Raw genomic sequence first — 72,089 nt, 5'->3', positions numbered from 1 at the left:
GAAGACCTACTTCTCTTCTAGTTGGATAAAGTTCAACCCCATCCCTGACACGATATGTGATACAAAGCTCATCCACAAATCTCTGCTGCTTGCAGAGTGACCTGCTTCTCAGTTAGTTAGATTCAAAAGGAACATCATGTCTTTCTGGGAGAGTTCAAATACTTTGGTTAAATTCTAGAAAGTCAGTCTCTATGTCTCTGGCAGGGTCATCTGAAAACTTGCCTTAAGTCCCCTTGATTGCTTTAAGTCCTGTAGAGTGAAGGGGACCTCGGACTTACTGCGGCCAAATTAACTAGGCATCTGTTGAAGGGGTAAGAGTGAGACTGGGACTTGTCTAGGGTGAGTTTATGGATGTCTAGGAGGGGGCAAGTGAGAGAGAGAAGCTGGATAGGGAGGATGGGGTAGACTCAGAGGAGCTGGCTCCCCTTCTGTAGGTGTCTCTGGGGTTCATTTCTTTAGTTCCCTGGGATTGCCCCTTGCAGCATCTCCTGATATGGCAAACAGGAGGGCTGGATCAATCCTGTATTGCAGGCAAAGGTCAAGATTACCCTGCAAGGAAGAAAAAGCCTGCACATATGGGGCCCCAGACCATTTGCCCTAACATGTACAGAAAATGTCCAATTATAGGATGCTATCAAAATAAGTGGTTTCTTCCTCAGGCCAAACCAGTCCTTCCTCCAGATCATAATTTAGCCAAACCTTTGTGCAAAAGGCTATGAGCTGTTTTTCCTCTACACTCTGAGGATCAAAGCCGTCCCAGTGATTCAGGATACACTACGGAGGGGTACAGACTGAGGATGGTGAGGATAGTGGGTTGCCCATTCTGAAAGAGAGGGAAGTAGGTGTCCCTCATTTCTCTTCCCTTTTTCAGTGAAAACTCAGGGTGTGAGGGAGACAGAAAACAGACATCCCCCTTTCTTGTTTCATGTTTTTATCACCAAGTCTTGGTGACCTGGGATGCCACCCATGGGTGCCAGTGCAGCCTGTACCCATGAAGCAGGGAGGACCTAGAGAGTAAGAATTATCTGCACTCACCAATACCTCCATCCCCCCTACTGTCAGCAACCTTTGGGTTTCCTGGGCCTCATCTATGCCATGGAGCATGGCCTCCTTCCATGAAGCAGGAGCATAATCAACAGGAATTAGTCCTGCCCATTTATACTGTACCTGTTGCTTGGCTTTGGATCCTTCAGACCTGGTTTTCCTTTCTAAAGCTTCAACCTGAAGTTTAGAATTGAGTTTGGGACAAAAAGTCATCTCAGGGGGTGTATGGATTCATTTAGATTAAGTCCCAGATGGGCCTTGCCAAATATGCAATTATCAGCCAGTGAGGTCACTTCTTTGCTGCTTTACTATCATAAGCAGAGTGCTAAGGGTAGGAGAAGAAAAACCTTCTCACACAGAAAAGGAAAAAACAGCTTAAGATTAAGGGGTGACTGGGGGAAGAACCTCTCTCTCTATGGAAATGGGTTCCTTTAATCATTGTATTGTTCCGCTGGTTCAGACCCAGCTGGACCCCTCAGCCAGGGGAAGAACAACTCTGTGGTCATGTGGCGCGAGGGGATGGTGAGTGGGAAACACCAGCCAACTGGCTGTATGTGGCTCCTGCCCACGAGACAACCCTGGGCCCTTGGCGGCAGCTGCAGTTCACTCCCCCCCCGTGTGGCCAACATGCCCAAATTCCCCAACTAGGAGGGGAGCCGGTGAGGAGGGGAGTCTCTGTGTGCCTGCTGCTGTTGGGGTGGGGGTAGGGGTGGTACCCACATTGTTCTCAATTCCTTATCTGGTGGCTGGGTTAAACGCTCATTCTACTTAGTAACATTTCTGCAGTTTGTAGCAAAACCCTTAAACACCTACGCAAATAAACTGGAAAACCTAGAAGAAATGGATAATTTCCTGGACACTTACACTCTCCCAAGACTAAACCAGGAAGAGGTTGAATCCTTGGATACACCAATAGCAGGCTCTGAAATTGAGGCAACAATTAATAGCCTACCAACCAAAAAAAGTCCAGGACCAGACAGATTCACAGCCAAATTCTACAAGAGGTACAAGGTGGAGTTGGTACCATTCCTTTTGAAACTATTCCAATCAATAGAAAAAGAGGGAATCCTCCCTAACTCATTTTATGAGGCAAACATCATCCTGATATCAAAGCCTGACAGAGATACAACAAAGAGAATTTTAGACCAATATTCATGATGAACATCGATGCAAAAATCCTCGATAAAATACTGGCAAACCAAATCCAGCAGCACATCAAAAAGCTTATCCACCATGATCAAGCAGGCTTCATCCCTGGGATGCAAGGCTGCTTCAACATATGCAAATCAATAAACGTAATCCAGTATATGAACAGAACCAAAGACAAAAACCACATGATTATCTCAATAGATGCAGAAAAGGCCTTTGACAAAATTCAACAGTACTTCATGCTAAAAACTCTCAATAAATTCAGTATTGATGGAACGTATCTCAAAATCATAAGAGCTATTTATGACAAACCCACAGCCAATATCATACTGAATGGGCAAAAACTGGAAGCATTCCCTTTGAAAACTGGCACAAGACAGGGATGCCCTCTCTCACCACTCCTATTCAGCATAGTGTTGGAAGTTCAGGCTAGGGCAATCAGGCAAGAGAAAGAAATCAAGGGTATTCAGTTAGGTAAAGAAGCCAAATTGTCCCTGTTTGCAGATGACATAATTGTATATTTAGAAAACCCCATCGTGTCAGCCCAAAATCTCTTTAAGCTGATAAGCAACTTCAGCAAAGTCTCAGGATACAACATCAATGTGCAAAAATCACAAGCATTCTTATACACCAGTAACAGACAAACAGAGAGCCAAATCGTGAATGAACTTCCATTCACAATAGCTTCAAAGAGAATAAAATATCTAGGAATCCAGCTTACAAAGGATGTAAAGGACCTCTTCAAGGAGAACTACAAACCACTGCTCAGGGAAATAAAAGAGGACACAAACAAATGGAAGAACATACCATGCTCATGGATAGGAAGAATCAATATTGTGAAAATGACCATACTGCCCAAGGTAATTTACAGATTCAATGCCATCCCCATCAGGCTACCAATGACTTTCTTCACAGAATTGGAAAAAGCTGCTTTAAAGTTCATATGCAACCAAAAAAGGCCCCTCATTGCCAAGACAATCCTAAACCAAAAGAACAAAGCTGGAGGCATCATGCTACCTGACTTCAAACTGTACTACAAAGCTACAGTAACCAAAACAGCATGGTACTGGTACCAAAACAGAGAAATAGACCAACGGAACAGAACAGAGCCCTCAGAAATAATACCACACACCTACAGCCATCTGATCTTTGACAAACCTGAGAAAAACAAGAAATGGGGAAAGGATTCCCTATTTAATAAACGGTGCTGGGAAAATTGGCGAGCCATAAGTAGAAAGCTGAAACTGGATCCTTTCCTTACTCCTTATACGAAAATTAATTCAAGATGGATTAGAGACTTAAATGTTAGACCTAAAACCATAAAAACCTTAGAAGGAAACCTAGGTAATACCATTCGGGACATAGGCATGGGCAAGGACTTCATGTCTAAAACACGAAAAGCAACAGCAACAAAAGCCAAAATTGACAAATGGGATCTAATTAAACTAAAGAGCTTCTTCACAGCAAAACAAACTACCATCAGAATGAACAAGCAACCTACAGAATGGGAGAAAATTTTTGCCATCTACTTATCTGACAAAGGGCTAATATCCAGAACTTATAAAGAACTCAATCAAATTTGCAAGAAAAAAACAAACAACCCCATCAAAAAGTGGGCAAAGGATATGAACAGACACTTCTCAAAAGAAGACATTCATACAGCCAACAGACACATGAAAAAAATGCTCATCATCACTGGCCATCAGAGAAATGCAAATCAAAACTACAATGAGATACCATCTCACACCAGTCAGAATGGCAATCATTAAAAAGTCAGGAAACAACAGGAGCTGGAGAGGATGTGGAGAAATAGGAACACTTTTACACTGTTGGTGGGATTGTAAACTAGTTCAACCATTATGGAAAACAGTGTGGCGATTCCTCAAGGATCTAGAACTAGAAATACCATTTGACCCAGCCATCCCATTACTGGGGATATACCCAAAGGATTATAAGTCATGCTGCTATAAAGACACATGCACACGTATGTTTATTGTGGCAATATTCACAATAGCAAAGACTTGGAATCAACCCAAATGTCCATCAGTGACAGACTGGATTAAGAAAATGTGGCACATATACACCATGGAATACTATGCAGCCATAAAAAAGGAAGAGTTTGTGTCCTTTGTAGGGACATGGATACAGCTGGAAACCATCATTCTCAGCAAACTATCACAAGAACAGAAAACCAAATACCGCATGTTCTCACTCATAGATGGGAACTGAACAATGAGATCACTTGGACACAGGAAGGGGAACATCACACACTGGGTCCTATTGTGGGGAGGGGGGAAGGGGGAGGGATAGCATTAGGAGATATACCTAATGTAAATGACGAGTTAATGGGTGTAGCACACCAACATGGCACATGTATACATATATAACAAACCTGCACGTTGTGCACATGTACCCTAGAACTTAAAGTATAATAAAAAAAAGAAAAAAAAATCAACCCAAATTTTAAAAAATTAGAAATAAAATTTACAGAAAAATTTAAGAAAAATAAAGAAGAGATATGAGCCATTTCAAACTGTGAAAGCAGAAAGGGAAGATGACACCCTAACGGGCGGCTGGGGACAGGATCCAGTCTAGCGGTATTCCCAGCACACCAAGGAGTGACCTCAGCCAGATGCCTTCAGTTGCCTCAGGACTTTATTAAACTTGGGTGTGGTTGTATCATATTAATATAATCTGTGCAATTGTCATTAATGTATTCCTTCAAATGCTAATAGCACTCATTCAGGTTGTTTTTTCTGTTTATCTTAGCCCATCTTTCCATGTTGCAGGATATCCTCTACTCTTTTCTTTGTTCTTTTTTTCTTTTCTGGGAAACAAAAGGCTTGCTAAAGGTTAACTGGGACAGATTTATAATTTTATTTGGGATAAATAATTTGTATAAGATGTGGATATTAGTAACCCTGTCTTTCCTTTGGTTTTCCTTCCCTAGTTCCACCTCCTAAATTCTGTCAGATGTACTTTCATTTTAATATTAAGTGAAACTATTGTATAACAATAAGGAAGAAAATTTTTGGTATGTGGTTTGTCTATAGGTTTATTCTAGAATTTCTAAAAAAGATAAACAGTAGTTACATCATGATACCTGAAAAACTATTAGTCACTGCATAGCCAAGAGTTGTACTGGTACTACGTTTACAATTTTTGTATTTACTATCCCTCACGTAATTTATGATGTCTTTTAATGTTGCTCTTTCCTCTTTGTCTTTATGATCTTCTAAATTTTTCCCTCTCTGTCCTGCATCCAGTCGCACCATCTATTGAGTCTCCTTTGCCCCAGAGGCCTCTCACTTTTGGCAACTCTGTGCCAAATGCAGAGGCTGTTCTTTAAAACTTCCAAAGAGCTGTCACCTTGACATTCCTACTCTGTTCCTTAGGTCAGTTTCTTGACTTCTTTTATTTCATGTTTCTTATCTTTTAGATTACTCAATGGTTTTGTTGTTAAGTACTTTCTTCACTAAATAGAGTGTGAGAGATTTTTTTTTTATTGTTAATCGTGTTTTTCATTCATTTTTTTTTTCCTTCCAACTTTTAGATTCAGAGTGTACATGTGCAGGTTGTTACAAGGATAAATTACATTTCACTGGAGTGTGTATACAAATGATTCTGTCACCCAGGTAGTGAGCATAGTACCCAACAGGTAGTTTTTTGATCCTCATTCTTCTTTTACCTTCACCCTCTAGTAGGCCTCAGTGTCTAATTGTCCCCTCTTTATGTCCATGTGTACTTAATATTTTACACCCACTTATATGTGAGAATATGTGGTATTTGGTTTTCTGTTCCTGCATTAGTTTCCTTAGGATAATGGCCTCCAGGTTCATCCATGTTGGCACAAAGGACATGGTCTTACTCTTTTTTATGTCTGTGTAGTAGTCCATTTTCTACATATACCACATTTTCTTTGTCCAATCTATTATTGATGGGCATCTAAGTTGATGCTATATCTTTGCTATTGTAAATAGTGCTACAATGAAAATAATGTGTGCATGTGTCTTTATGGTAGATCAACACATATTCCTTTGGGTATATGCCCAGTAATGGAATTGCTGGGTCAAATGAAGTTCTTACATATCTGAAACTCTTTTTATTCTACCATGGCACTTGCTTGATATTCAGGTAGAATATTAAATTCTTGGTGAAAATCATTTATCCAAAGAAGTTTGAAGGCATGCCTGCATTGTTTCCTAGGATTCAGTGTGACTGATAGGAGTATGACATCCATTTGATTATTGCTTCCTTTTGGGTGACTATTTTTCTCTGTGGACATCTTTAATATCTTTATCTGTGATGGCATGAAATATCACGATAATATTTCTAGAGCTAGGTCATCCATTATTCATTTGAGACATCCTTTTTAATCTGGAGATTTATATTTTTTTAATTTACTGAAGCTTACTTTATGGCCAAGCATGTGGTTGATCTTAGAATATGTTCCATTGTATATATTAGAAGAGTGTATATTCTGTGGTTGTTTGGCGGAGTGTTCTGTAGATGTCTATCAGGTCCAACTGGTCACATGTCAAGTTTAAGTCCAGAGTTTTTTGTTAGTTTTTGTCCTGATGATCTTGTCTAATGCTGTCAGTGGGGTGCTGAAGTCTTCCACTATTGTTGTGTGGTTGTCTATGTCTTTTCATATGCCAAGAAGAACTTGTTTCATGATTCTGGATGGTCCAGTGTTGGATGTGTATATATTTAAGATAGGCAAAGTTTCTTGTTAGATTGTACTCTTTATCATTCTACAGTACCCCTCATTGTCCTTCTGAATTTTTATAGGTTTAAGGTCTGATTTTCTGGTATAATAATAGTGACTACTGTTCTTTTCTGTTTTTTGTTTGCATGGTAGCTCTTACTCTACCCTTTCATTTTGAGCTTGTGGGCATCCTTACATGAGAGGAGTCTCTTGAAGACAACAGATGGTTGGGTCTTATCATTTTATCCAGCCTGCCATTCTGTGTCTTCTAGTGGGGCATTTGGCCCATTTACATTCAAGGTCAGTACCCATATATGTGATACTGATCCTGTCATGGTGTTGTTAGCAGGTTATTAGACTTCATTGCATAGTTACTTTCCAGTGCCTGTGGGCTATGTGCTTAAGTGTGCTTTTGTGGTAGCAGATGTTGCTCTTTTGAATCAATGTTTAGCACTCCCTTGAAGACCTTTGGTAAGGCTCATCTAGTTGAAACATAATCCCTAAGCATTTGCTTGTCAGAGAAAAAAAATTATTTCTCCTTCATTTATGAAGCTTAGTTTGGCAGGATATGAAATTCTTGGTTGGAATTTCTTTTCTTTAGAAACACTAAAAATAGGTCCCCCATCTCTTCTGGCTCGTAAGGTTTCTGCTGAGAGGTCTGCTGCTAGTCTGATGAGATTCACTCTGTAGGTGACCTGCCCATTTTTTCTAGATGTCTTCAACATTTTTTCTTTTGCATGGACCTTGGTGAAGCTGATGACATCTATGTTCTTTGGGGATGATCACCATGTATAGTATCTGGCTGGGGTTCTATTTTTTGAATTTTCATGTTGACCTCTCCAGTAAGATTAGGGAGATCTTTGTGTATTATGTCCTCAAATGTATTTTCCAAGCTGCTTATTCTTTCTCCTTCTCTCTGAGGAGTGCCAATGAGTTGTAGATTTGGTCTCTTTCAGGAAAAAAAAATGTGAGCTATTTGTCCTTTGATACCTTTCTTGGAATTTTTCTTTCTTTTTTTTCCTATTAGGTAGATGTTCTCCTGTATTCATACCATTTTGTCTTTCCCCTTGTTTTCTATTTTTTCATGTTTTCTTTTTATATTATGGATGATTCCTTCAACATGGTCTAAACTTTCTATTTTCGATACCAATTATATTTAATATTTCAAGAGTATTGTCTTGTCTGATATTTTTCATAGCTTCTTGGTGAACTAACTTTTAAAACCACCTGAAAACACTAATAAGAGGTCTCACCCCAATTTTTCATTTTTCTTTGTGACTCCCTTCCCCCATACCCGTATCATTTATATTAGTCTCTTTTGGTTTTCAGGATTTCCTCAAACAATGTTTGTTCTTGTGGAGCCATAAGGAAATGGACACCTATTTGAGATATCTACATACTCATGCAAAGTTTCTTTCATGTTGAGCTATAATTGGAGTCATAAAGAGAATACATACTGAACTTCTAAATGTCAGACACAGAAGTTTTGACCTGATGTGCCAGCTCAACGTTAGCATCATAAACTCACTTCCACCATCTCTCCATTTCACTTGGTGTTTCTTATTCCAGTATCTCTGGGATTCTTCCAAGCAAATCAAGTCTCTCCTCAGTCATGTATGCCACCATACATATGTAGGTCAGTACTTCCTCTAGTCTGTTGTATCAATTATTACATCTCTGTCACCATTCCGTAGTTTGTTATTGGATAAAGTCTCTCATTTTTAGATAGCTCAGTTTTTATTTATTGCTTGTTATATGACTACACTTTTTTATTCCTTTACTGTCAACGTATTGGTAGTCTTAGGATAGTGAGAAATTAACATATGATCAGTTTGCAATCTTTAAGAAGCTCAGTTTGGTCTTTACCTAAGTTTATAACGCTCATGGCAAAGAAAATACCACGAAAGATGGATGCTTTATTGAATTGATGTAAAATAACATACACATATTTAAAGTGTACACATTAATTTTGGCATATGCACATTCTCATGAAACTAATAAAATCAAAATGCTAAACATAGTCATCAACTTCAAAAGTTTCCTCATGACCCTATGTAATTTTTTTCCTTCGATTCCCATCCCCCTTCTTTAGCATTCCCAACCAGTCTTTGGTTTTCTGTTAAATAGACTAGTTTGCATTTCCTATAGTTTTACACAAATAGGATTATATAAATAGTACATAATCTTTTTGTCTGGTTTCTTTCACTCAGCATAATTATTTTGAGATTAATTCATTTTCTTACATATATCAGTAGCTCATCCTTTTTATTACTGAGTACTCTTTTGTTGTATGGATATACCAAGATTTGTTTACTCATTTACCTGTTAATTGACATGTTGGTTGTTTTAAGTTTTTGTCTATTAAAAATCAACCCTTGGCCAGGCATGGGGGCACACTCCTATAGTCCCAACACTTTAGGAGGCTAAGGCAGGAGGTTTGCTTGAAGCCAGGAGTTTGAGACCAGCCTGGACAACATAGCAAGATCCTATCTTTACAAAACATAAAAATAAAAATATTAGCCAGGCGTGGTGGTGCATGCCTATAGTTGCAGATACTTGGGAGGCTGAGGTGGAAGGATCACTTGAGGTGGAGCTTGAGGCTGTAGTAAGCTATGATTGCGCCACTGTACTCCTGCCTAGGCTACAGCGTGAGACCTTTTCTATAAAAGGATAAGGCCCTCCAAGAACATTTGAATACAAGCCTTTGTATGGACATTTACAATTATTTCTTTTGGGTAAATGCCTTAAGTGGAATGTCTGGATCACATGGTAGCCTTATGAGGTGGCCTGAGCTACTGTCTCCCTATGCAGTCATACTTAAAGTTCCAAGGCTTTTATAGCTTAAAGATAAGAGCTAGTCCAGTTGAATTTCATTTTATCATCAGAAAAGACGTAGGAAAAAATGAGTTTTCATGCCTACCATTTAAATTACCATTTCTAATAGCAACAAAAATTAAAATATTATTACGGATGAAACTGTGTCCCTTTAAAATTCTTATGTTAAAGACCCAACCCCCCACGTGACTGTATTTGGAAATAAGGTGTATATTTGTGTGTGTGTGTGTGTGTGTGTGTGCATCTGTGTAGGATGAATATGAAGGTGGATAAGATTAAATGAGGTTGTAAAGGTGAGCCCTGATCTAATAGGATTAGTGTTCTTATGAGAGATGTTAGAAATTTGCTCTCTCTCCATCATGGGGGAACACAGCAGGAAGGCACCCATTTGCGGTGTTTCTTATTGCAGATAAGGAAGAGAGACTTCACCAGAAACTGAACTGGTCAGTACCTTGGTTGTGGATTTCTCAGAATTCAGAACTGTAACAAAATAAATTTCTGTTGTTTAAACCAATCAATCCAAGGTATTTTGTTATGGTAGCCAAAGAAAACTAATGTAAGTACCTAAATACATCTCACAAAAGTAATGCATTGCCTTTATTTCGAAAACGATATGACTTCAAAGAAAAATATTGAAAAGATTAAAATAAATTATTTGGAAGATTTAGTATTATAAAAAATTATTGGCCTTTAATAAATCTATTAATTCAGTGTAATTCTAATTAAAAAATCAAACTCAGTTCACAAAATCTTTGTCATAAGAAAAGTAGAAGAATGATGAAGACACATGTACAGAAGAAGGCAAGCAGCCTTGCTTTACCATGTTGTAGGGCTTATTATTAGGCCTTGATAATTAAGACCATCCTATTGCTAGAGAGTTAGACAAATATATCACAGGGAGAGAGAGAGCCTGGGGAACAGATCTATTAATATTGACAAAAACTTTATATTTGATCAATGTATTATTATGGATTAGTGGGATGCTATGGTTTAAATGTGTGCGTTCCTCCAAAATTCATATGATGAAATTGAAACTGCCTATTAAACTTGGGCAAAGCTTTTTATCTAGCAATCAGACTTGTAGATACAGAAACACTTGCAGATATTTACTAGAAAACTGAATGAAAGTGTGTCTATTAGAATTGCTTGTGCTAGCAAAATATAATATGCAAGCCAAATATCCATCAATAGGGGAATGAATAAATTGTAGTACATTAATATAATTTGATATTATAGAGCTATGAAGTATGTAGAACTGGCATTATTTGAATGTATCACATAGTATTTAAACAAAAATAAATAGGTTGGAGAAGACATAGAATGCTATTTCCTACATTATTTTTATAAAGGTCAAAACAGATAAACCTAAAAAATAAGGAAATATTCAAATGTAATAAAATTATAAAGGTAAGAAATGTTAAACATAAAATTCAGGGTAATACCTACATCGAGAGTGGGAGGGAGAGAAATTGTGGGGAAAACATGGGAAAATTTAATGGAATAGGTAATGTTCTATTTATTAAGTTGGGTAATGGGTACATGTCTGACCATAATTTCATTATCATTTATATATACAGAATATAATCTTCGAGATATTTTGTGCATACTTTATATATGTTATGTCATTTTTAAATATATGAAATATCACAAATCAAGTGATAAAATATGCTTTTCATTTATTAAATTTATATGGTATCTTTTGACTCCTATGGTAAAAACTACAGGATTTTGTGCAATTGCAGTTACATTCCTTGTCACTTTTCCTTCTCTGAACCCTGATATTTATTAGATTACTACATTTATGTTGTCAAGTATTATAACAACATTTTCTGTTTTAATTGTATTGAAGCCTACTGAGCTTTCTCTAAAGGTTGAGTGAATATTTAACTGCAGTAAACATTTACATTTTTACCACTTTAAGGTGGCTCACACCTGTAATCCCAGTACTTTGGGAGGCTGAGACTTGTGGATCACCTGAGGTCAGGAGTTCAAGACCAGTCTGGCCAACGTGGTGAAACCCCGTCTCTACTAAAAATATAAAAATTAGTCGAGTATGGGGGCGGGTACCGGTTATCCCAGCTGCTCCAAAGGCTGAGGCAGGAGAATTGCTTGAACCTGGGAGGTGGAGGCTGCAGTGAGCCAAGATCATACATTCAAAGAAATTGTATTTCAACATCCAGTGATGCTGAGAAGTGTGATGTCAGTTTACTTTTTAAATTATGTGTATTTGTTTATGTCAGTTTCTTAAGTTTTTAATATTTTGTCTTAATTCTTGGAGTTCTAAAGTTCAACAGTGTGTCTTGCTGTAGATATTTATTATTCTTAGCACTAAGTAGCTTCTTTCAATATGAATACTATTATTATCCTATATTAGCTCTGGAAAATATCTTCTGATTTCTTTGCTAATCTCTAGACCCCCTTTTCTCCATCTGTTCTCTATTTCTGAAACTTCGTTACAGCAATGTCTAATAAACATGTAATGAAAGACATTTATGTACTTTTAAATTTTCTTATAGCCATATTTAAAAACTAAAAAGTAACCACTGAAAATAGTTCAAATACATTTAAATCTAATACGTAAAAATAATTTAAATTTTATTTAATTTTATATAAAATTTATTATTTAAACCTGTAGATAATATGAAATTTATTGAGACATTTTGCATTGTTTTAATTTTTAAGTTTTTGTACATTTTACACTCTCTGTATTTCCTCCCACCCGTCTTCTCTCCTTTCTCTCCTTTCCCTTCTCTTCCCTTCCTCTTCTCTGTCCCTTTCCTCCTTTATATATCATACATTCATTTACCAAGAATTATGTTATATTTTGTCTTGTTAAGGGGTACAATATTGCCTCACATCTGTCTTGGGTGAAACATTATTGTTACTTCCTATTCAGGAATGAAACATCTGAGTGATTAGTACAGGTGATGGGTATGTCCCATGGAAAAGATGACCATGTGTTCCACATAAATATCATGCCAACATGAGGTCTTCTCTTGAGCTGAAGTGGAGGTGAAGAAGGCAGAGGTTTTGAAGCTTGAGAATTTTAATCTGTAGTGTGTGTGTGTGTGTTGGGGGGAGGTATGCAGCTCTTGGACTATGAATTCCCTGGGGATGGAGAATGTCTCCTTTTCTCTTCCTTTCCCTTCCCTTCCCTTCCTTTTTTTTTTTTTTGTGGCAGGGAGAGGATGGGGGTGGAGAAGGCAGTTTCTCCTCTGTCACCAAGGCTGGAGATCAGTGGTGCAATCATAGCTCACTGTAGTCTAGACCTCTCAGGCTCGAGCAATCCTCCCACCTCAGCCTCCTGAGTAGCCGGGATTACAAGCATGTGCCACCATACCCAGCTAATTTTTAAAATTTTTTTGTAGAGATAGAGTCTCACTATGTTGCCAGGGCTGGTCTTGAACTTGATATGTTGATAACTGAGTGCCACTCTTAGAGATTCTGATTTTTTTCCAGCCAAGTTTCAGGGTAGAAAATTTGGCTACAGGATTAAAAATTTTACAGTCAATTCTAATCTAGTTTATACCATCTAATCTAGTTTATGCCTCATGCAATCCTTTTGCTTTGGCTTCCCAAAGTGTTGGGATTACAGGCATGAGCCACTATGCCTGGCCGGGGAACATGTCTTTTCTATTTTTAAATTATATATTACCTAGAGTTTCACACAGTTTACTTGACACTTAGTAGGATTTCAATAGTTTGAATTAATGAGTGATTGCTTCTTTTTATTCTTCCTTACCACTTTCTTTAGTTTTCTATCTTTTGATACTTGATTTTTGCTTTTATGTAATCTTTTTATTTGGAAGCTACATAATTCTAACAATAATTACCTTATAACTTAAAAAAGTGTTGGATTAAAAGCTATATGTCAAGTATAAATGTGTTTGTGTGCATATATATGTAGATAAATAAATATATATACACATATAAAATGTCCAATATAAAAGTGAATGTGTTGACTCCCTTCATAACACATTGTGAAATTAGTTAATTTATATTATCTCCTTTCTCTTCCTTTTCTACTTCTCTTTCGTTGGCATATTTATGATCTTAGTCCCGGTCCACTATTAACAATTCACTATGACTATTATCGGTTTCTTTCAGGACTTATAAAATATACATCTGTTTGTCTTCATTATGAGTAATGTTATTGACCTTCTTCTACATTCAGATTTCATGCTTTCTGCCTGGTCTTTCTTTTTACAATTAAACCCCTGAAATAGAGTTTTTAAAATTCTAATTCAGCTTTTGGTTCCTAGGATTTTTCATCTTCAAATGAGTGTGAAAAGAAGAAAACATTGAGGCTCTATTTCCTGATTTGTTGTTTGTTTAGGAAACTGTCTTCAAACTGGAATAAAAACTTAGGTGTGTGCACAGTTTTTGAGTAATGTCTTTGTTTTTGAGACATTGTAGATTAACTTCCCAGCATCTAATGTTGCTTAGGAGAGGAGTCAGAGGCTGGCTTTATTTATTTTTCTTTCTGAATGACATGCACGTTTGGCCCAGATAATTAGGAAATTACTTTATTTTTGAGTTCCTGTAAATCTACTGGAATACGCCTTAGTGCAAATTCCTTTTAATCATCTTTCCATTAAATCTTACTTTTCAAAGTCTTTTATTTCAGGAATTTTTCCCCATATTATATATTTGGAAATTTTTTCTTCCATGTGTTCCGCAAGAGGAATTTTCTTCCTTGTCTTCCCCAAGAGCAATTGTCCATAAATTTGTTTTCATTGCCTTTTCTTCATGGTGTTGTTTTCTATGTAATCATTGCAATCTCTTTATCTTTTTATTCTGAATTTTGTGTGATTTCCCCCACCCCCAAACGTTACCTTCTTATCACTGGATAGGCTTACTCTACTTTAATTCAGTTCTTTCTACTTTTTACAGGGTTTCAAATACTTTAAAGGTTTTAATTTCCTCTTCAGTTTCTTTCTTAGGTTTGTCAGCTACCTTTCCATTGTATTCTATTTTTGAATCTCTTTTGATATCTTACATTAGTTTTGGTGTCTTTCATCAGTTCATTCACAGACTCTATGTTGTCTTTAAATTCCTTAAGAATACAGAGAAATTTTTCACACTTTCTTCTGTTTCCTTTGGATACATTTTCCAAAGAATTTTTCATCTATATTACACTTGTCCCTTTCCTTATTTTATTTCCTGTTTTGCTTATTGTTTTATATTAATGACAGCAAATTCATTCCCAGGCTACTATTTGCCCCCAGATTTTGAAAGCAACTTTTTCTGGACTTTCCTCTTCGTTAATGTTATCATTTGAATTGTCTCCCTCAATCCTATCTCTGATTAATTTTTCTCTGTCTGGAGAAGCCATTAATTACCCTGGCCAAGGGAACTAAGAAACTAACTACACTAGTATTTTGACATAATAAATAGATGATTAATGCATTATTACATCTAATTTTCTCTTAAAACTTGTTAAGCTCAGATAAAACATATCCTTTCATTAAACCTCTTTCTACTACCCCACATCACAATAATATTTTCCATTTTTGTATTCTTATGAAGTTTCCTGTTAACATGTGATGCTATGGTAAATATATACTACTGTTGGCTGGGTGCGGTGGCTCACACCTGTAATCCCAGCACTTTGGGAGTCTGAGGCAGGTAGATCATGAGGTCAAGAGATCGAGACCATTCTGGCCAACATGGTGAAACCCTGTCTCTACTGACAATACAAAAATTATCCAGGCGTGGTGGTGCATGCCTGTAGTCCCAGATACTCGGGAGGCTGAGGCAGGAGAATTGCTTGAACCCCAGGGGCAGAGGTTGCAGTGAACCGAGATGGCACCACTGCACTGCAGCCTGGAGGCAGAGTGAGATTCCATCTCAAAAGAAAAAAAATACACACACACACACACACACACACACACACACTACGGTCATGTAATTTTTCTCCTTAGTTTCTCTTGGGTCAGTCAGGACTTTCCAGCTCCATGATAAGGATAGTACCTTTTACTTCTGTTTCTTCCATGACTCCAAGCAAATTGTAGAGCATAATGTAAATAAACAAGTAATGATTCTTGATTGGCTTATTGCCTTAACTGTTATCTTTTGGAAAGATAAGGTTCAACAATCTTTTTGATTCAAGCAATTAGATTGGAAGGGAACAAATATGTTTAGAGCATCAACAATGTCCCAGTATTTCCTTATGTCCTAATATTTGATGGGCACTATCAAACCCATTGCGTATCTTTTATCCTTTGATAACTTAGTGTTGTTGACAACATTCTGCAGATTAAAATACCGGCCCAATGAGGAATTAACTCCCAAGGTCTTGCAGCTAATAAAGGATGAAGTTAATAATTAAGTACATCTCTTTAACTCCAAAACTCATGCTTTCTTCTTCAAGGTGCTGATGTTTCTGCCATCATTATTTCTGTACGATATGCTTTCCATGGCTTGAAAGTTATTTCCTCAAAGTTTAGACAAGATGTACCCATGTCTTAGAATTTAGTGGTTTGAAATTTATGTCTTGTACAACTAATCTGAAAAAGATTCATAATTTTCTTTCCACTTGATCCTGACACTAAGATATGGAATTGATCCTCATTATCCAAAATGACTGCTAGGTCTACAGCCATCACTCATGTTAACAAGCAGAATGATAGAGGAGGAGGGAAAGGTAGAACTTCATTGAAATTATGTAACCACTCCTTGCTGTTGTTTAAAGCTGATTATTTTAGGGGTCCATAGGACCTTTAAGGAATAGGCAGAAGAATCAGACGGAAATTTGGGTCAGCAGAAATTCTTACAAACATCACTGCAGCCTAGGAGAACTGGAGCTCGATTGTGTGACTGGATCCTGTTAACTACAGCAAGCATCATCCCGTGGATTCAGAAGATATTAAAAGAAATGAAGAATAATTGACAATATTTTATGCTAAAATGCATATTTGAAGAGATTATAATGAAAGAATTGTGTGTAACAGGGTTCCCCTTCTCAGAAATATCTCTCCCTTACTAAATGAGGGGACACATTAGCTTCAAGCTGATCTTTCATTTCATTCATTCAACAATTATTTTAATAGCTTCGTTAAGATATAATTCACCTACCATAGTATTCATCCATTTAAATTGTATAGTTCAGTGGGTTTTAGTATACAGTAGTTCCCCCTCACCTGCAAGGGATGCATTTCAAGACCCTTCAGTGGAGGCCTGAAACTCTGGATATTACTGAACCTTAACTATACTATGTTTTCTTCTATAGATGCAAACCTATGATAAAGTTTAATTTATAAATTAGGCACAGTAAGAGATTAATAACAACTACTTATAAAATAAAACAATTATGGCAATATGCTGTAATAAAAAATACGTAAATGTGGTCTCTCTCTGTGCTGCTAAGTAACTAAGGAGCAAGTAGCATAGACTGGGTGGGTGGGTGGGTGGTTGGGGGGTCTGGACAAAGGAATGATTCACATTCCATGCAGGGTGAAGTATGATACTTCACACTACTCAGGATGGTGTTTGATTTAAAATTTATGAATTGTTTCCAGAGATTTTCATTTAATATTTTCATACTGTAGTAGACAGTGGAAGTACTGTATTTACAGAGTTGCACTATCACCACCACAGTCTAATTTTTGAATATTTTCATTATCACAAAAGCCCCATATCCATTAGCAGTCTCTCCATTCCTTGCTGTTCCCCTACTCTCCCCTGCTGCAGCCCTAGGCATCACTTATCTTATTTGGATCTCTATAGGTTTGTTAACTATGGATATTTGATGTTTATGGAGTCATATAATACAACTCTTTAGTGACTAGCTTCTTTCACTTAGCATAAAAATTTCAAGATTCATCCATAGTGTAGCATGGACCAATAATTCATTCAACAACTATTTTTGAGTGTGAGTTGTATACCATGCTCTGTAACTAGGAATTTAACTACAAATGGGGGAACATGATGCCTGTCCTCATACAGCTTGAAATCTAGTGAGGGAAGATTTTAAACAAATAGTCACATAATTGCAGTTGATATAAAGCTATTGTGAGAACCCATGAAAAGATATCAAAGTAACTGGAGATGTCAAGGGAGGACTCTAGGTGAAAATCATATATAAATCCAGGTCTCACCTATGAGGAAGATTTGGCCAAAGAAAGAGACATCAGTGTATAATTATTGAGCTCCTGCTATATATACTAAGGGAAATATAAGGTCAGAAACTAGAGAGAATCTAGAAACTAGAGAAATATAAGGTCAGAAACTAGAGAGAAAGGTCAAAGGTATTGTATTGAAGCAGTTTATAACATAGTGAGGCATCAAAATAAATCAATACATGCTAGTAGTACTGTGATCAATTCTACAAAAGAGGCGTACTCGGTGATTAGGAGCTTGGAGGAAAGGCACCTGGCATGGCTAGCAGACTGAGGTTTAGGGAAGTCTTCCTGTGAAACATGGTGCATCAGCTGAACTCTAACAGACAAGAAGCTGTCTACTTGATGAATGATGAGAAGGCTGCTCAAAGAAAAAGAAACAAAATCATCAGAGCCTTGAGACGACAAGAGAGCAGGCTGCTTTTAGGAAGTGCATCCGGTAACAGAGCTTCTAGAAAATGCTGTGATTAATTCAGGGATCTGTAATGGGCTCTAATCTTCCATCTATTTTCTAACATCATATAGATTTGGATTGTCTCCAGTCATGAGAGATGTAGCTTCAAATCTTGAATGTGTTCATTTTATGCAAAACATCTTAATAAAAGCTTCAGTATTCTAAGAATGTAACTACCTCATCACATGGGATTGTTCTGCACTGGTGCGTGTTAAAATGAATCATTGTGTGTAGCACTTATTCCATATCCGGGAGATTACTCTGTAGATCTGCATTTAGTTAGGCTTATTGAATTTGGTTCACATTATCCACATTATTGTGGAACTAATAATGGAAGTGTGTTTCATTCTTCACTGGCAAGGCATTCTAGTTATAACACTTTAGCCACACTCAAGAGATATTTTTAATATCCCATTTATAGTTTATAGTGGAAAAATAAAACACCCCTCTGGCATAAAAATTTAAGTTTACAGAAATAAATTTAACTTGGTGACTGAAAGGATATTTTGTTGAGTTACACCACCTAGATCTTTGAGAAAAAGGCTAGAGGAGAGAGAATTCAGGGCTGGGATTAGGAACTCTTAATCAGGCATTCAGTTTTCAGACAGCCTTAGCTGTCACAAAGAAGATCTAATCTATTGGCTGAATAAGAAAACTCATGAGCCTCAGATTCAAATCAGGAATTTGTCTAGGGTGTACTTTGGCCCTAACTCTACTTCTGTGCTCTATTTCTAGAGCATAATATGGAGTGTGAATAATGGAACAGGTCTGGAAGCCAACTTTGTATGATCAGCCCACTGAACCCTCCTCACAGAAAATCCATTTAGCCTTTATGATTCAGAATATGTTGGAGGGAGAACAGGATCTGTTGCTATTGTTTTAATTTAAGATCTCTGAAAAACATTTTTTCCTCCAACTTCTCTCTTATACAATTACAGCATCCTAATATACCAAATAATTCACCTAATTTTCACCTGAAAGTTTGGAGAAATCTGTATGTCTCTGGACTGTACTGCGGGTGCCCGTCTTTAGGCCATCTTGTCTCTACTCCCATTCCAACCATTACCATTTTTTTGTGTTTATTTATTTATTTTTTTACCTGGTTCCTTAGGGAATAATGAAAAAATGAATAATATTTAGCAGCAGTGATGGATAAAATGTGTAAATGCAGAAAAGGGATTGTACAGGATTTGTTTATTCAATAAATGTTTTTTGAGCAGCTACTATGGGCAGGCCCTGTTTTAAGTTCTGGCAATCAGCAACAAGCAAGAGAGACAAAGTCGTTAACCTCGTGGAACATGTGTCCTGGTGTTTAATTACAGTCTAGGAAGGGCACAGGATTGAGAAGAAATGCTCTGGCATTTATATGCCAGATCCTTTGTATTTCTGGTCCTTGCTCTCTTGTATTTGTGTTCAGGACATGCAGAGGTTAGAGCGGTTATATATAGGTGACAGGTGCAGAAGAAGGCTTCTGTATAGGAAGTCGTAAAAGGAACTTGACCCAAGATATGAAAAAACTCAAGTATGCATCAACAGATGAATAGTTTTTTTAAATGTGGTAAATATGCATAATGGAATGCTTCGGAAATAAAAAGATAAAATCCTGTCATTTGTGGCAACATGCATTAACCTGGAAGATATTCTATTAAGTGAAATAAGCCAGGAACAGAGAAACAAATACCACATGATCTCGCTTATATGTAGGATCTAAAAAGTTGAACTTACAGAAGTAGAGCATAAAATGGTGGTTTCCAGAGGCTGGGGGAAGGGTGTTGAATGAGGAAAGGGAGACATTGGTCAAAGGGTACAAAGTTTCAAATTGATAGGAATAAATTCTGGTGATATATTGCACAGCATGGTTACTACAGTTAATATATTGTATATTTCAAAACAGCTGAAAGAGAGGATTTCAAATGTTTTCATCACAAGAAAATAAATATTTAAGGTGATGCATGTGTCAATTAGCCTGATTTGAATATTTTATAATGTTTACATCTTAAAACACTACATTGTACCCCACATATAAGCACAACACAATTATCATTTGTCAATTAAAATTATGTATATTTTAAAAGGGGAACTTGAACTTGACCAGGAGACATTTCCATAGCAGACCCATGCTAATGAGTTGACTTTTCTTTGTATGAAATGTAATCTGACTTCCATCTAATATTACATGCTTATTTCAATTTTGCTATCCTTTAGCCTTTTCTAAAGTCTCATCTCAAACTACTTATTCTTTTCTAGGTTTCTAATGAACATACTGCCCTTCTTCTGTTAAAGTAGCTTGATCATCCCATGATCCTTGTCTCCAGGGATAGATAAAACAATATAACTCAAAATAAAAAAAGAAGTGTCTCTCTGAGGTATGTTTCAAAAGCTTAGATCCTGAGGAAAAATAAAATCACAACAAAACTGGGCATAGTGGCACCTGTAGTCCCAGTTATTCTAGAGGCTGAGGCAGGAGGATCTCTTGAGCTCAGGAATTTGAGACCAGCCTGGGCAACACAGTGAGACATAAAATAAGAAGTAAAATAAAATAACTTACAACAAAGGTAGCAAGATTCAGAGAGTTCAGTGAAAGCAACTGGAGCAGAGTCATCAATTTCTCAATTTGATGACTCAATTTCTCAATTTTACCCCCTGGATAAATACTGGGGTGAAGAAAGAACTCTCAGATAGGTTTTTGGGATCTAAGAAGAAGATTATTTGAATCTATTCTGAGGTAGAGCTCCCATGTAAGATGGTAAGGTGCTGGAAAAGAAATGGCTGAATGGTGCATCTGGGCAGAGGTAGTCTTAGGTAATCTCAGTTTCCCAAGCCCTAGTATATTGTCAAAGCAACAAAATGGTTGCTCTGCAATTCAGATGGTGGAAGCATAATAGAGCTGTCAAACCCAAAGGTGCCATGTGAACAGAAATGAGTTTCATATCTGTGGCAGCCTGTGTGTTCAGGTCTACAAAGCCAGGGAGTAATGATGTCATGGGATCGTTGGGGTGTCACTTCACCAGCTGGAAACCTCTGTGGCTGGAAGCACCTTCTGCCTGAGTATTGTTAGTGCTTGCTGGGCTCATTCCGCCCACTCAGCCCAGCAGACTCCACTTGGCTCATGCTTCTGGCCCGGATCCCACAGCTGCCAAGGATGAGTCAGGCATGGAGTGGTGAGGGGTGAGTGAGCAAGTGTGGGGTCCAGTAACTGTGCACAGCCAGGCATGTCACCTGCAGTGGAGTGGGCAACTCCGGGCATCAGCACAGGTGCCATCTCTGCAAGGCTGTAGCTGGACTAGGTGTACTGCAATATCAAAACTATATCAGGTAATGATTTCTTTTTCTATGCAGTATCTTTATCTGATAACTTTAAATCAATAGTATTTGAATATCATTGCATTCTACTGTGCCTTGTTTCCTCTCCAGAGTCTTCCACTAGTCCCTTATTCCTTTTAAAAGAGAGTAATAGCACATATAGGCATAAAAGTCACAAACTAAATTTAAACTACTTTTCACTTACATTCAGTTTTCATGTATTTTACTACTTATTATAAACATATCCTTGGCATACTATAAAATATAGAATCTGGGTCCTGGGAAGTGGGGCTTCAAATTGTGACCTTTAAATTGTTACTTATTACTTTTTCTTTTTTCTTTCCCTGTGGGCACCAGGGAATGCAGTGGCACCTGGGAGCTTGGAGATGTCAGGAACTGCAGAGCCCCAAAGAGGGTGGGCCATTACCCTGCCCTGGGGAGCCCCTAGATCTGGGCTCCCTGAAAAGCTACAGGTCTTCTCTCCTTGTCACCTGCAATGTGGTGAGCAGGGGGCACGTTTCAGCCCTGTCTGTGTTACAGCTCTTTTAATCTCACCATTCAGTAGGTCCTGAGTTCTTGTGTCACGTCCAGGAAGAATGAGGTATGTGGCCAACTAGAGGTGAGTAAGGCAGAGAGGAGCTTCACTGAGCAACAGAACAGTTCCTAGGAGACCCAGAGTGGGTAGCTCCTTTCTGCAGGAAGATCCTCCCATTAGGTGTCCATCTTTCAATTCAGGGGAGACCCAGAGTGGGTAGCTTCTTTCCACAGGCAGGTCATCCTGAGGTCTCTCTGAGTCTGGCTGAGTCCAGGGGTTTTATGGGCTTCAGAAGAAAGAAAGTGTGTGCTGATTGGTCCATGGGTAGCCATGGGTGGGCCCAGGAAAACCATTGTAAATTCTCACTTGGGGCCTGTGAACTCCACTCAGAACTGACAGCCCAGTCCCCCTGCTTTAGGCTGTACCTGGCTTCAAGGTGGAACTTCACTGGGGACCTGCTTCTTTCTGCCCAGGAGCCTGTCTGTCTCCTGCCACTATCAATCATATCATCCATGGCAATTAGAATGTTCCTGCTGAAGGGCACCTGCAGCACTGTGCTAAGCTGCCCTCAGCCCTACCTCAGGCTCCCTCCTGCTTGTTGGCAGCAGTAGTCCACAGGGGCCTGAAGTGGCAGGGGGCTGCTGCGTCAGCACCACCCCAAGCATGTGCACACCTGGCTGAGTTATGACAGCACTTGGGCTTGGCCTCAACTTTGCTCCACAACTGGAGCAGTTGCCAGGAGTGAGGAGAGGCCAGGCCTGGGAGCAGGAGCAGACATTTCTGAGCCTGCGTGAGGAGCGGGACTTCCTGGGTCCCCAAGGGCACAGGGATGCTTGGGTCTACACCTGCAACTGTGCCCAGAAGGGTGGGGCTCCTACCCTTTCAACTCAGAAGGGGGCTGGGCTCCTGCCTATTGCCATCTCCTGCCAGATCCATGGAGTGTTCATCCCCAGCTGCAACTCCCCTGCTGCAGTTGGCATCTTTACAGCAGCTGCACCAGATGGGCCACTACTGCCATCAATGACAGGTGCCTTAAGGGGTTCATGTTTGGTCAATTTATGCTGACTGTCTGGTGTTGCTTCTCCCTGACAGACCCACTCTCTAATATACCCATAGAAGTTCTGATATCTGGTATTTACATAAACCTCCCATGGCAGAAACATATCTACAGCTGAACAAAGGTCCTAAATAGAAACAAATGGAAGGAAGGATGGAAGGAAAGAGGAAAGGAAGGGAGGGAGGGAAGATATTTTGTAGACTGACACTCCTACTTGCTGTACTTGATTTAGTATTTCAGCCTTGTCTCAGTGAAGCTGGAGACCGTTATGAAAAGGGTCTTATGAATCAGCTTAAGAGTGTTTTAAAGCAGCCTAGCTCCTCCTCCTCCCCGGAGCAATAGTAGAGTGAGTCACTATTCATAGAGAGGATGATTCATGAGGAATATATGGTGATTCTGGTATAGATCATGTTTCTCATGTGGAGGATTTCCCTCTGTTTCCAATGTAGTGGATCTGGCTTTTCATTAGAAAGGCTGTGGGTTAGTCCATTTTGCATTGCTATAAAGGATATCTGAGGCTGGGTAATTTGTATAAAAGAAGTTTATTTGGATTATGGTTCTATGGACTGTATAAGAAGCATGGGGCTGGCATCTGCTTCTGATGAGGCCTCAGAAAGCTTCCAATTGTGGGGGAAGGCAAAAGAGAACAGGTGTATCACTTGGTAAGTGAAGGGTACCAGAAAGAGAGGGGAGGTGCCAGGTCTTTACATAATCAGCTTTCAAATGAACTCACTCATTACTATGAGGACTGCACTAAGCCATTCATGAGGGATCTGACCCCGTAATCCAAACACCTCCCACCAAGCCCCAACTCCAATATTGGGGATCACATTTCAACAAGAGATTTGAAGAGGACTAATATCCAAACTATATCAGGTAGTGATTTCTTTTTCTATGCAGTATCTTTATCTGATAACTTTAAATCTATAGTATTTGGATGTCCTTGCATTCTACTGTGCCTTGTTTCCTCCAGGGTCTTCCACTAGGTCCCCTATTCCTTTCAAAAGAGAGTAATACATATAGGCATAAAAGTCACAAACTAAATTTTAATTACTTTCCACTTACATTCAGTTTTCATGTATTTTACTACTTACTATAAACAATTCCTTGGCATACTATAAAATATAGAATCTGGGTTCTTGGAGGTGGGGCTTCAAATTGTGACCTTTAAATTGTTACTTCTTACTTTTTCTTTATCTTCCCAGTCAGTGTCTTAAATTAAAGTTCTTTTGTTGGTAAGAATAAAGAAGACATTTCTTTACCATAGCCAACGATATGAGGGTGGGAGGGCAGGTGTTGAGAAGCAGCAGTATAGAAAAATCTGTACTTTTAGTGTAAATTGACACTGTTGAAATTACTTCTTAGATTCCTGGCAAATACTGGGAATGCATGTCTCAAAATAATGTGGTGATAAAACTTTTATCCATCTTTATTTTAGCTTAATTGTATCTCTAAGCACCTCTCTGTTTTTTTTTATTGTTCTCTGTTTTTAAATTATTAAGATCTGATAATGGTTAGTAAAGAAGAAATCTGAAAAAGCACTAATGGTTATCATTTAAAAGACACACAAAAAATCATGAGAAGTTGTTATTAGAATCTTTGTTAGATTGTTAAATGAAGTAGAAGGTTAAATAGAAAATCTGTTGGGTTTAAACTGTTGGGAAGATATGCATTTGTAGTGTCATTGAATAATTTTATCTTCACTTTTGAATTCTTTATTTTAAAATGTCTTTCTGAATAATGAGATATTTGGGCTGATAACACTGAGGCTAGAGGGAGAGGAAATAACTCTTTTATTTGTAATGTGGAAGAGAGAGCTGCTATTAGTTATCTGGGTTCATTGGTGATATGAATCCATATGGATTCATGGAGTTCTAAATAAGAAGCAGAAGGAAAAGCCAGTGGGGGAATTATTCTAAAGTTTGTATTTCAGTCCAGCCTGTGAGAAGTGAGGCTATAAAGTAGTTAGGGCAGGCTTTATGAGGAAAGGATGGGCATGACGTCTGTTTTACTAATTTGTATGTATTAAAGGAATGTCTGTGTGCTCTGGCAATGAGTTTTATGTTATCTTATCTCTCAGTTTGGTATATTGATGTCGCCCTACTTCATGCTCTGTGCCTCAGAGTGCTTCTCTGGAGGTTTCTGATACTGTTGCAAAGAGGTGTCTCTGCTTCTGAATAGTTATTTGTCTTATTCTTTAGGTCATAAGCCCCATACAAAGTATCACTGATTACAAAGGATTGGAGCAAGCCCTGTAAATGCCTGAATATAATTTTCCTAATGGGTGTGAGGTTGACTCTATATTTCCCTTCTCAACTCAGAAAACAAGTGTGTAATGGATAGACAAATTAGCACCTTCCAGAAATGTGGTAATAAAGAATGTAATAGAAGGAAAATAAGCTCAATTCTCAAGAAAGGTAATAAAAATAAAGAGAAAGCTAAATTTACCCTTATTTACTATGATAGAGCTGACCTTCTCTAATGTCAACATTCAAAAGGTTTAAAATGTCACTATTTTACTTGGACTTCTGATGTCAGCTCAAATTTTAATTCTAACATACATTTGCAATGCAAGTTTGAAAGAAGCAATGTACACACCATTTCATTTTATTTAAGCCATCTTAGAATGATGGTACTAAATGAGCACCTGCTTTAAGACACAGGGTTGTGCCTATTTCCTTCCGTTCCTATTCCTGCTCAAGACTGTCATTCTATGCTGCCTTTTGAGTTTCTAGCCATTTAAAGTAAAAGTTTTTATCAGGCTTGATGTCACTGTTGAACATTCATAGCCATATTTTGGCAAGGAAACCAGAGCCTGGCAGTCTTTTTCTATAATTTTATATAATGCAAGAGGGCTTAATGCCCCTATTATAGAACTGATTCTATTATACTCTTCTTTCCAGAACTAATGGAGCACTTGACTTATTCATGTTAAAGAAAATGATTGAATATGAAAAGCTTCCAGACCCTGTTTCTTGCCAGGATTAAAACTGCTCTGTTCTTTATACTGACCAGAAAAGTCACCCTTTAATTAAGTTTATTGTGATTTTTCACCTGCCAGGAAGTCCTGTACAAGGCACATAAAAGCCCATTTGTTGGAAACTATTTTAGATCTCTCTTTAAAACCTTTGTTTGTTTTAAAATATACAATAATGATAGCTAACATTTATTGAGTCCTTGCAACATTACATATACTCTTCCAGTTCTTTATATGACTTGATTAAAATCTCACAAAACCCTAAAAACCAGGTACTGTTATTACCACTATTTTACAGGTGAAGAAATTAAGGTTTGAAGAATTTGAGTAGATAATGGAGTAGAAATTTAAATATATATCATCTGAGCTATTAACAACTCTGCTAAATTCTTTTTTCACTTAACTAAAAACCTAAAAAAGCGAATTAAGCTTGTAGGTTGGGAATCAATACATGTATTAAAAACTTACTGGGTGGCTAATGTTTGTAGCATAATTATAGTAGCAAGGTAGGCTAGATACTAATCCAGGTAAAATATAGTTGCTTAGTTAAGTAAACTTTTCATCTAGCAAATTAGATAAGAAAGAACGAAGCTAATTAAAATGTAAAGTAGTGGGTATTGTGCTATACTACAAGTACAAATTGAACAGCAGGCTCAGAAGGATAAATTTATAATTATTCTTACAGCATCAGATAAAGTTTTATGGAAAAGGTGACAATTGAGCATGCCCTTGAAGATTTGTGAAAGGCTTGGACAAGTAGAGTCATAGAGATGCAGTTTCAGGGTAGAGGAAAATGTATACGTCACAGAAAAGAAAGGCCAGGCTTGTTTCTAAATTGCTTATTTTAGTAAGGGGGGGAGTCAGTTTGAAATTTTTATAGCGTGAAGGTAGCATAGAATCATATAATATTAGATTTGGATCAGTCCACAGAGATTGTTTACTCTACAGAGTTTTCAGTGATGTAGAAGTCAAATCCCAAATAAATATCTTGCATATATTTTATTTGTATGAGTGCTTATTGCAGAAAGAAAGAAGGTTGCAAGAGAAACATTAACTTGAAAAAGAAAAATTACATTCATCTTATAGATGAAATAATTATTTATTTTATAGATGAAATTACATCTTATGTAATAATTGAATGTTCAATTTGGGAATTTATATTTCAGTGAAGAGCCAATGAAGTTTTTTCTTTAAGTATGCTTGGCAGTCTGTGCTGGTCTCTGGACTCAGACCAGGATTTAAATTCCACTTCTCACCTCTAGCACTCACTAACTGTATGATTTGAGGCAAGTTCATTAATCTGTCTGCTAATGGTAAAACTATTTCCCTCAAAGATTTACTTGAGTGTAGCTTAGATATTGTATGTGAATTGTTTAGCTAATGTGTGGTATGGAGTAAGGATATCATTTTCACATTCAAGTTTTATATCCATGGCTTGATAAAATTGGGTTTTAGGATAATAACTGATGACAAATGTAGGTCATATTTTTCAAGATGTAGAAATTGGAAACAAATTGGTAGGTATTATAAAATACCAAGAGAGAGGTGAAAAGTTACTAAACTGGATAATTAAGAGAAGAAATAAGAGTCAGAACCCATAGAATTTGGCCACTGATTAGATTTGGAGAGTTCATAAAGGAAGTGTAGACAATAACCCTGATCCTCAAAGCATGAATGACTAAGAGAATGGTGAAGACATTGCTTGACATAGGGTGCAAGAGTCAAGACGCAGGTTGTGAATATGCTTGAGGAGTTTCATATTGTACAATTTGTGGGAGGTCTTTTGAAGGTAGCTGGAAAGATTTAAAGATAAAGAGGGAATCTGGAATTAGAAAACAAGCCCAAGAGTCATCTGTGGAATTAAAAATCATATCTGTGAAAGGACATTGTAGGAAGATCTGCAAAATAGAAAAGGATGAGGAAAGAGAAGACAGCAAACGAGTGAAAATTGCAAAAAAGTCCATCAACTGAGTGTATAGCAAGGAAGTGATGACATGATTTCCAAAAAAAGACCCTGTTTAATGTTCTGCTGCTGCAGAAAGGGAAAAACACTAGGAAGTGCCTACTGGATTTATGTTGCTGACTTTTAGGACGGCAATTACTTTTTAAAAATACTGAGATTGAATACAATTTATCTTGAATTGTGGAATGACTAGAAGAAGATTAGAAGCAGATGTAACCAACATTTTAATTTCCATAGTTTAGTGCAAAAGATGGTATAATGAGGGCAAGTAGCATTCAGGTCAGGTTTATTTTCATAGAGAATGTCGGTATTTATGAGGAATCGTCCACAGGTGAAAAACGAATTGAAGATATGTAAAGACCCCAGGGGAAGCTTTTGTAGAACATGACATAGGGTAACATCAGGTGTAAAGTCTGAAGGATTTGCTCTGAAAAATAACAAGAATAGGGTGGGGCCAAGATGGCCGACTAGAAGCAGGCAATCTGAGGCTCCCATCAAAAAGAACCATAACAGCATGCAACTCCTGCACCAGCAACCGAGTTATCCATGTTCTGTCATCAGAATTGACTAGGCTGCTGGTGTGACCCATAGAGAGGAAGGAAGGGCAGTGTGGTGAGGTGGCCTACATGAGAGCCACATGGGGCAGGGGAGCCCCCTACCCCCAGCCAAGAGAGGTGGTGAGTGAGCATCCTACCTAGCCTGGGAAAACGTGCTTCTCCCACAGAACTGTACAACCCATGGGTCGGAATATCCCACTTGTTAGCTCATGCCACTGGGGCTCATGGTCCCAACCACCAAGCTGTGCAGATTCTCTACAGCTACTAAGCTAGAATCTGCTTAAGCCTTCCAAATTCCCAGAGGGGAGGAGCAACCAGCACCACAGCCATGGCTGCCTACTGTCTAAGCAGTTTGAGCTCCCTGGGGAAGGAGTGACAGCCAACACTGGAACTGATACCCACCTAACACATTAAGCCCCCAGGACCGGGGAAGGGCAGCAGCCATCTCTATAGCTCCAGGTGGTGCTTTTCCCATGCTGGAGCCAGGGAAGCTGGATGGTTTGGTCCCAAGAGGTATCACCCACAGCCCAACACACTGGCTGTGACAGACTGTGGGCAGAGTGCCTCTTCAGGCCTGACCTTGATCCATTCCTCCTCACTGGGTGGGACCTCCCTGCAGGAACTCTGACAACTCCAGCCAAGGGCTCGGGGACAGAACTCTGATCTCCCTAGGCCTGAGACTCTAGCAGGAGGGATGGCCACAGTCTCCACAGACCAGCAGACATAGTATTTCCTCCTGCTAGTTCTGAGGAATCCAGGCAGCCCAGATGAGTGGGTTTCCCCCAGTGAAGCACATCCCCTCTACCAAAGGACAAAGTGCTTCATTAAATGGGTCCTGCTCCCTGTGCCAACCAATTGGGTGAGAACCTCCAATAGGGGCTGTCAGACAGCCTAAACAGGAGCATTCCTATTGGCATCAGGTTGGTGTCCCTTGATGTCAGAGATCCCAGAGGAAAGAACAGACAACCATCTTTGCTGTTCTCCAGCCTCCTCGAGTGACAACTCCATGTGCAGGAGTGAACCAGGTGAACAGGGCCTGAAGTGAACCCCCAGCAAACCACAGCAGTCCTACAGAAGAGGGACCTGCCCATTGCAAGAAAATCAAACAGAAAGCAACAACAACAGTATCAACAAAAAAAGTCCTACAAAAACCCTATCCAAGGGACGGTAACCCCAAAGATCGACAGTAGACAAACTCATCAAGATGAGAAAGAATCAAAAACACCAACAAAAAATACTGAAAACCCAAAAGGCCAGAGTGCTTCTTCTCCAAATGGTTGCAATGCCTCTCCAGCAAGAGTGGAGAACCGGACAGAGGACAAGATGGGCAAATTGACAGAAGTAGGCTTCAGAAGGAGGGAAATAACAAACTCTGCTGAGCTAAAGGAGCATGTTCTAACCCAATGCAAAGAAAGTAAGAACCTTGATAAAAGGTTACAGGACTGTTAACTAGAATAACCGGTATAGAGAGGAACATAAATGACCTGATGGAGCTGAAAAACACAGCACTAGAACTTTGTGAAGCATACACGAGTATCAATAGCTGAATAGACCAAGTGAGAGAAAGGATATCAGAGTTTGAAGACCATCCTGATAATAAAGACATGCAGACAAGATTAGAGAAAAAAGAATAAAAATAAACAAACAAAACCTCCTAGAAACATGGGACTATGTAAAAAGACCGCACCTATGATTGATTGGAGTACCTGAAAGAGACGGGAAGAATGGAACCAAGTTGGAAAACATACTTGAGGATATTATCCTGGGGAACTTCCCCAATTTAGCAAGAAAGGCCAACATTTAAATTCAGGAAATACAGAGAACATCACTAAGATACTCCACGAGAAAATCAACCCTAAGAAACATAATCATCATATTCTCCAAAGTCAAAACGAAGGAAAAAATGTTAAGGGCAACAAGAGAGGAAGGCCAGATCACCTGCTCCTTGAGAGGAGCAACCCCAAGACACACAATCATCAGATTCACCAAGGTTGAAATGAAGGAAAAAATGTTAAGGACAGCCAGAGAGAAAGGTTGGGTTACTCACAAAGGGAAGCCCATCAGACTAACGGCAGACCTCTCAGCAGAAATTCTACAAGTCAGAAGAGGCTGGAGGCCAATATTCAACTTTCTTAAAGAAAAGAATTTTCAATCCAGAGTTTTATATCCAGCCAAACTAAACTTCATAAGTGAAGGAGAAATAACATCCTTTCCAGACAAGCGAATGATGAGGGATTTTGTAACCCAGGCCTGCCTTGCAAGAGCTCCTGAAGGAAGCACTAAATATGGAAAGGAAAAACCGGTACCAGCCACTGCAAAAACACACCAAAATATAAAGACCAATGACACAATGATGAAACTGCAACTAGTGTGCAAAATAACCAGATAGAATCATGATGACAGGATCAAATTCACACATAACAATATTAACCTTAAATGTAAATGGGCTAAATATCCCAATTAAAAGACACAGAATGGCAAATTGGATAGTCACGACCCATCAGTGTGCTGTATTCAGCAGACCAAGCTCATGTGCAAAGACATACATAGGTTCAAGGTAAAAGGATGGAGGAAAATTTACCAAACAAATGGAAAGCAAAACAAGAAAAAGAAAAAAAAAAAAAAAGGCAGGGGTTGCAATCCTAGTCTCTTACAAAACAGACTTTAAACCAAAAAAGTTCAAAAAAGATGAAAAAGGACATTACATAATGGTAAATGGATCAGTTCAATAAGAAGAGTTAACTATCCTAAATATACATGTACCCAACACAGGGGCACCCAGATTCATAAAGCAAGTTCTTAGATGCCTACAAAGAGACTTAGATTCCCACACATTAATAGTGGGAGATTGTAACATCCTACCATCAGTATTAGACAGATCGATGTGACAGAAAATTAACAAAGATATTCACAACTGAAACTCAGCTACGGATCAAGAGGACCTAATACACATCTACAGAACTCTCCACCCCAAATCAACAGAATATACATTCTTCTCAGTGCCACATGACACTTATTCTAAAATCAACCATATAATTGGAAATAAAAGACTCCTCAGCAAATGCAAAAGAACTGAAATTATAACAGCCACTCAAGCCACAATGTAATCAAATTAGAGCTCAAGATTAAGAAACTCACTGAAAACCACACAACTACATGGAAATTGAACTACCTGCTCCTGAGAGACTCCTGGGTAAATAATGAAATTAAGGTAGGAATCAAGAAGTTCTTTGAAACAATTGAGAGCAAAGAGACAATGTGCCAGAATCGCTGAGACACAGCTAAAACAGCGTTAAGAGGGAAACTTATAGCACTAAATGTCCACATCAGAAAGCTAGAAAGATCTTAAATCGACAGCCTAACATACAATTAAAAGAGCTAGAGAAGTAAGAGCAAACAAAACCCAAAGCTAGCAGAAGACAAGAACAACTAAGATCGGAGTAGAATTGAAGGAGGTAGAGACACGAAAACCCCTCAAAAAAGTCGACGAATCCAGGAGATTACTTTTTGAAAAAAATTAACAAAATAGACCACTAACTCGATTAATAAAGGAGAGAGAATCAAATAGACACAGTGTAAAATGATAAAGGGGATATCACCATATCACCACTGACCCCACAGAAATACAGACTATCAGTGAATACTATAAACAATTTTATGCAAATAAAATAGAAAATCTAGAAGAAATGGATAAATTCCTGGACACACACGTGCTCCCAAGACTTAACCAGAAGAAGTCAAATTCCTGAATAGACCAATAACAAATTCTGAAATTGATGCAGTAATTAAGAGCCTACCAACCAAAAAAAAGCCCAGGACAAGACGGATTCACAGCTGAATACTACCAGAAATACAAAGAAAAGCTGGTACCATTCCTTCTGAAGCTAGTCCAAACAATTGAAAAGGAGGGACCCCTCCCTAACCCATTTTATGAGGCCAGTATCATCCTGATACCAAAACCTGGCAGAGACACACAAAAGAAGAAAACTTCAGACCGATATCTCTCATGAACGTTGATGTGAAAATCCTCAGCAGGATACTGGCAAACTGAATCCAGCAGCAATCAAAAAGTTTATCGACAACGAACAAGTCAGTTTCATCCCTGAGATGCAAGGCTGGTTCAATATGTGAAAATCAATCAATGTAATTCATCACATAAGCAAAACTAATGACAAAAACCACATGATCTAAAATTCATATGGAACCAAAAAGAGCCCCCATAGCCAAAGCAAGACTAATCAAAATGAACAAATCTGGAGGCATCACACTACCTGATTTCAATCTATACTGTAAGGTCACAGTCATCAAAACAGTGGGTGTTTGTACAAAAATAGGCACATAGACCAATGGAACAGAATAGAGAACCCAGAAATAAATAGAAATACTTACAGCCAACCGATCTTCAACAAAGCAAGCAAAAACATAAAGTGGGGAAAGGACACTTTTTTCAACAAATGGTGCTGGAATGATTGGTTCGCTACATACAGGAGAATGAAACTGAATCTTCATCTCTCATCTTATTCAAAAATCAACTCAGGATGGTTTAAGGACTTAAGCCTGGGACCTGAAACTATAAAAATTCTAGAAGATAACATTGGAAAAACCCTTCTAGACATTGGCTTAGGCAAGGATTTCATGACCAGGAACCCAAAAGCAAATGCAATGAAAACAAAGATAAATAGCTGGGATCTAATTAAACTAAGGAACTTTTGCGTGCCAAAAGGAACAGTCAGCAGACTAAACAGACAACTCACAGAGTGGGAGAATATCTTCACAATTTATACACCTGACAAAGTACTAATATCCTGGATCTACAACGAACTCAGATCAGCAAGAAAAAAAACAAACAATTCTGTAAAAAAAAAAAAAAAAAAAAAAAAAAAAAAAAAGTGGGCTAAGGACATGAATAGACAATTCTCAAAAGAAGATATACAAATGGCCAACAAACATGAAAAAATGCTCAACATTACTAATGTTCAGGGAACTGCAAGTCAAAACCACAATGTGACGCCACCTTACTCCTGCAAGAATAGCCATAATCAAACAAACAAACAAACAAAAAACAAAACGAAACAAAAAAAACAAGTAGACGTTGGCATAGATGCAGTGATCAGGGAACACTTCTACACTGCTGGTGCAAATGTAAACTAGTACAGCCACTATGGAAAACAGTGTGGAGATTCCTTAAAGAAGTAAAAGTAGAACTACTATTTGATCCAGAAATCCCACCACTGGATGTCTACCCAGAGGAAAAGAAGTCATTATTCAAAAAATATACTCGCACACACATGTTTATAGCAGCACAATTTACAATAGCAAAATCATGGAACCAACCAAAATGCCTATCAATCAATGAGTGGATAAAGAAACTGTGGTATTACATGCTGGTCTAATATTCAGAATCTACAAGGAACTTAAATCTACAAGAAAAAAACAATTCCATCACAAAGTGGGCAAAGGATATGAACAGACAATTCTCAAAAGAAAACACTTATATGGCCAAGAAACATACGAAAAAAAGCTCAACATCACTGATCATTACAAAAATGTAAATCAAAACCACAATGAGATACCATCGTATGCCAGTCAGAATGGTGATTATTAAAGTCAAGAAACATCCCAGCACTTTGGGAGGCCAAGGCAGGTGGATCACCTGAGGTCAGAAATTTGAGACCAGCCTGGCCAACATGGTGAAACCCTGTCTCTACTAAAAAATACAAAAATTACCTGGGCATGGTGGCTGGTGCCTGTAGTCCCAGCTACTCGGGAGGCTGAGGCAGGAGAATCGCTTGAACCCAGGAGATGGAGGTTGTAGTGAGGTGAAATCATGCCCTCGCACTCCAGCCTGGGTGAGAAGTGCAAGGCTCCATCTAAAAAAAGAAAAAAAAAAAAAAGTCAAGAAACAACAGATGCTGGCAAGGCTGTGGAGAAATAGAAACGCTTTTACACTGTTGGTGGGAATGTAAATTAGTTCAATTATTGTGGAAGACAGTGTGGCGATTCCTCAACGATCTACAACAAGAAGTATCATTTGACCCAGCAATGGAATTGCTGAGTATATACTCAAAGGATTATAAATTATTCTATAAAGACACATGCACATGTATGTTTATTGCAGCACTAATTGCAATAGCAAAGACACGGAACCAACCAAAATGCCCATCAGTGACAGACTGGATAAAGAAAATGTGGTACATATACACCATGGAATACTATGCAGCCATAAAAATAAATGAGATCATGTCCTTTGCAGGGACATGGGTGAAACTGGAAGCCATCATCCTGAGCAAACTAACATAGGAACAGAAAACCAAACACCACATATTCTCGCTCATAAGTGGGAGTTGAACAATGAGAACACATGGACATGGGGAGGGGAACAACACACACTGAGGCCAGTTGGGGGGTGGGAGGGCAAGGGGAGGGAGAGCATTAGGACAAATAGCTGATGCATGTGGGGCTTTAAACCTAGGTAACTGGATGATAGGTGCAGCAAACCACCACGGCATACATATACCTATGTAACAAACCTATGCATTCTGCATTTGTATCCCAGAACTTAAAAAGAAAAATAACAGGAATATTTGGTCCTCTGACAAAATAGAGAATGACAACATAATGGGCAGATACACAAATGACGTGAACTTGTTGGCAGGTAAGCTGAGCTAGTTAATACAAGATGAATTCATTTTTCATCAAAAAACATATCAACCACTGGTGTGAAGAAGCAGATGTTCCATTCATCAGACAGAAACCCTATGTAAGAAAACAGACAAATTAAGAAAGACTAATGAGTTATATTACAGTTGCATTTAATATAGAAGGTACCATGAATTTTTAGAGCTGCCAATAATTGCAGTGTGTCTACACACATATATATACATACCATATATAATGTATATTAAGTATATACTATATGTGCTATATTTTTTTTCCTTATTGCTTTGGATTAAAAGCTGAAGAATGTAAAATTCTTGTTTTCATTGCAATGTAATTGATGAAGAAAATATGGTGGGATATATAAAAAGAGAAATTCCTGACCTCTAGGGAGAAGATTTGATATGGCCAACATGAAGTCTTGATATAGATGTGAAGAGTGTTAAGAACTAGAAACAATCATGAAGCTAAAAGGAAATTTTACAACAAGATATAGAGTGGCAGAGGTGGAAACATTGTCCATTCGGAGATAATTCTCAGCACTTGAAATTTAGAGAAAGAAGCATTTTGAACAATGGTGAGATAATTTGTGGTAATGGTGATGTATGAATATTTTTCATGAAGAACAGGACATGGAGAGGGGCAGTAAAGGTTTTTTAGAGCTTTATTAAGATATAAATCATGTAACATACATGCCATTATTTAAAGTGTGCAATTAAATTGTTATAAGTATAGTCACAGGGCTGCAGGACAATCATCACATGAATTTTAAACATTATTGCCCCTACCCAAAAGAAATCCCTTAGCAGTCATTAGCAGTCACTCCTCTTCCTCTCTCCTTATCACCCCTTCCCATCTCTTCCCTACCAAGCACTAAACAAATACTAGTCTAATTTCTGTCACTATATATTTGTTTATTCTGAAATTTCATAGAAATCAAATCATACACTCTACGTTCTTTTGTGACTATTATCTTTTACTTACTATAATGTTTTAAAGGTTCATCATGTTATAGCATGTATCATACTTCATTCCTTTATGTTGCTAAACATATTTTGTGGTGTGGATTGATCACATTCTTTATTCATCCATCAGATTATGGACATTTGGATTATTTCCACTTCATTTACTATTATAAATAATGCTTCTATGACCGTTCACTTACATTTTTGTGTGAATGCATTTTTCCATTCTCTTGAATGGATACAAACCTAGAAGTAGAATTTTCAGGCCACAGGTATCTGTATGTTTAACACTTTGAGCATTTGCTAGCATTACTTACAAAGGAGACGCAACATTACTTTGCCCACAGTAATGTAGGAGGCTTCCAATTTCTTCACATCTTTGTCAACACTTCTTATTGTCTGGCATTTTGATTATAGCCATCTTATTGGATGGGTGTGAAGTGCTATCTCATTGTACTTTTGATTGACTTAGTAGATAAACATCTTTGAATGTATTCGTTGGTCATTTGCATATCTTCTTTGGAGCAATATTGATTCAAATATTAATACTTTTCCAGTTTTTAAAATTGGTTGTTTACCTTTTTATTATTGAATTATGGAAGTCCTTATACACTTTGGATATATAAGTCCACTATCAAATATATGATTTGCAAATACTTTCTCCCATTGTGTGGTCTGCCTTTTTACTTTCTTGATAGTATCATTTGCATAACAAAAGTTTTATTGTTAATGTTCAATCCATTTTTTTATTTTGTCATTTGTGTTTTATTGTCATACTTAAGAAATTATTGTATAACCCTAAATTAATAAGGATTTAATTTGATTGCTCTTTATATATTTAGCTCCTATATAGGTGTATTATTTATTTTTAATTAATTTTTGAATATGGTCAAATTTTTTGAGTATAGACAGGCACAGAATGGGAGAAAATATTTGAAAAATTGTGTAATCTGACAATATACTTATATCCTGAATATATAGAGACTCTGACAACTCAATGATTTTAAAAAAAAAAGGACAAAGTATATAAGCTAATATTTCGAGACTATTGAAATTTTATGTATTCAAGAAACACATAAAAAGATGCTCAAATCAATACCAATTTGGGAAATATAAAGCATAAGATACCAATTCGTAGCTAATATGATGGCTATATCAACAAGATGGACAATAATGTTTTGGTAAGTAATTAGATCCTTCATATGTTCCAAGTAGGAATGTAAAATGGTATAGCTTCTTTGAGGATAGTTGGGCAGTTTTTCGGAAATATAAACCTCTATTTACCAATGACTCAGCCATTCTACTTCTAAGCATATATCCTAGAGAAATGAAAGCATGTTGTAGTGAAGGTTTGTTAGTCTATTTTCCTAGGGAAATGTAAAAGAAGAAGACTAGTTGGAAAAGCCACAACTACTGTAACTGGTTTCCAAAAGTAACTGATGTTCACCATTTCCCTCCTATACTACTCACTCTGGATTGCCATCATCCTGAGAAAATACCGCTACTGGTCTTGGTGGCTTCCCTGGTGGTGATATCTTGAGGGGTCTGAATCTTTGGTTACCATGCCCTTCTTGCTTAGTGGTTACTGCACTTGTCAATTGCCTTCACAATTAGACAGTTGAACACTGAAAATATCCCTGTGGGTTACCTGGGTGCCAGACATATTCTTCGCTTTCCCTATTGTGTAATAACAGCTCTAACTACTCCCGATGATCAAATCAATTACCTCTGCCAGTGTGAAAATTCCTTTCCTTACATGCTGATCTCTTGACACAAGGATCTTTTGGTCACAGTGCAGCCATAGCTTAAAATTTAATGGGACTCTTGCTATGCCATCTGGTAAAAAATGTTCCCTTCTGGGAATCAGGACTAATAGACCCACAAAGCTTAGAGTTATGGAAAAGGGAAATAGAGGTTTTCTAAGTAGATTACTGGGAAGTTAGTACAGCCACATCTACTTCTGCTCTTTGTTTCTGAACCTATGCATGCTGCTTATTGGGGACACAGCACTGTATGACAATAATTGACTAAATGATCTTGGAAGTTAGATTTCTATTCTCAAAGGGTAAGTTCTCCAAACTTGTGCCTCAGCTACAACTTCATTGTGCAGTTTCATTGTTGTATAACAGCGTTTCTTAACCTCAGCACTATTGACATTTTGGCATATATATATATATGCACACACACACACACACACATATACACACACATATACACATATATGTATATACATATATGCACATATATGCACTATATATACACACACACATATATACACATATATATGTATATACACACATACACACCATATATATATACATGTATATATGTGTGTGTGTATATATATAGTTATGGGACTGTTCTGTGCATTGTAGAATGTTTATCAACATTTCTGACCTTCATCCATTAGGTGCCAGTAGTATAATCAAAAATATCGCCAAGCATTGCCAAATATCCGTAAGAGGGCAAAACTGCTTGTGATTGAGAAACACTGATGTAGAGTTTATAATTACATCTGGCACTTTTACAAGCAGAAATTACTTACATGCACGCACAGAGCTTCTCCAGACCTTACCAGCCTGTGGGTACAAATTGTATAATGCTAAGTTTAATAACCCACATTTCAGTAAATCTTTAACTATCTACTCATGTAAGATCCAGACCTCTGTTTTAGACATTATTAGTGCTCCTTACTTTCTAGTTTAAGAAGGGGACAACTGTGATTGGTTGGGGCCATGTGATGAGTCCTATCCAGAGATGTTTGTCACTGCCAGGCTGAAGACTTTCATTATCAATGTATAGTTTTCAGGTTCTCTTTTTCAGCTGCATTAACTGAGGTTGTAACTAAAGGAAGCTGGAGATTGCATTAGTCCGATCACTGACTTGCCTGGAGAACCTGTCTAGATCCACTACACTTTTCCTGTGAGTGAGAAACATCCATTTGCTGAGTTAAACCACTGAACGTTTATAGTTGTTATGATAGTTCTGTGTAACTTAACCTATCCTGATTAATGGAACCTTATTACTGAATCCCCACCATACATGCAGTTACTTTTTGATGTTCTTTGTTATATTCATATGCTTTCAGAAACAAATCCAGTCTTTCACAATATGTGTCTACTGGGTACTGCTGTTACTTCTGGAAGATATCACCTTATCACCTGAGGAGTATACAGCAGACCCTGTCAAGCTAGGTTTCCATTTTTTAACCTGATACTGCTCTTATGCATCTGGTTCTGCTTCTGCTTCTGCACTGCCAACAGACCCTTGAGATACCAAAATTATTCAGTGATAAAAATGGAAGAAATCTCTCTTTCTCTTCCCTTTCCACTTTTTGTTAACCAAAACAATGAGCTCATAATCCTTTGTACCCATTTTGTTTTTTCATCTCAAGAAAATTACTCAATCTTTCCTTCCATTATTTACCTGCAGCTCTTTCTCTCCCACAAGGACAAAATCATGAGGCAATAAGGCAACAACTTCATGGTAATTATCCAACCACATTCCACAATGTTTCTATCTTGCAACAACTAGGATTTTATAGCCAGGTAAAGTTTGTCTGGCTCCATTTTCATTCAAATGAATTCCTGGCTGTCTGCCTTCAGTAATTCAGCAGATATATTCAGACATTTCTGAACTTCAACAGTAAATATTATTTAGGCTTAAGATGATAGCTTTGAGCAGGTTTGACATAAAATTTTAGAGAAAAACATAGGCATGATCTTAAGGCCAGAAACGCTAAGAGAACATAATTAAGGAGTGTATACAGATTCTATAAGATAAAAATCTTTGTACAGTCATAGTGATAAAAAAATGAGGTGATCTAACAAGTTAGTGGATTTATATAAGGCATTTTCCAATTACATCAAATTTATAAAATATGTGAATGAAAGTTGGAAAAATCGATAAAGAGAAAGTTAACAAGGATATCCAGGAATTGAACTCATCTCTGCAGCAAGCAGACCTAATAGACATCTATAGAACTCTCCACCCCAAAGCAACAGAATATAAGCATTCTTTCCTCAGCACCACATCAAAATTTACTCCAAAAATTGACCATATAATTGGAAGTAAAGCACTCCTCAAAATGTACAAGAACAGAAATTATAACAAACTGTCTCTCAGACCACAGTGCAATCAAATCAAACTAGAACTCAGGACTAAGAACTCAATCAAAACTGCCCACTACATGGAACTGAACAACCTGCTCCTGAATGACTACTGCACAACGGTGTCGAAGGCAGCCAAAGATGTTCTTTGGAAACCAATGAGAACAAAGATACAACATACCAGACCCTGGGACACATTTAAAGCAGTGTGTAGAGGGAAATTTATAGCACTAAATGCCCACAAGAGAAAGCAGGAAAGATCAAAAATCGACAGTCTAACATCTAATTAAAAGAACTAGAGAAGCAAGAGCAAACACATTCCAAAGCTAGCAGAAGGCAAAAGAAATAACTAAGATCAGAGCAGAACTGAAGGGAGATGAGACAAAACCCTCCGCAAAAATCAACAATCCAGGAGTTGGTTTTTGAAAAGATCAAACAAAATTGACAGACCACTAGCAAGACTATTAATAAAGAAGAAAAGAGAGAAGAATCAAACTCCATTTAATTAAAAATGATAAAGGGATATCACCAACGACCCCACAGAAATACAAACTACCATCAGAGAATACTATAAACACTTCTACGCAAATAAACTGGAAAAACCTAGAAGAAATGGATACTTCCTGACACTTACAGTCTTCCTTCCAAGACTAAAAGCAGGAAGAAGCTGAACTCGAATAGACCAATAGTAGGCTCTGAAATTGAGGCAACAATTAATAGCCTACCAACCAAAAAAAAGTCCAGGACCAGATGGATTCATTGTGCTGAATTCTACCAGAGGTATAAGGAGTGAGTTGGTACCATTCCTTCGAAACTATTCCAATCAATAGAAAAGAGGGAATCCTCCCCAACTCATTTTATGAGGCCAACATCAACCCCATACCAAAGCCTGGCAGAGACACAATTAAAAAGAGAATTTTAGACCAATATCCCTGATGAACATCGATGCAAAAAATCCTCAATAAAATACTCTCGCCATAAACCGATTCAACAACAACACACTCAAAAGCTTTATCCACCATGATCAAGTGGGCTTCATCCCTGATGCAAGGCTGGTTCAACATTCGCAAATCAATAAACACATAATCCAGCATATAAACAGAACCAAAGACAAGAACCACATGATTATCTCAATAGATGCAGAAAAAGGCTTTTTGACAAAATTCAACAGCTCCTTTCATAAAACGCCAATAAATCTCGGGTATTGATGGAACGCACTCAAAATAATAAGAGCTATTTATGACAAACCCACAGCCAATATCATACTGGAATGGGCAAAACTGGAAAAAATTCTTTGAAAACTGGCACAAGATAGGGATGCCCTCTCTCACCACTCCTATTCAACATAGTGTTAAAGCTCTCACAAAGTACTAGGCAAGAGAAAGAAATCAGGGGTATTCAGTTAGAAAAAGAAGAAGTCAAATTGTCCCTGTTTGCAGATGACATGATTGTATATTTAGAAACCCCATCGCTCAGCCCAAAATCTCCTAAGCTGATAAGCAATCCCCAGCAAAGTCTCAGGATACAAAATTAATGTGGAAAAATCACAAGCATTCTTATACACCAATAACAGACAAACACAGAGCCAAATCATGAATGAACTTCCATTCACAATTGCTTCAAAGAGAGAATAAAATACCTAGAACTAAACTTGCTGGATGTAAAAGGACCTCTTCAAGGAGAACTACAAACCACCGCTCAGTGAAATAAAAAGTGACACAAACAAATGGAAGAACATACCATGCTCATGGATAGGAAGAATCAATATCGCGGAAAATGGCCATACTGCCCAAGGTAATTTTATGGCAGGATTCACGCCATCCCATCAAGCTACCAAATGAGTTTCTTCACAGAATTGGAAACTGCTTTAAAGTTCATATGGAACCAAAAAGAGCCCGTGATCTCCAAGACAATCCTAAGTCAAAAGAACAAAGCTGGAGGCATCACGCCACCTGACTTCAAACTATACTACAAGGCTACAGTAACCAAAACAGCATGGTACTGGCAACAAACAGATAGAACAATGGAACAGAACAGAGTCCTCAGAAATAATACCACACATCTACAGCCATCTGATCTTTGACAAACTTGAGAAAACAAGAAATGGGGGAAAAGGATTCCCATTTTAATAAATGGTGCTGGGAAAATTGGCTAGCCATAAGTAGAAAGCTGAAACTGGATCCTTTCCTTACTCCCTATAATGAAAATTAATTCAAGATGGATTAGAGACTCTTAAAATGTTAGACCTAATACCTCATAAAAATCCTAGAGGAAACCTAGGTAGTACCCATTCAGACATAGGTACGGGCAAAGACTCTATGTCTAAAACACCAAAAGCAACGGCAGCAAAAGCTAAAATTGACAAATGGGATCTAATTAAACTAAAGAGCTTCGCACAGCAAAAGAAACTACCATCAGAGTGAACAGGCAACCTACAGAATGGGGAGAAAATTTTGCAATCTACTCATCTGACAAAGGGCTAATATCCAGAATCTACAAAGAACTCAAACAAATTTACAAGAAAAAAAAAAACAAACAACCCCATCAAAAAAGTGGGCAAAGGATATGAACAGACATTTCTCAAAAAGAAGACATTCATGTTTAACAGACATATGAAAAATGCTCATCATCACTGGCCATCAGGAGAAATGCAAATCAAAACCACAATGAGATACCATCTCACACCAGTTGAACATGCATCATTAAAAAAGTCAGGAAACAACAGGTGCTGGAGAGGATGGAGAAATAGGAACACTTTTACACTGTTGGTGGGATTGTAAACCAGTTCAACCATTATGGAAAAACAGTTGATTCCCTCAAGGATCTGGTGGAACTAGATGTACCCATATGACCCAGCCATCCCATTACTGGGGATATACTCCAAAGGATTATAAATCATGCTGCTATAAAGACACATGCACACGCATGTTTTTATTTCGCAGCACTATTCACAATAGCAAAGACATGAATCAACCTGCGTCCATCAGTGACAGATTGATTAAGAAATGGCACATATACACCATGGAATACTATGCACATAAAAGGATGAGTTTAAGGCCCTCGACATGGATGCAGCTGGAAACCATCATTCTGAAGTTAAACTATCACAAGAACAGAAAACCAAACACCGCGATGTTCTCACTCATAGGTGGAACTGGAACAATGAGATCACTTTTGACTCCAGGAAGGGAACATCACATCAATCGGGCCTATCATGGGAGGGGGAGGGTAGTGGATTGCATTGGGAGTTATACCTGATGTAAATGACGAGTTGATGGGCAGCAGTGACCAACATGGCACAAGTATACATATAACAAACCTGCATCGCTATGCACATAAAAAATTCTACAACTTAAAAGTATAATAATAATAAATAAATTTAAAAATAAAAAAAAATAAAAAAAAAATAAAAAAAAAAAGAAAGAAAAAAAAAAAAGAAAATCTTAAAAAACCCACATATTTGTACACATATAGTTTTAATCATGTGTTAGTGTCAGGAAGACAAAATTTAAAAGTAAATGGTTTTTAAATATATCATATGGTGATTCTAAACTTCAGTTTGAAAAAAGGGGAAGAACTATTATAATACATGACAAACCCATTCCATGTGAGAAATGGTTACCTGGTAGGTGATAAGATCTTCAAAGAGGTGACAAGTATAAGAACAGGAGCAGTTGCCCTCTCTTTTCCAGGTCAGGGAAAGTTAAATTCGATAGAGACCTACTTGCAGGGAAAGCATAAGTGAGAATGCATTAAGCCAGTTGTGACGAATACAGAAAGGAATATTGGCAGAAGAAATAAATGGTTGTCACAGAGGCAGTCTCTGCCATTCTTCACCAGAAGAATCTGAAAAGAAAAGGAAGGGATTTTACTATGGACAAATGGTTTTCTTGAGACAGCAGGAGGAGGTTCAGTAGGGAACAGAAGGAAAGTGACGCAGACACTGCATGCTAAGCCATACTCTATTTTTTGTTTTGCCCCAAATCAGAAGACAATGATTTTACTCAAGGTTGGCCCTTCTTATGTCTCTGCATGCATATTGGTATGTGTGTGGGTGTTCATTGTATTTATTTAACCATTGTCTTCCATAATTTATTGTCAATTCCATGAGAGAAGGTACTATGTGATTTTTTTCCATCTCCAAACTTAGATACAAGTCCTTGATATCTTAGAGGTGCTCAGTGAATATCTCAGTAAATGCTCAAGTATTAGCCAGATGCTGGCTTATAAACTCCAACTAGGAAATGCACATAACAGCTGCTTGAGAGGATATAACTTCCAATGGAGAGAATGCACTTTTTTTGTCTGATTCAGTCTTCCCTAGCAGGAAAAAAAAAGAATATTAGAAAAATGTTGATTAACTCCAAATCATAGAAATGTGGATTAAAATGGCATCTGAGTTGAGGAGTCTGAAGGGGACTCTCTGAACTCCTGACTCTAATAGCTAAATACATAGAGAAGAAAGAAAACCTCACACCACTCACAGAAACTCAGAATGACAGTCAAGTTGTGGCCACACAGCAGGAAGATTACCAGTAAATCCAAGAGCATTAGGACCGGGTTAAAAAATTATGGTTGAAGATTCACTTGTGCTCTCCTCTCCAAAGCAGCAATCTCAACCATTGCATGGAGGTTGCTAAATAATTTACCCTTTTATTCGCTTTCTAATTCCTATCTCAGAATTACAGGGGCCTTACTGGACATAAAGTTTGATGGCTACTTGAATGTCTATTTTATAATGTACAGACCTTCTAAAGTAGCCAACAGACTCTTTCTGCCTTTCCCACATCATTGTGCTTTAAGCACTTTTAAGAAATAGAACATCTAATCTTCTAGAAAGAAACAATATTAGAAGTAAGGTACATAGGCTTCATTGCATACTGGAAAGATAAATTTTACAGGTTAAAGAAAAATGGTTCCCAGAGCATAGTATATATGGTGGTTTCGTTTCATTGTAATATTCCATCTTTTGGGAGTTCCTGACAGCCAGACAATGACCATTGTAGAGATTTTCTCCTTAGTCAAGTGGGCTCACACTATATGAATGCCTGCTGGATGTTGAACTATTTGCGAGTTGCTATTTGTCCTTCAGAAGTTTGTCTGAGAAGAGGGTCCAACTACTGTACAAGACAGATAGTTATGGAACTGGAAAATTGTGAATCTGGACAAGTCTTTTCTCATTTGAAGATATGTCTCAATAAAATTCATATTAAGCAGAAGACATTCATAATATTCATAGGGAGATAAAACACTGAAAACAATATATATTTGAGTCTGGGTAAAATTGTACAAAACAGCGTGTAGAATTGCTGATAAGATGCAACAAAATGTGGAATCCTTTCCTGTGCTCTCCCTACCCTTGCAAAAGACACTAAGTTAAACAAAAAGTAAACAGAATGTATGAAAATCTACAGAATAAAATGAAAAGAAAGTTGATGCGAAATTATAAGAATTTCAAGAAAATTGTAACTACAATAGCAGAATCAGAATATCAGTATAGGCAGTTAGAAAGGCACTGAACAAATAAATTCGTATATTATATAACAGAATTGATAAAATTTTGAAAATAATTACAAAGGATGTATAATTATTAGTGTATATATAGATGTATAGTAGTTAGTGTAATTACAAAATTTACACTAACAAAAGAAAATTGGACTTATGATCCAGTTATATATATTTTGAGGAAGAAGCTAAAACAATTATAATAAAATCAATAACCAAAGATATAGTTAAATGTATTTTAAATTCTGAGAATAGAGAATAAGGAATAAAAATGATCAGGCAATATCAGTAAAAAGAAGACCTATAACTAGGCACATGCTACCAAATTCTTGAAATGTAAACATAAAGATAAAAAACCAAGTACAGCAGAATGAAACTTTCCATGAAACAATCTTGGAGGTCATTACGGCATCTGGTCAATACCAAAAACTAGGTAGAGGGTCAAAGAATATCCAGAAGGGGAGAAAAAACAGATTGCAGCTCACATAACTCCTGCTGTGGACTCATGGTACCCCACCTGGCAAGGACTACTAGCTTTAGCAGTTTCCAGTTACTTGAGTGGAACCAAGGAAATGTCAAGCTTGATGCTTCCAGTGATGGAGACTGTCAATGGTCCAGGTATGGGCTCTAAGTGTGCCTCCAAGAGGACACTGCTGTCCCTGGTTAGTCCCAGGCCCAGGAGAGTACCTTAGAACATTTTCAGGAAGGCATTTCAAAATGTGTGGACATCTGAAGCATGGGGGCTCAGAGCAGGGGGACCCTAGCTCAGGTCTAAGGATGATGCTGATAGAGACTGCTATTAGTTTACCAAAACCTATTTCCCTTTCTTCAAGTCAGACAGTCAAATCATATTTTCAAGACTTCCTTGAAGTTAAGTTCTAGCTAGTAAAATGTGGACAAAAGTGATTTATGTCATTTTCCCAACCTAACTCATAAACACTTCCTATATAACCTTCTCCTCTCTTTTCCTTGCTTTATTGGACAGGGTAGCCTGCCTATGTACTAGAAATATTATTTCCACCCCACAGTCCTTCCTCCTCACCATAGATTGAGTAATGAATGCACTTCTATTGCCTTAGACCACTGAGATTTCAGGCCCTCACTGTTATAGAAGCTAAACTAATGCATTAGAATTTTAAGACTGTATATTTCTGTCAGAATTCTTTTTTTCAGTTATGTTTCTTTTTCTTTTTCTTTTTTATTTCCACAGGATTTGGGGGAACAGGTGGATACATGGGTAAGTTCTTTAGTGGTTTTTTGTGAGATTTTTGGCGCACCCATCACACAAGCAGTTTACACTGAACCCAATTTGTAGTTTTTTATTTATGTCAGAATTCTTTTTTTTTTTTTTTGGAGTTTGTGGATCTTCTTTTTATTATTATTATTATACTTTAAGTTCTAGGGTACATGTGCACAATGTGTAGGTTTGTTATATATGTATACATGTGCCGTGTTGATGTGCTGCACTCATTAACTCATCATTCACATTAGGCATGTCTCCTAATGCTATCCCTCCTCCCTCCTCCCTCCCCCCACCCCACGACAGGCCCCAGTGTGTGATGTTCCCCTTCCTGTGTACAAGTGTTCTCATTGTTCAATTCCCACCTATGAGTGAGAACATGCGGTGTTTGGTTTTCTGTTCTTGTGATAGTTTGCTGAGAATGATGTTATCCAGCTGCATCCATGTCCCTACAAAGGACATGAACTCATCCTTTTTTTTATGGCTGCATAGTATTCCATGGTGTGTATGTGCCATATTTTCTTAATCCAGTCTGTCATTGATGGACATTTGGGTGGGTTCCAAGTCTTTGCTATTGTGAATAGTGCCGCAGTAAACATACGTATACATGTATCTTTATAACAGCATGATTTATAATCCTTTGGGTATATACCCAGTAATGGGATGGCTGGCTCAAATGGTATTTCTGGTTCTAATTCCTTGAGGAATCGCCACACTGTTTTCCACAATGGTTGAACTAGTTTACAGTCCCACCAACAGTGTAAAAGTGTTCCTATTTCTCCACATCCTCTCCAGCACCTGTTGTTTCCTGACTTATTAATGATCACCATTCTAAATAGTGTGAGATAGTATCTCATTGTGGTTTTGATTTGCATTTCTGTGATGGCCAGTGATGATGAGCATTTTTTTCATGTGTCTGTTGGCTGCATAAATGTCTTATTTTGAGAAATGTCTGTTCATATCCTTTGCCCACTTTTTGATGGGGTTGTTTGTTTTTTTCTTGTAAATTTGTTTGAGTTCTTTGTAGGTTCTGGATATTAGCCATTTGTCAGATGAGTAGATTGCAAAAATTTTCTCCCATTCTGTAGGTTGCCTGTTCACTCTGATGGTAGTTTCTTTTGCTGTGCAGAAGCTCTTTAGTTTAATTAGATCCCATTTGTCAATTTTGGCTTTTGTTGCCATTGCTTTTGGTGTTTTAGTCATGAAGTCTTTGCCCATGCCTATGTCCTGAATGGTATTGCTTAGGTTTTCTTCTAGGGTTTTTATGGTTAGGCTACAGTAACCAAAACAGCATGGTACTGGTACCAAAACAGAGATATAGACCAATGTAACAGAATGGAGCCCTCAGAAATAATACCACACATCTACAACCATCTGATCTTTGACAAACCTGACAAAAACCAGAAAACAAGAAATGGGGAAAGGATTCTCTTTTTAATAAATGGCACTGGGAAAACTGGCTAGCCATATGTAGAAAGCTGAAACTGGATCCCTTCCTTACACCTTACACAAAAATTAACTCAAGATGGATTAGAGATTTAAATGTTAGACCTAAAACTATGTCAGAATTCTTAAAGCTATAATAAAAATTGGGCATGTGAAATAATTTAGAAAAGAGCATTTTGCCACTAAGAGCCAACATATATTTGCTGAACATTTTGCCCTAAAATTAGATGTAGATGATAACATCAATAACTTGGGACATAAGAGAAATAACTTATATTCCAGTTTATCTTAGTTTCAGCAAAGAAATTGGCCATGTCTCTCACAGATCCCTTTAAACTCTATACTTATTATTATAAAGGTGATGTGTAATGGACTGTGTCAACATGAAAGGAAATGTTAGTAAAATTCCACAAAGCTCCGTTATTCACAATATGTGATTCCTCATTTTCAGTAGTAGCTTAAAGATAGATGAGAAATGTCATTATCTAATTTATAGGTGATGAAAACCAGAGAGAGATAATATGATATGCCAGAATCAGGATTCAAAAAAAGACTGAAAAGAGGGGCTGAAGCAACGAAAATGAAATTTAGCAAAAACAAACATAGGACACTAAATTTAGTTTTAATGTAAATTACCTTTCTAAGACAGATACATCTTATTTAAAAGGACAAAAATGAGGGCATTTCAGAAGTAAGTGGCATTTCTTCAAAATTCACAACTTGCCAGGTATACCATCAAAATGATTCTATAGTAGTTCCTAAAAACTGGCTCAGATAAAGAATAGGAGAACAAATATATCTGGAATGCTTATAACAGTGCTTCTCAGTGGAGATGTTTTGAAAATTTGTGGGTGTATTTTTTTAATTGTCTTAATGCTTTTTGTATGGTGAATATTACTGGCTAGCAATGCTAAACATTGCACAAACTGGGTCAAATTCCAGAGAACCCTTCTATAATATTTATGAACTTGAAATGTCCTGAAGAATATTATTATAGGTAAAAATTATTTATGATCATGTGAGTTTAACATGTGACTTCATGCAACATAAAATCTCGAGGTATTTTTGTAAGATATTAGTGTGTTAAATTTCCCAGGGACACAACTATGTATAAAATGGTAGATTATACTTTAGGTTTTATTTAGGACTTTACCAGGAGCTATTTATAATTTCAGAAAATTATGTTACTGCTATATCATTTATACCTTTATCAGCCTATGTTTGAGGTTGATGCATTAACAGAAATTTTATGTATAAGTATAATCATCTATTTTATGTATTATGCACACCATTGTACTCTTGTGCAAACATTTATATATTGAAGTATGTGTTACATGTTACCTTTTAAAAATGTCTCATTTATATTACATGTGGGATATTATATTGATTTTTTGAAATTATTTTATTAGGTAGGGTAAATTTCTACTAATGTATCTTGAAGATAGTAAAGACAGCATAGCAAAATATTTATTATAAAAAAGGTGTCATGTCACATAGATTTGAAAAATATTGCCATAAATATATGCATCTCACTTACAAAATATTTAATTTCCTCTAGAATTTAGAATTCTAATGGACCTAATGGCATGTGATATGATAATAAGGAATCCAGAATACAGGGTATTTAGAAAAATGCCAGCTATCTGGGTATGAAGAGAATGAGAAAGAAAAATTTATTGAATATATATTATGAACCAAATACCATACTTACTTACTGTCCTTAATTTGCATTACTTACTTTAATGTTCACAATAACCTGTTTAGGTAGATGTTATTTCCACATTTAAAACTGAGGAAACAGACTCAGAGCATTTAAATAACTATTCTAGAAGCAAAAACTGTTATGTTGTGAATATAGGATTCAAACCCAACTTTATTTCACTTCGAAGCCCAATCTCTTAACCATTGTAGAAGAGAAGATTCACAGGAAAATAGCTGTCTTCAGTTACAAAAAGAGCTGATCTCCAAAAGGAATAGGTTTCATCTGGGCCATTCTAGAGGTTATATAGCTCAGAATAAAGTTGTTAAACACAGGTAGATTTTAGCTCATTTTAAATAACTTTATCTGAATTGGTTATCCTTCAACACAATAGACTGCCCCAGGCAGGAGGTGCTGACCAAAAAGGATAATGACAACTAAAAACAGTATTGATTATCACTGAAAAAGGATTTTCTGCATTTGGGTGAGATATTTGGTTTCGTTGTTAACTCACTCATAACGTTAACTTTTAGTGGCAGTTTTTCATTATTTAGTTGAATCTTCCACTTGGAATTCCCTTCCACACCACTCTGGCATGTGATCCTGGAGCCACTAGACTTATCACAGTTCACATAATGAGACACCTACTATTTCTTGGATATTCTTGTCTATACTTAAATTATATAACTTTCCAATATTTTATTAGTCTTTGAATAAAACTTAAATTCATTTTAAAGCAGTAGGAAAACATATTTCCCCAAAGAGTTTGTGTCATTATGAGACAGCCCAAAGGATGAGATAAATTTTTCTTACATTGAACTTCTTTTTTTCTATTTGTTGGATTTTAAAATATTTAAAGCTGGTGATCATGTTTTTGTATAGTTTTTGATAATGAAGCATTTCTCATTTGACCTGGCTTTCTATTTGTTGGCCAACCCTCTCTGGTGATACTTTAATTAAAAAAGAAACTCCTTTTATGGCATGGACACAAGAATGAAATGCTTGTGCATACCATCTTCATGGAGAAGTCAGTGAGCTAATTAGCTCTGGTCAGTGTCTTGCCTTTCAGGAAATCTAGGAAACCTAAGGGGTTAAAACTCCGAAGTATAAGAAAAAATCAATTACACCAAATCAACTACACAATACTGTCTGGTATGTTTACAGACTTCCTTATGATTATGTTCCATGAGTTTTTTTTAATCTAACGCAGCTACACAAGTCTTGGGCAGGTGAAAATGAGCTTTTTCCCTAGGTGAATCAGAATATGAACTTAAAAAGTTTAGTCTTTTCAGCTCCCAGGGGGGTCACCTATAGTCATGTCTTACAACTAGAGTGCCAAAAGCAAATATAAGAAGTACATTTTTGTTAAAAGAGTCAGTGATGGATTGCTATTAGGCTGCCCGGAACACTGGTCTGGAGATTTGACCCCCGTATCCTCAGATTGTATATTTCATAGCCTTGAACCTTGTTGACATTTGCTTGTTTGACTATTTGCTTGTTGCTTCTTGCTTGCTTCCACTGTACTACATAATAACATGGAAAGGAAGGTAAACTTCCTTTTAGTTAAACATAGATATAAGCCATATGAAGGACATTAAGCAGTACAGATCACTCATTTGGAAAATGAGTGAGAGATTAAGCAGTAAATATCTCTCACTGTTGAGTTATAGGCCATATATTCAGATTTAAAAAGTCACCAGTGTCTGGAGTTCCTAACTTCTACTGCCACTCTAAAAATCAATGGAACATGCGATAATGTTCAGGAATAGTGGCTCTTCTCTGACAGAACTTGAAGCAATTATGCTTGTATAACTGAAGATTTCTAGAACTTAATTGTTTCAATAGTAATATATTATGGCCTAAGAAGATAAGATAATTGTAGAGGCTGTAGATACCTCTGATCATTTATTGTATTCCCATCACTCAAGGTCCAGTATGTTAACTTGTTTGCCAAGGTCAACAACTAATTATTAATACAGATTGACTTAAAAATGACACCTTCATGCAGCTAGCCTGAATCTTCATCCATAATTCCATATAATTATGAGATGCTAGAGTGGAGGATTCACATGCTAATCTTTCTATGCCTTATATATCTAGCAGGATGCCTTAAACTCTAAAAGACTGTGATATGTATGTGTTGAATTGAATAGACATCACACACTTTCCCCTGACCTAAGCTTTTTCTTTCCAATGGGCCTCCCTTAACTTCACTCTCTTCTTTGGCTGTTTGTTCCCATGAGTATAGTTAGCCTTATAGAAAGGCATTGTTAAAATCCCAACAGAGAGTACAATGAAGCCCTAGGAGGGATTCTTCTCATTATTATTAAAACATGGATTTATTAGTCATTTAGTTAATGGAGCACAATAAATGTTGCAAGATATATAAGCCTTATTTGAAGACTAAAATACATTATTATTTCTGGCAGATGGTTTAGGTCAAGGTGCATGCAGGCAGTAGAAGAGTGGACCATTTATAGAAATGGTTGGGGTTTAGGTGGGGTAATAAAATAATTTATGCACAAAATGAGATACGTTTGAGATAAAAGGGGATATTAGCTTAACAGGTATGAACTATACTGCCTCATAAAAGAGATATATTATCATGCTAGGCAAGTATGAGGAGATCTCAGGCCCTTGACACTACAAAAAATTTGTGTCCCAAAGGCTGCTCTACGGAAGTGACTCATGGTTCTGAGGGCTTGAAATGGTCAGAAAACTGATTTAGGCAATGAAAAATTTACTTAATCCACAATATCTTGCCCACTTTGGATTTTCAAAGCCAGATCTCTCTCTCAGAAAAAAAAAAAAAAAAAAAAGAGAGAGAGAGAAAAAAGGCAGGTACACTAAATGGCATAGCACCATTTTGCTTGCGTCCATAAATATAAATATCAGAGCAAACTCTATTTGAGCTTCAACCTCCAACCTACTTGCAAATGATGTCATTATGCAGACCTAGCTTTGGCACGAAGACATAATTAGTATTCAGTCTGACAGAAAACCATTTCATTTAATTCCACTGGCTGAGATCCAACCAGCAGTATCTATATGACAGCATACGAAACAGGCACTTAGGGTAAAAGCAGGCTTGGCATTAGTATGCTGAGCAGTGACCTGGAACAGGAGCAGGGACAGAGCAAGTTTGGAAGGAGCAAAGAAGCAGAGGGAGCTGTCATTCCAGTTCAAAACCCCTCTGAGTTTATGTTTTAGATGCAAAAAAATGAGTTTTATTTAATACAGATTCTTAAGCCCTGTTAGTCATGCTGTCTGACAAATTTAGGAACATAGTCATTATTAACTTTTAACCTGAAAAAATTAAAAAGAAAATCCTCCCAGGAATTTACCTGGAATGAGAATCTGATCCCACATATTAAATGTATTATGCAATATGAACCGAAAGCTGTATGCTGTTTTTTAAAAATATGCTAATTCTATCTCCATGAGCTGAGTATTTTGATTGAGCCAAGAAACGCCTGTGAAAAGTACTTAATTGACTTAGAGATTACAATTAGCCAATGATGACGTTTAGTGCTCCAGATCCATTCTCCACTCTTCTCTTTCTCATTCTATACCCTGAGACAATGACCCGTACAGACTCCACAGGACTATATCCCTAGTCCTGTGGCTTCTGGTTGGATTTTCTCAATGGGAGGCACCAACAAGAGGTCTGGAGGCTGTGGGAAGAGTGACTGTGGGTTCCTTGTCTTCTACCAAACTCCACAGTTCCTCTTAGGTGGCCCTTTCCAGGAGTTATTGCTCCTGTCCCTTGTCTTTTTCAGGCCTTTGGGTAGCCTCCTGATTTTAGTAAGCCTGGGATGCTCCATCATTGCATTTTCTGCCAAAATCCTTGACCGTGTCTTTAAAAATGGGCCTTTATTAATATCACTTTAAATTGTCTAGCTTTGGTTTGTCATCTGTTTTCTGCTAAAACTGACAATTACAACTCCTGACATTACTGGAAAGAAGTCAGAATCATCCAGAGGAAGAAAAGAAAATGTAAGCAGAGAAGGCCAGGAGACTGTTGCTTCACAGGAATGGCAAGTAGTAGAATTAATTGATGGGATTACGAACAAAAAGGAGTGTCAGATATCGGAGATTGGTTGATAATACATTGTCTTGAAATGTGGTCAATAATGTTTCTCCTATTTCATCATTAGTAGAGTGCATGCTCTGATGATTGTTACATAAATGAGGACAAATTTATACTTTTAAAAAAATTTATATCTATGATTATAGAGTTAATGGCCATAATAGTTTTTACTTGGTCAATATGAGAAGCTTTCCATAATTGTCTTACTAACATCCTTTTCAAGTTCTATATCCCAGTGTTATCATCCTCAGCTGAGGTTGATACTTCAGCCATCATAAAAGGAAGGAAAGCAAGGCACAGATACAAGTGTGTAAATAGATGTGTTGTGAGAACTTATGGAGATCCTTTTGATTTCTTCTGTCTTCTTGGTCAAAAGGAAGCAAGGTCATCAACTGAACATAAATATTAAGTCAGGAGCATTGGTGTTTGAGGAAAGAATAACATAGGAAATAGTTGTTTGTAGGGAAATGATGAAAGGTAGCTATGAAGGGCCTACTGGAGATTTGTGGGAGACTATCAACTGAATATGAGACCAGCCAGCATGCCTAACTTTTCTCCAGCTACTTCTCACCTGCAGAGTAGAAAAGCACTGGATTTTACCAATTAAATGGACGCAAGAAAGTGACAAAAAATGTGAGGTGAATGCAATGAGGGATTTTAATTCGGACCACTTTCTCTAAATTGGTTAGAGGAGGAAATAAAAGTTGAGGAAAATAAAGGGCAGCAAAATGAGGGCAAGATATATGGATTATAGGAACTGATGGTGTTGAATTGTAGAAGTTGAGGTACTAAATAGAAGAAAATAGAAAGATAGGAGGTGGTGGATAGGGAGTGGGGTACTTATTTTTTTTATTATACTTTAAGTTCTAGGGTACATATGTATACTTGTGCCATGTTGGTGTGCTCCACCCATCAACTCGTCAGCACCCATCAACTCGTCATTTACATCAGGTATAACTCCCAATGCAATCCCTCCCCCTTCCCCCCTCCCTGTGATAGGCCCCGGTGTGTGATGTTCGCCTTCCCGAGTCCAAGTGATCTCATTGTTCAGTTCCCACCTATGAGTGAGAACATGCAGTGTTTGGTTTTCTGTTCTTGCAATAGTTTGCTAAGAATGATGGTTTCCAGCTGTATCCATGTCCCTGCAAAGGACACAAACTCATCCTTTTTTATGGCTGCATAGTATTCCATGGTGTATATGTGCCACATTTTCTTAATCCAGTCTGTCAGTGATGGACATTTGGGTTGATTCCAAGTCTTTGCTATTGTGAATAGTGCCGCAATAAACATACGTGTGCATGTGTCTTTATAGCAGCATGATTTATAATCCTTTGGGTATATACCCAGTAATGCGATGGCTGGGTCATATGGTACTTCTAGTTCTAGATCCTTGAGGAATCGCCATACTGTTTTCCATAATGGTTGAACTAGTTTACAATCCCACCAACAGTGTAAAAGTGTTCCTATTTCTCCACAAGCTGAAACTGGATCCTTTCCTTACTCCTTATATGAAAATTAATTCAAGATGGATTAGAGACTTAAATGTTAGACCTAATACCATAAAAACCCTAGAAGAAAATCTAGGTAATACGATTCAGGACATAGGCATGGGCAAGGACTTCATGTCTAAAACACCAAAAGCAACGGCAACAAAAGCCAAAATTGACAAATGGGATCTAATTAAAGTAAAGAGCTTCTGCACAGCAAAAGAAACTACCATCACAGAATGGGAGAAAATTTTTGCAATCTACTCATGTGACAAAGGGCTAATATCCAGAACCTACAAAGAACTCAGACAAATTTACAAGAAAAAAACAAACAACCTCATCAAAAAGTGGGCAAAGGATATGAACAGACATTTCTCAAAAGAGGACATTCATATAGCCAACAGACACATGAAAAAATGCTCACCATCACTGGCCATCAGAGAAATGCAAGTCAAAACCACAATGAGATACCATCTCACACCAGTTAGAATGGCAATCATTAAAAAGTCAGGGAGTGGGGTACTGAAAAAGGAGATTTGAACAGGGAGTTGTAGCTTTTGGTAATGATGGAGTATGGGATGTAACCATGAAGTTTGGCTTTGATGGAATGGGAAACAAAATCATTTTAGATAATTAGGGAATTAGAAGTCTGGGTTTTGGAATAATCATCTATTGTAATTTTAAACTACTAATATTTATTATAATATGTTGTGGAAAGTGACAGTCAGTCATTAGCTAAACTCTTCAAGGATAAGTATGAGTGACACTTCCAAGGTGATATGTGGTAATAACAAGGATGGGTGGTGGTGGTATAGTTTAACTGCAGGAGATTCAACATTTGTTGATTTTTAGCCAGGGCAGAAAGGATGGTTTATAACCAGCAAGGAGTACATAATCCCCATGGTAGGGAGTGTGTGAAAGAGAAAACAACTATTAATTTGTAGGACTTCCAGGAAAGTGAGGTTTTAGTAGAAAGGGAAGTTGAAATGGAAATACAAAAGAAAGGTGAATAATATTTGTATTTTGCCAATGGCTGATTATGAATTTCACAGGGAAGAGTGAATGAGTCTTAGAAGTTGGCAAGAAATGGGAAATGGGGCATAAAGAGCTTCTACAGAATTAGAGTTGGGGGTTCAGAGGTAACCTGTGAGTTGTGGGTTTCTTTTTATTATTATTATTATTATACTTTAAGTTCTAGGGTACATGTGCACCACGTGCAGGTTTGTTACATATGTATACTTGTGCCATGTTGGTGTGCTCCACCCATCAACTCGTCAGCACCCATCAACTCATCATTTACATCAGGTATAACTCCCAATGCAATCCCTCCCTCTTCCCCCCCCCAACAATAGGCCCTGGTGTGTGATGTTTCCCCCGCCCGAGTCCAAGTGATCTCATTGTTCAGTTCCCATCTATCAGTGAGAACATGTGGTGTTTGGTTTTCTGTTCTTGCAATAGTTTGCTAAGAATGATGGTTTCCAGCTGCATCCATGTCCCTACGAAGGACACAAAGTCATCCTTTTTTATGGCTGCATAGTATTCCATGGTGTATATGTGCCACATTTTCTTAATCCAGTCTGTCACTGATGGACATTTGGGTTGATTCCAAGTCTTTGCTATTGTGAATAGTGCCGCAATGAACATACGTGTGCATGTGTCTTTATAGCAGCATGATTTATAATCCTTTGGGTATATACCCAGTAATGGGATGGCTGGGTCATATGGTACATCTAGTTCTAGATCCTTGAGGAATCGCCATACTGTTTTCCATAATGGTTGGACTAGTTTACAATCCCACCAACAGTGTAAAAGTGTTCCTATTTCTCCACATCCTCTCCAGCACCTGTTGTTTCCTGACTTTTTAATGATCGCCATTCTAACTGGTGTGAGATGGTATCTCATTGTGGTTTTGATTTGCATTTCTCTGATGGCCAGTGATGATGAGCGTTTTTTCATGTGTCTGTTGGCTGTATGCATGTCTTCTTTTGAGAAATGTCTGTTCATATCCTTTGCCCACTTTTTGATGGGGTTGTTTGTTTTTTTCTTGTAAATTTGTTTGAGTTCTTTGTAGGTTCTGGATATTAGCCCTTTGTCAGATGAGTAGATTGCAAAAATTTTCTCCCATTCTGTAGGTTGCCTGTTCACTCTGATGGTAAGAGTTGTGGGTTTCTTATGGTGACAGAAAAAAAAAAAAAAAAAAAAAAAAGACGGTAAAATGAGGACAATGGATCATAATGCTGTTGGTTTCAAGGCAATTGGGGCTGGGTTGGTGAAAACGGAGGAGTAGGCATACTTTTAGTAGCACACAGTGTTTGGGATCACATTTTACCTGCCAGAGATGTGTGGAGGGTGGAGGGTGAGGTGGCAGTGGTCTTACATAGATTAATACACATGGGTACATTAAATGATAATCTAATAAATTATATTGTCATGGAAATATATTTAAAACAGTTAATCATCATCATCATTATCTCACCTATAACTATGACGTATCAAGTACTAATTCTGTGCCAGGTACAATAATTATAATTTATGTATACTTTATATTGTCAACTTATCATAAAAGCTGATGTTGTGGGTCAGGTGTGGAGGCTCGTGCCTGTAATTCCAGCACTTTGGGAGGCCCAGGTGGGCAGATCACTTGAGGTCAGGAGTTCAAGACTGGCCTGGCCAAGATGGCGAAACCCCATCTCTACATGGTGGCAGGTGCCTATAATCCCAGCTACTGGGGAGAGTGAGGCTGGAGTATCGCTTGAACCCAGGAGGCAGAGGTTTCAGCAAGCAGAGATCGCACCACTGCACTCCAGCCTGAACAACAGAGCAAGACTCCGTCTCAAAATAAATAAATAAATAATAAAATCTGATATTGTGAACTCTATTTTAAATTTTATTATTAATTTTTAATTGATAAGTAAAAATGTATAAGTTTATGATATACAACAAGATGTTTTGACATCTGTATTACATCGTATTATGGCTAAATCAGGCTATTTAAGATATACGTTACTTCACATACTTAATATTTTTGTGGTGAGAAGTCTTAATGCGTACTCTCTTACCAATCTTCAAATATATGAAATATTGTTATTAACTATACTCACTATGATGCACAATAAATCACTTGAGCTTATTCTTGTCTAATTGAAATTTCGTGTTCTTTGACCAACAACTCTTTAATTATTCCACCTCCAGTCTACAGTAACCATCATTTAAGTCTCTGTTTCTAGGAGTTAAACTGTTTTAGATTCCACATATAAGTGAAATCATGTGGCCCTTTTCTATCTTTGCCTGGCTTATTTCATTTACATAATGTCCTCCAGGTTCATCTATGTTTTCTCAAATGACAGCGTTTCCTTTTTCTTTTCTTTTTTCTTTTTATTCTTTCTTTCTTATTTTATTTTATTTTTTTGAGATGGGGTCTTGCTCTGTTGCCCAGGCTGGAGTGCAGTGGCACGATCTTGGCAACCTCCGCCTCCTGGGTTCAAGTGATTCTCCTGCCTCAGCCTCCCAAGCAGCTGGGACTACAGGTACCTTCCACCACGCCCGTTAATTTTTTGTATTTTTAGTAGAGATGGGGTTTTACTGTGTTACCCAGGATGGACTCCGTGTCCTGACCTCATGATCTGCCCGCCTTGGCCCCCCAAAGTGCTGAGATTACAGGTGAGAGCCATGGCACCTGGCCTGTTTTCAGTTTTTAATTTTTATTTTTTGTATTTTTTTTTATCTCCGTAGATTATTAAGGAACAGGGCGTGTTTGTTTACATGAGTAAGTTCTTGAGTGGTGATTTGTGAGATTTTGGTGCACCCATCACCTGAGCAGTATACAATGTATCCAATTTGATTTTTTGATTATGGCCATTCTTGCAGGAGTAAGGTGGTATCTCATTGTGGTTTAGATTTGCATATCCCTGATCATTACTGATGTCGAGCATTTTTTCATATGTCTGTTGGGCGTTTGTATATCTTCTTTTGATAATTGTCTATTCATGTCCTTAGCCCAATTTTTGATGGGATTGTTTTTTTCTTGCTGATTTATTTGAGTTCGTTGTAGATTCTAGATATTAGTCCTTTGTCAGATCTATAGATTGTGAAGATTTTCTTCCACTCTGTGGGTTGTCTGTTTTTTTCTGCTGATTGTTCCTTTTGCCATACAAAATCTCTTTAGTTTAATTAGGTCCCAGCTATTTATCTTTGTTTTTATTGCATTTGTTTTTGGGTTCTTGCTCATGAAATACTCGCCTAAGCCAATGTCTGGAAGAGTTTCTCTGATATTATCATCTAGACTTTTTATAGTTTCAGGTCTTAGGTTTAAGTCCTTAATCCGTCTTGAGTGGATTTTTGTAGAAAGGTGAGTGAGAGGATCCGGTTTCATTCCCCTACATGTAACTAGCCAATTATTCCAGCACCATTTTATGTTTTTGTTTGCTTTGTCAAAGATCAGTTGGCGCTAAGTATTTGGATTTATTTCTGGGTTCTTGATTCTGTCCCATTGGTCTATGTGCCTATTTTTATACCAGTACCACACTGTTTTTGTGACCATGGCCTTATAGTATAGTTTGAAATCAGGTAGTGTGATGCCTTCAGATTTATTCTTTTTGCTTAGTCTTGCTTTGGCTATGCAGGCTCTTTTTTGGTTTCATATGAATTTTAGATCATGTGGTTTTTGTCATTGGTTCTGTTTATGTGATGAATTATGTTTATTGATTTGCATATGTTGAACCAGCCTTGTATCACAGGTATGAAACTGACTTGTTTGTGGTGGATACACTTTTTGATGTGCTGCTGGATTCAGTTTGCCAGTATCTTACTGAGGATTTTCACATCAATGTTCATCAGGCATATTGGCCTGAAGTTTTCTTCTTTTGTTGTGTCTCTGCCACGTTTTGGTATCAGGATGATGCTGGCCTCATAAAATGAGTTAGAGAGGGGTCCCTGTTTTTCAATTGTTTGCAATAGTTTCAGAAGGAATGGTACCAGCTCCTCTTTGTATCTCTGATAGAATTCAGCTGTGAATCTGTTGGGTCCTGGGCTTCTGTTGGTTGGTAGGCTATCAATTACTGCCTCAATTTCAGAACTTGTTATTGGCCTATTCAGAGATTTTACTTTTTCCTGGTTTAGTCTTTGGAAGGGTGTATGTGTCCCCGAATTTATCAGTTTCTTCTACATTTTCCAGTTTATTTGTATCTAGTTGTTTATAATATTCTCTGATAGTAGTTTGTGTTTCTCTGGGGTCAGTGATGATATCCTCTTTATCATTTATTATTGAGTCTATTTGAGTTTTATCTCTTTTATTCTTTATTAGTCTAGCTAGTGATCTATTTTGTTAATTTTTTCAAAAAAAATCTCCCGGATTCATTGACATTTTTGAGGGGTTTTTCATGTCTCTACCTCCTTCAGTTCTGTTCTGATCTTAGTTATTTCTTGTCTTCTGCTAGCTTTTGGTTTTGTTTGCTCTTGCTTCTCTAGCTCTTTTAATTGTGATGTTAGAGTGTCAATTTGAGATCTTTCTAGCTTTCTGATGTGGGCATTTAGTGCTATCAATTTCCCTCTTAACACTGTTTTAGCTGTGTCCCAGACATTCTGGTATGTTGTCTCTTTGTTCTCATTGGTTTTGAAGAATTTCTTGATTTCTGCCTTAATTTCATTATTTACCCAGGAGTCACTCAGGAGCAGTTTGTTCAGTTCTCATGTGGTTGTGCAGTTTTGAGTGAGTTTCTTAATCTTGAGTTCTAATTTGATTGCACTGTGGTCTGAGGAACTGTTTGTTATAATCTCAGGTTTTTTGGCATTTACTTGGAAGTGTTTTACTTCCAATTATATGACTGATTTTAGAACAAGTATCATGTGGCACTGAGGAGAATGCATATTCTGTTGATTTGGGGTGGAGAGTTATGTAGATGTCTATTAGGTCCACTTGATCCAAAGCTGAGTTTCAGTCCTGAATATCCTTCTTAATTTTCTGTCTTGTTGATCTACTATTGAAAGTAGGGTGTTAAAGTCTCCCACTATTATTGTTTGGGAGTCTGAGTCTTTTTGTAGGTCTGTGAGAACTTGTTTTATGAATATGGGTGCTCCTGTATTGGGTGTATATATATTTAGGATAGTTAGCTCTTCTTGTTGACCTCATCCGTTTATCATTATGTAATGCCCTTCTTTGTCTTTTTTGATCTTTGTTGGTTTAAAGTCTGTTTTGTCAGAGACTAGGGTTGCAACTCCTGCTAGTGTGTTGCCTCCAGATTTGATCTTTTGCTTAGTCTTGCTTTGGCAAGACTTTACTGAATTTGTTTATTAGTTTTAACAGGTTTTTCGTAGAGTCTCTAGGTTTTTTGTTTTTGTTTTTTGTTGTTCTTTTGAGGGTCTTTTTCTGTTGCCCAGGTTGGACTGAAGTGGTACTATTATAGATTACTGTAACCTTGAACTCCTGGGCTCCAGTGATCTTTCCTACTTGGCGTCACAAAGCACTGGGATTACAGGCATGAGCTCTTTTGCCCCTAGAGGTGTTTTTTTTTTTTTTTTTTTTTTTTTTTTTTTTTTTTTTAAATACATATATAAATGATCAAGTTATCTGAAAACAGAGAAAATTTAACTTCTTTCATTATGATTTGAATGGCTTTTATATATTTTTTCTTGTCTAGTTGCCCTCGGTGAGGACTTCTAGCACTATGCTGAATAGAGTGAGAATGCTTTTTTTGTTCCTGATCATAAGTTAGAAGTGTTCAGCTTTTCAGTGTTGAGTGTAATGTTACATGTGAGCTTGTTGTATATGACCTTTATTGTTATATAAAGGTACATTCCTTCTACTTTTAATTTGTTGAGCGTTTGTATTATGAAAAAATGTTGAATTTTTTTAACGCTTTTTTCGCATCTACTGGCATGATCATATAGGGTTTTTTGTTGTTCTTCATTCTGTTAGTATATTGTGTCACATTCATTGTGTTGAACCATTCTTGCATCTCAGTGATAAATCCCATTTAATGATGTTATATGATAATTTTAATGTGTTTTTGAATTCAGTCAGCTAGTATTTTCTTGAGAATTGTTGCATCTATATTCAACATGGCTATAGGCCTATAATTTTCTTTTCTTACAGTGCTCTTGTCTGGGTTTAGTCAAGAATAATACTGGCTTCATCAAATGAGTTTGGAACTATTTCCTACCCTAAAATTTTTCTGGAAGAGTGTAGGAAGGATTGATATTAGCTCTTTAAATATTTAGTAGAATTCAGCTGTGAAGCCATTAGATCCTAAGCTTTTCTCTGATGGGAGACTTTTTTATTACTGCGTCAATCTCCATATTAGTTATAGGGGAGCTCAGACTTTCAATACTTTTCTAATTCAATCTTAGTAGGTAGCATATGTCTAAGAATTTATCCATTTTTTAGATTTTCCAATTTTATGGTGTATAATTGTTCATAATAGTCTTTTATGATCCTTTACATCTCTGTGGTATCACTTTTAATGTCTCCTCTTTCATTTTTGATTTTATGTATTTGAGTCTTCTCTTACTTTGTAAATTCATGTAGCTAAAGACATATTGATTTTATCTTTTAAAAAACACTGTTTTATTTATCTTTTCTATTGTTTTTCCCAGTCTCTACTTTTATTTCTGCTCTCTGCTTAATTATTCCTTTTTTGTACTAACTTTGGGCTTAGTTCATTTCTATTTCCTTGTGGTGTAAAGTTAGGCTGTTCACTTGGGATGTTTCTTCTTTATAATGTAGCCATTTATTAATATAAACTTTACTCTGAGAATTGCCTTTGCTGTATCCCGTAATTTTTAGTATGTTGTGTTTCCATTTCTGTCTAAGATCTTTTTTAACTTCTCCTTTAGTTTATTCTTTGATACATTGCATGTTCTACAATGCGCTATTTAATCTCTCCTTATTTGTAAATTTTCTGACATTATTTCTACAATTGATTTCTAGTTTCTTACCATTGTGGTCAGAAAATATACTCAATACAATTTAAATCATCTTAAATTTGTTAGTATTTGTTTTTTGACTTAACGTATGATCTATCCTGGATAATGTCCCATGTGTGCTTGAAAAGAATATGTGTTTTGATGTTGTTGGGTGGAGTGTTCTGTATATGTCTGGTAGGTCCATTTGGTCTAAAAAGTAGTTCAAGTCCAATGTTTCCTTATCAATTTTCTTCCTGAATGACTTGTCCATTTTTGAAAGTAGAGTGTTGAATCCTCCTAATGTTATTACATTTCTCTTTTCATATCTATTAATATTTGCTTTATATATTTAGGTACTCCAATATTAGATGCATATATATTTATAACTATTATAACAATTATAAATATAATTGATGAATTCATCTTCTTCATGAATTGATCCCTTTATCATTATATAATGACCTTATTTATTTCATTTCATAGTTTTTGATTAAAGTCCATTTTATCTGATATAAGTATAGCTATCTTGTTCTCTTTTGATTCCTATTTCCAGGAAGTATCTTTTCCCATTCCTTCATTTTTAACCTGTGTGGTCTTAAAGGTGATGTGGGCCATATAGACAACATATAGTTGTGTCTTTATTTTTAAATCTATTCAGCCATTTTATGTCTTTTGGTTGGAGAACTTAATCCATTTACCTTCAAGGTAACTATTGATATATAAGGGCTCAGTACTGCCATTTTGTTAATTGTTTCCTACTTGTTTTGCAGTTCCTTTGTTCCTTTCTTCCTTTCTTTCAGTTTTCCTTTGTGGATTAGATGACTTTCTCTAGTAGTTTGCTTTGATGCCTTAAATTTTATCTTTTGTAGCTCTACTTAGGTTTTTGCTTTGTTATTACTATTAGGTTCACATAAAATAGTTTACACTTATAACAATCTATTTTAAGCTAATAATAAGTTAGCTTTAATCACATGAAATATTAGTTTGTTAAAAAGGTAATTGCAGTTTTCGCCATTAAATTTAATGGCAATTACTTTTGCACCAACCTAATAATTCTACACTTTTACTTCATATCACCTCACATTTTATGTTTTTGATGTCACAATTTACATTTTTAATTGTCTTCCTTAACAATTTATTGTACCTATTATTTTAAATAATTTAGTCTTCTAATGTTTTTATTAAAGATATAAGTTACCACTGTTACAGTACTAGAGTGTTCTGAATTTGGCTGTGTATTTACTTTTGCCAGTGAGTTTTATACTCACTGTTCATGTTTTCTAGTTATGAATTAGCATCCTTTTCTTTCATCTTGAAGAGCTCCCTTTAGCATTTTGAGAAAGACATCTTGTGGTGATGAACTCTCTCAGCTTAGGTTTGTCTGGGGAAGATTTTATCTCTCCTTTGCTTCTGAATTACAGATTTACTCAGTAAACTATTCTTGGTTGGTTGGGAAGTTTTGTCCTTTAGTACATGAGCTGTATGTCCTCTAGTCCTGTAAGATTTCTGCTGGGAAGTCCACTGCTACCCGTCCTGGAAGTTACTGACATGTGATATGCTCATTTTCTATTGCTGTTTTCAGATTGCTTTTTTAAAATTTTTTGACAGTTTACTTATAATATGTCTTGATGTATTCTTTTTAGATTGCCTCTAATTGGGAGACCTTTGATTTCTTCATGCCTCAATATTTATATGTTTCCTCAGATTTGGACATTTCTTTTTTGATATTTCTTTAAATAAACTTTCTGGCTTTTTCCTCTCTTATTGTTCTTGATATCATGTATTTCAAATATTTGCTCTTTAGATGCATCCCATAAATTTTGCAAGCATTCTTAGTTGCTTTTTGTATGTTTTAGGGTTCTCTAGAGGGACAGAGCTAATAGAATATATATATGTGTGTGTATATATGCATGTGTATATATAGGTGTGTGTATATATGTGTGTGTGTGTATATATATATATGTGTGTGTGTATATATATGTAAAGGGGAGTTTGTTAAGTACTAACTCACATGATCACAAGGTCCCAGAGTAGGCCATCTGCAGGCTGAGGAGCAAGGAGAGCCAGTTCAAGTTCCAAAACTGAAGAACTTGGAGTTTGAGGCCAGGAAGCACCCAGCACAGAAGAAAGATGTAGGCTGGGATGCTAGATCAGTCTCTCTTTTCACATTTTTTTGCCTGCTTATATTCTAGCCATGCTGGCAGCTGATTAGATTGGGCCCACCCAAATTAAGGGTGGGTCTGCATTTCCCAGCCCACAGACTCAGATGCTAATCTCTTTCCTACACACTCCCAGAAACACCAAGGATCAATACTTTGCATCCTTCAATCCAATCAAGTCGACACTCAGTATTAACCATCACAAGTCTGCCCCTTGTCAACTTGAACCATTACACGTCCCCTGAGATCATACGTAATTTTCAAATAAAGACACTAATAAGATCATAATTACACCTAACGTAATACAACTATCCTTTGTACAACCGGAAACACACGAATCCCCAACCCAAATACTATTACATAAAGTTAGCAATACTTAAATGCTGATGTGAAGTCAATAAATCTTATGTCACATGATAAAGGAGAAAGGAAATAATAAAGATATAGTATTAGTTCAAGTGTATACATGCACAAACATGTGTTTAACAAAAGAAGGAGGAAATACTCATGACAATTACAGTCCTCTTTTCTACAGGTGGTCTCCTGTTCGTAGCTGGTATTGATGACTACCTTCTTCTGCTACCCATTCTGTATTCCCTTTGCTTTCAGCAAGCACCTCCATAGGTCATGGGTTTTTTCCTGGTGGAGTGACCCAAACCCTTGTTCCTGAAGGATCTGGGTCATTTCTAGTCCTGCCTAGATTGGGTTGTTGTAGTTTCTCATTGACCTTAATCACAGGGCATGGTAATAGTAAGAGATGCCCTAATGGATCTCCTGTATTCCGTGCATATTCTTCCTTACCTCTGCTGTGGGAGTAGTAGACTAATTTCATCTTGATAGTCCAGGTCAGCCACCCCAGCCAACCCTGTAACTCTCTTGTTAGCCTGTTGACTTAAAGGTCGAAGGACCCCAAAGTGTCCAGGTGGCAATCTTAACTTCCATTTTAATGGAATCATTGTTGTGTCTCCTGGTGGCAGCATTCCTCCCTTTGGAACTATGGCCTCTAGGCTAGCAGAATGTAATGTTGCAGAAACAGGAAACTCAATTTTGCTAGTGGATCACTCAGGGTGATGGTGAGTGGTGCCACTTCCACTTCCATACCTTGATTCCTGGACCTGTGAATCCTGGCTGTGGGTGAAACAGTACCATATATTGGATGCTGATTCAGAGCATACATGGCCTTCTGGAGAGTTTTGCCCCAGCCCTGCGAAGTATTTTCACCTAGTTGGCCTTGTAATTGTGACTTCAAAAGGCTATTCCACTGTTCTATCAATCCAGCTGCTTCAGGATGATTGGGAACATGGTAAAACCAGTGGATTCCATGAGCATGAGCCCACTGCCACACTTCTTTAGCTGTGAAGTGAGTGCCTTGGTCAGAGGCAATGCTGTGTGGAATATCATAACAGTGGATGAGACATTCTGTGAGTCCACTGGTGTAGTCTTGGCAGAAGCATTGCATCCAGGATAGGCAAAGCCATATCCCGAGTAAGTGTCTATTGCAGTGAGGACAAACTTTTGCCTTTTCCATGATAGAAGAGGTCCAGTACAATCAATCTGCCACCAGGTAGCTGGCTGATCACCCCAAGGAATGGTGCCATATCAAGGACTCACAGTTGGTCTCTGCTGTTGGCAAATTGGGCACTCAGTAGTGGTTGTCACCAGATCAGCCTTGGTGAGTGGAAGTCCATGTTGCTGAGCCCATGCGTAACCTCCATTTCTACTACCAGGGCCGCTTTGTTCATGGGCCCATTGGGCAATGACAGAGGTGGCTGGGGAAAGAGGCTAAGTGGTGTCCAGAGAACGGGTGATCCTATTCACTTGATTATTAAAATCCTTCTCTGCTGAGGTCACTCATTGGTGAGCACTCACATGGGATACAAATATCTTCACAGTTTTTGACCACTCAGAAAGGTCCATCCACGTACCTCTTCCCCAAATTTCTCTGTGACCAATTTTGCTATCATGCTTCTTCCAAAGTCCCTGACCATCCAGCCAAACCAGTGGCTACAGTATGTAATCACACATCTCGCCATTCCTCCTTCCATGCAAAGTGCATGACCAGGTGCACTGCTCAAAGTTCTGCTCACTGGGAAGTCTTTCCTTCACTGCTGTCTTTGAGGGATGTCCTAGAAAGGGGCTATAGTGCCGCAGCTGTCCACTTTCAGTTGGTGCCTGCATATTGTGCAGAACCATCTGTGAACAAGGCCCTAGTCTCTCTTCCTCTGTCAACTGATCATAGGGAACTCCCCATGAGGCCACTGGTGCAGGCTAGGGGAGAGAAGACAGGGTGGCAGGAGTGGAGACCAATGGGTATTTGAGCCACTTCAGGAAACTTACTTGTGCCTTCAGGACCTGTTTGAGCCTGATCATGAATATACCACTTTTATTTGATGATGGAATGCTGCTTTGCACCACCCACTTTATGGCTAGATGGGTCAGATAGAACTCAGTTCATGATAGGCAGTTCAGGTCTCATAGTGACTTGATGACCCATAGTCAAACGTTCAGTTTCCACCAAAGCCCAGTAACAGGCCAAGAGCTGTCTCTCAAAAGGAGAGTAGTTATCTGCAGAAGATGGGAGGGCCTTTCTCCAAAACCCTAGAGGCCTCGCCTGTGATTCACCTATGGGGGCCTGCCAAATGCTCCAAACAGCATCCCTATCTGCTACTGACACCTCAAGCACCATTGGATCTACTGGGTCATATGACCCACGTGGCAGAGCAGCTTGCACAGAAGCCTAGACCTGTTGCAGAGCCTTCTCCTGTTCTGGATCCCACTCAAAACTGGCAGCCTTTCAGGTCACTCAATAAATGGGCTGGAGTAATACAGCTAAATGAGAAATGTGTTGCTTCAAAATCCAAATAGGCCTACTAGGCGTTATGCCCCTTTTTTGATTGTAGGAAGGGCCAAATGCTGCAACTTACCCTTCACCTTAGAAGAAATATCTCGACAGGCTCCACACCATTGGACCCCTAGAAATTTTACTGAGGTAGAAGGTCCCTGAATTGTAGTTGGATTTATTTCACAACGTCTGGCATGCAAATGTCTCACCAATAAGTCCTGTGTGTTTGCTACTTCTTACTCATTGGATCCAATCAGCGTAATGTCAATGTAATGGGCTAGTGTGATACCTTGCTGAAGCAAAAAGTAATCACGGTCTCTCCGAATAACATTATGTCACAAAGCTGGAGAGGTGATATACTCCTGAGGTAGTACAGTAAAGGTATATTGTGGCCTTGCCAGCTGAAGGCAAAATGGCTTCTGACAGGCCTTATGGACAGGAATGGAGAAAAAGGCATTTGCCAAGTCAATGGCTGCATACCAGGTACCACGAAATGTGTTAATTTACTCAAGAAATGAAACCACATCTGGTACAGCAGCTGCAGTTGGAGTCACTACTTGGTTAAGTTTACAATAATCCATGTCATTCTTCAAGATCCATCTGTCTTCAGAATCGATTGGGGATGTGGTGGGAATCACCACCCCTGAATCTTTCAAGTCCTTGATGGTGGCAGTAATCTCTGCAGTCCCTTCAGGAATGTGATGTTGTTTTTGATTTACTATTTTTCTAGGCAAAGGCAGCTCTAATGGCTTCCATTTGGCCTTTCCCACCATAATAACCCTCACCCTACCAGTCAGGGCACCAATGTTGGGGTTCTGCCAGCTGCTAATTATGCCAATTATGCATTCTGGCACTTGGAAAATGACCACAGGATGAGTTTGGGGGACCCCCTGGACCCACTGTAAGTCAGACCTGAGCTAAAACTCCATTAATTACCTGACCTCTATAAGCTCCTACTTTAACTGGAGGACCATAATGATGTTTTGGGTCCCCTGGAATCAGTGTCAGCTCAGAGCCAGTGTCCAGTAGTCCCAGGAATGTCTGATCATTTCCCTTTCTCTGATGCAGTTACCCTAGTAATAGGCTAGAGGTCACCTTGAGGAAGGATGGGAGAAAGATTTACTGTATAAATTGTCAGTAATGGAGTGGGGTCCTTCCTCAAGGGGACCTGGCCTCCCCTTCATTCAAGGGATTCCGGGTCTGTAAACTGGCTCAAGTCTGGAAATTGAGGGGCCATGATTCTCCGTTTTTATAATTCAAATTAGTCTTTTGTTCATTTGACCTAGAAGTTTTCTGCTTGTATAAATTAGGAATGCAGTAAGCTTCCTCTCAATTTCACTTCTAGGAACACTGTGATTAATTAGCCAATGCCAGAGCTCTACATGAATCAGACTATTTTGATTGCTGCTTTGTCTCTGCTGTCCATTATGGTAGCTATGCTCACCTTGCCTTTGACAGTTGAGTGCTGCCACTTGGCCCTGCCACCTCAAGATCCAATTATTCCCTTTGTATTTACATTTTGTAGTGCAGTGACTGCGGTTCCCACCATTAGACCTGACATACGGAGAAGAGCAATTGCAGGGCTTTTCAAAGATGCGGGTGCTGCCTTCACAAATCTATTTTGCAAGGCATTGATCAAGTGTATATCTTCTGGACCCTCCCAGCTTGGATGAATAGGTCTAAAGTGACTAATCCACTCCACCATTCCAATATCCCTACACCTTTGGATCCCTTTCTCTACATTAAACCAAGGGAGATCAGGCATTCCCAGCTCATTCACAGTGGGCCATCTTTGAATCCATATTTCAGCAAACCAAGCAAATAAACTGTTAGAACCTTTTATAACTCCCCGAGCTGCAACATTAATTGCAGAGTCCCTGCTTAGTGGGCCCAAATCAATAAATTCAGCCTGATCCAACTCTATGTTCCTTCTACCATTATCCCATACCCTTTAAATCCATTCCCATGCCTGTTCTCCAGATTTCTGTTTATATAAATTAGAAAACTGAAGCAGTTCTTTTCAAGCATAATGCAACTCCTCATGGGTCACACATGGGGATGGCTCCTGAGAAGAATCAATGCTATCTTTCCTAGCAACTGCCTCAGGGGAGGCCATCACTGTTAGGCAGTGTAGGGTTTATCTCCTCAAAGGTAGAAAGGCGGAGAGCAGCATGGGTCCAGGAGGGGATGTTGCCACTACTGGGGATGGGGAAGCCATCTCTTCTGACAAAAGTTTCATCAGAGTTTCAAACTCAGTATCCCCAGCTTCATCAGCCTCCTCCCACACATCTCCATTCCACGTTGCAGGGTCCCACTATTTTCCAATAAATGCCCTCACTTTAACAGTAGATACCTGATGAGGCTGTGCATGCACCTTTTGTTGCAGGTCAGCCAGTCACATAAGACCGTTTTCTGTTTTTCTACAGTTTCAGATCTTTCTCTACAGGAGACAAGACTCTCACTCATGGCAATCTTAGAAAATTCGAGGTTCAGTATTGGCTTCTAGAGCTGGGAGATAGAATCCCTGAGTGCATCATTTTCTTTCATCACTTTGTTCACTCAATTTGGGAGCAACCAACCAACTTCATTGTGTTCTTGGTTCTCCACATATGGCCAAAGTTTCTATGTATAGAGTCACTAAGCTCCTTGCCTCTCATGAGCAGTGAATGAGGGGTGTCAAAGCTATTTGTTTTGCACTACTCTCTAAAGAGTTCACTCCAATGACTATCAGTATTCTCCATACTATTATAAGTAGAGTCCTTAGCATTTTACGGTCTAATCATATTAAGCATCTAACTCCAGAAACCTAAAACCAATGAAAGAACTTCATCCTTAATATTCTGCTCCTCTAGAACCACTCCTGGTACCAAAATCTGTATTAGTCAGGGTTCTCTAGAGTGACAGAACTAATGGAAATATATATATGTGTGTGTGTGTGTGTGTGTGTGTGTGCGCGCGTGCCTATATATATCTGAGTTTATTAAGTATTAACTCATATGATCACAAGGTCCCACAATAGGCTATCTGAAGGTTGAGGAGCGAGGACAGCCAATTCAAGTTCCAAAACTGAAGAACTTGGAGTCTGATGTTCAAGGGCAGGGAGCATCCAGCACAGAAGAAAGATGTAGGCTGGGAAGCTAAACCAGTCTCTCTTTTCACTTTTTTTTTTTTTGCCTGCTTAAATTCTAGCCATCCTGGCAGCTGATTAGATTGTGCCCACTCAGATTAAGGGTGGGTCTGCCTTTCCCAGCCCACTGACTCAGATTTTAATCTCTTTTGGCAATACCCT

Source organism: Papio anubis, chromosome 4 (genome assembly GCF_008728515.1).
Source record: "Papio anubis isolate 15944 chromosome 4, Panubis1.0, whole genome shotgun sequence".
Lineage (NCBI taxonomy): Eukaryota > Metazoa > Chordata > Mammalia > Primates > Cercopithecidae > Papio > Papio anubis.
This window is presented reverse-complemented; position numbering follows the sequence as displayed.